The following is a 60,948-nucleotide window of genomic DNA, read 5'->3' on the forward strand; positions in this document are numbered from 1 at the left end:
GGGCTTGAATCCATGAAAGGAAAGTGACCCATAACATCAACCAGCTGCTCCATCCTCCATCAAACTTTGTATTGCACTTTACTGTCTGTAACTGGAATTTTGTGGAACTGCTTATAAGATGGAAGGAGAGATTAATCCAACTACAGGAAGTTGAATGTAATGTCTTCATCCTAATAGTGTAACCCATTATCATTGGCCTTAATATTTTGGCCATGCAGCTTGAAAAAAGGTCACAATACAGAAAGACTTCAGAGTGACTTTGTAGGTTTGGAATCTCTCAAGTGCACAACATCATTGCATTTTGCCATTGAAAATGCCACTTTGTCCCTTCTCCATATATTGCCATTAAATTTTCCTAATCAGCTTATCAGGTAATTAACAAATATATCACTTAATATATCGCTTAGAATTAAATGATTATCCAGTCTCTCAGTGATTAGTTTCCAATGACAACAAAACCAGGGAAGCTTTATTCCACACAAGCATTTAGGTCATTAATACTTGAAAGGATCCTCTACCACTCTGTCCCAAAACTCAGAAACAAACGTAAATATTGTAATTGTAGTTATTAATATCTACAGATTGCTTTATACTATTTTCTGCTGTGACACGCAAGTCACAGGCAACAGAAATCTGCCTCTGATTCAGTCAACTGAAGATGCAGCTTCAATTGCCATGGTCATTCATTGTATTGTCTCATTAGTAGTAGATGATGTCAGTGGGCTGAATTTTACACCACCTCAAAGAGCGGGACGGTGGCGAGAGTGTGGCGTAAAATGGTGCGGGAGGCTCTGCGAGGCCTTCCCGACCCGCTCCCACCTCTGCCACCACTTTACATAGGGCAGCGGGGGTGAAAAATGGCCTGTCCGCCCCAGGCCAACCAAGTGACCATTAAGTGGCCCTTAAGGGCTTTCGCCCACCTCCACACAGATTTTATGCGTGGCTGGTCGGGCGGCCGATGACCGATAGAAGCCACCTGACAAAACCAGGCAGCTCTTGAGCATCCCGGGGGGGCCTTCATGATCGGGCACCCTCTGCCCGATGGAAGGCTGACCCCACTACCCCAACCACCCCCAAGACCCAACACGCACCCCCATTCCCTCCAACTGACCACCCTTGCCTCGCCGGGGCCTGACCGGCGAGGCAACCAAAATTCACCTGCCTTCCCAGCTCCCAGGCATCTTCTCTTCATGCTGGTCTGCAGTCCCAGCAGTAACCACCACTCCCAGTGGCGCTGCTGGACTAAGAGCTACTGGCCCACTGATTGGTCGGCAGCTCTATTAGGCGAGACTTCCTACCTCAAGCAGGTGGAAGTCCTGCCTTACACCAATTGAAGCCCAGGGACCCGCAAAATATGGGTGGGATCCCCAGATGAGGCAGAAGCGGGTTCGCCACCGACTTTTCAGTCGGTAGCCAGCTCCCGTCCACCTACCGTAAAATCCCGGCCAATGTCTTTAGAATCAAATTTATGATTGACTCGTTTTTCCTCTAGCTGAATTTTAGGGTATTAATCAATAAATGGAGGCTGAAGCTGGATACATAGAAATTGTCACGAATTCATACAAATGTCCAACCACGTATAATGTAGGAGAAAATCCTATCAGTTTTGAATATAGACCACCAAATTCCACCACCCCCCCAACCCGAATTACTCACGTGGCTCTGAGTCTATCACTACAGAGGAGTTCTTACATCCAAAAACATTTTCAGCAGCTAATGTCATAAATGGACGGGGAACATAAGGTCCAGGTTTCTTTTCCGCTCTCTCCCATTTAATGACCCTCTTTGAATCTAAACAACTAATAATATTAAGTTACATTAGCTTGCTCGTACTTCTGATTAAAATTATTATTCTTTTCTCCCAAAATCCTGGTTCATTTTGGTCATTTATAAAACTCAGCTGCAAATTGATAGTGTTACCTCGATCGATCATTAATTGTTTCATGTACTGCTACAGCACTAAATGATTAATAAGTCATGGTTGTAATAGGATTTTGCCATGATATTTCTTGCCTAGTTTAGTATTATTTTTCTATACCTCTGGGTGTCTTATTTCAATAGCCTGTGTAGGTTTACAATGACTGTCAAGTCCTCCAGGGCTACGCAGGTGACACGCAGGCTATTTTTAGAAAAATCATGGTAATGGAAAAAAACCTCGCTCTTCCTGAAAGTGTCAGTAGCCACCCAGTATGAACAGTACTGACCATTACCTCATGATTCTCTGGCCCTGACCCGCCCCTTCTCTTTGGTGGCTATCGGCTCCCTTCCAAAGATGCTGATTATTGCTCAGTGTCCTTGTCCAAGGTGCTGATTGTAAATCAGTGCCTTTCACAGCGTGAACATCAGTAGTACTTGCTGATAATACAACCCGCCTTCCGACTTCTCCACCTGTATTAAAAGTTTATCAGTCCCTCTTTAAATGGAGCAAGCATATAAATTACCAATCGATTAAAGATTTGCGATCGACTTCGGTGCTACTTGTAATTACCGTCATTTCTCCAAAGGAATATTAAGCCGGAGGGTGGGGGAGGACGTCCTCAAAGGATTTTATTTTACAGCGCGAGGTAAAACATATAGAAATTCAAATTGATGATATGACTAATCACCTTTTGAGGAATGGAAGTATTATGCCTATCAGTTTGAAAATTGTGGGGATATTTGCAAATCGGTCAGCTGACAAGGACGAAAAGTTTCTTATGTTTTATTATAAAATATCATAGGAAGACCATTTATATTCCCCCTTCCAAAGTTACAACAAAAGAACAAAGAACACTACAGCACAGGAACAGGCCATTCGGCCCTCCAAGCTTGCGCCGATCTTGATGCCTGCCTAAACTAAAACCTTCTGCATTTCCGGGGACCGTATCCCTCTATTCCTTTCCTATTCATGTATTTGTCAAGATGTCTCTTAAACGTCGCTATCGTATCTGCTTCCACCACCTCCCCCGGCAGCAAGTTCCAGGCACTCACCACCCTATGTGTAAAAAACTTGCCTCGCACATCCCCTCTAAACTTTGCCCCTCTCACCTTAAACCTATGTCCCCTAGTAACTGACTCCTCCACCCTGGGAAAAAGCTTCTGACTATCCACTCTGTCCATGCCGCTCATAACTTTGTAAACCTCTATCATGTCGCCCCTCCACCTCCGTCGTTCCAGTGAAAACAATCCGAGCTTTTCCAACCTCTCCTCATAGCTAATGCCCTCCAGACCTGGCAACATCCTGGTAAACCTCCTCTGTACCCTCTCCAAAGCCTCCACGTCCTTCTGGTAGTGTGGCGACCAGAATTGCACGCAATATTCTAAGTGTGGCCGAACTAAGGTTCTGTACAGCTGCAACATAACTTGCCAATTTTTATACTCTATGCCCCGACCGATGAAGGCAAGCATGCCGTATGCCTTCTTGACTACTTTATTCACCTGCGTTGCCACTTTCAGTGACCTGTGGACCTGTACGCCCAGATCTCTCTGCCTGTCAATACTCCTAAGGGTTCTGCCATTTACTGTATACCTCCCACCTGCATTAGACCTTCCAAAGTGCATTACCTCACATTTGTCCAGATTAAACTCCATCTGCCATTTCTCCGCCCTAGTCTCCAACTGATCTAAATCCTGCTGTATCCTCTGACAATCCTCATCATTATCCGCAACTCCACCAAACTTTGTGTCATCCGCAAACTTACTAATCAGACCAGCTACATTTTCCTCCAAATCATTTATATATACTACAAACAGCAAAGGTCCCAGCACTGATCCCTGCGGAACACCACTAGTCACAATCTCTCCATTCAGAAAAACACCCATCCACTGATACCCTCTGTCTTCTATGACCGAGCCAGTTCTGTATCCATCTTGCCAGCTCACCTCTGATCCCATGTGACTTCACCTTTTGTACCAGTCTGCCATGCGGGACCTTGTCAAAGGCTTTACTAAAGTCCATATAGATAACATCCACTGCCCTTCCTTCATCAATCATCTTCGTCACTTCCTCAAAAAACTCAATCAAATTAGTAAGACACGACCTCCCCTTCACAAAACCATGCTGTCTCTCACTAATAAGTTTGTTTGTTTCCAAATGGGAGTAAATCCTGTCCCGAAGAATCCTCTCTAATAGTTTCCCTACCACTGACGTAAGGCTCACCGGCCTATAATTTCCTGGATTAGCCTTGCCACCCTTCTTAAACAAAGGAACAGCATTGGCTATTCTCCAGTCCTCTGGGACCTCACCTGTAGCCAATGAGGATGCAAAGATTTCTGTCAAGGCCCCAGCAATTTCTTCCCTTGCCTCCCTCAGTATTCTAGGGTAGATCCCATCAGGCCCTGGGGACTTATCTACCTTAATGCTTTGCAAGACGTCCAACACCTCCTCCTTTTTGATAATGAGATGACTGAGACTATCTGCACTCCCTTCCCTAGGCTCATCATCCACCAAGTCCTTCTCCTTGGTGAATACTGATGCAAAGTACTCATTTAGCACCTCGCCCATTTCCTCTGGCTCCACACATAGATTCCCATCTCTGTCCTTGAGTGGGCCAACCCTTTCCCTGGTTACCCTCTTGCTCTTTATATATGTATAAAAAGCCTTGGGATTTTCCTTAATCCTGTTTGCCAATGACTTTTCATGACCCCTTTTAGCCCTCCTAATTCCTTGCTTAAGTTCCTTCCTACTGTCTTTATATTCCTCAAGTGCTTCGTCTGTTCCTAGCCTTCCAGCCCTTACAAATGCTTCCTTTTTCTTATTGACTAGGCTCACAATATCCTGTGTTATCCAAGCTTCCCGAAACTTGCCAAACTTGTCTTTCTTCCTCACAGGAACATGCTGATCCTGGATTCTAATCAGCTGACGTTTGAAAGACTCCCACATGTCAGATGTTGATTTACCCTCAAACAGCCACCCCAAATCTAAATTCTTCAGTTCCTGCCTAATATTGTTATCATTAGCCTTCCCCCAATTTAGCACCTTCACCCGAGGACTACTCTTATCCTTATCCACAAGTACCTTAAAACTTATGGAATTATGGTCACTGCGCCCGAAATGATCCCCCACTGAAACTTCGACCACCTGGCCGGGCTCATTCCCCAATACCAGGTTCAGAATGGCTATAAACCAGTGAAGTTTTATTTTAAAATGTCTCTATAATCTGACGGTTCAGCAGTTGACGAGAATGTTTCTAACCTAGAGTAGGTCCCAAATTCCGCGGTCTTTCACGTGGAAAGGGAAAACAGCAGGCAAGGGCATGTTGAACCGTGTTGTACCTGGAAGCGGATATTTTTAAACTCTCTGGACTCGGAACATTGAATAAATAATTCATCGGAGCCAGGGCTGCGGTTACTGGCTGATGTCAGCGCTTTGTGTAAACGGCGGACGGTGCAGAATGTGAGAGGCGCAGGATGTCGGGGATGTTATTTTAATGGTCGTGTGTATGAGCATGTGAAAGACTAAAAATGTATAATTTGAACATGAGCTTTGCGTTTCTTTCTGTTGTAATTGGGATCAGCTTGTTATCCGGTGCTGAGATTAGAAAAATAGCGAAATGCCCATCTCGGTGCAGCTGTACAAAGGACGCTATCATGTGTGTTGGAACTTCATCTGTCCCGAGGATCCCCCCCAATGATATAACCTCCCTGTAAGTAACTAGAACCGACTACAATATATGTTTTGTTTCTCATTTGTTCCTGACTGGGAACGAAGTGACAATCCTTATTACTTCGGCTGACAATCAGCATCGCTTTCAAATAAAACCAAATGCAAGCAGGGAAATGAAGTTTAAATTGAAAGACAAGTGATGGAGATTGTTTATATTATTGTGTAACTGTATCTCACTGCACTGGGCAACATAAGAATAATACTAACGTATTCAAGAAATGAAATTTAAGCGATAGATCCATTCTGAATGTAGAAAGACCGTGAATCAGCTCCATGCAGTAATAAAAACAAGAAATGCTGGAACCACTCAGCAGGTCTGGCAGCATCTGTGGAAAGAGAAGCAGAGTTAACGTTTCGGGTCAGTGACCCTTCATCAGCTCCATGCAGTACGGTGCAGCGAGTGGTGGCAGTGCAGAATATTTTACATTCTGACAATTTGCGATTTAACAGTAGTTTTGTAATGCTGTGACACACTACTTAAGCGACTTTTTTAACTTTCATTTTTACTCTTCCAACAAAATAATTGAGCAGGAGTCTTTCAGCAGCTGCACTGGCTCCCATGGGAGCTGCTGTCACACCACACTCTGGCTCGGCCTTCTTGTTGTTTTATTTCAATCCAATCTTCAGCAGATACTTTTCTATTTCCGCGAACACTTTTTTAAAATAGGTTTGCCTTTGTGTAAGTGAATAGAATATTGCATTCGCTGGAACAGTTTTTAAAAAAACATTCTATGTAGCCATAATTTGTGTTGCAAGGGATCTATGTTCAGTGAAAAAGTGTAAAGAAAAGAACTTCGAGAGTCTGTTGAACAAAACTTGATAAAGTACACCATAGCAAATGAATCCAGCTTTCTCTGAACAAGGAAGCCACATTATAAATTGCATAGAACAGAAGAAATCAAGAGCTCCGTAATGGAGTAAATGTATTGGAAAGAAAAGCCTCACTGCCAAGATTCTCAAATCAAAGTCATATCAAAGCCAATTGTTCATTACAAACAATTGCATCATTTTAATAGTTTTCCTTTTACTCTGTTCCCAGGAGTTTGCTAAATGGAAGTTACCGCGAAATAACAGAAGGAATGTTTTCAAACTTGCCATTTTTGCAACTTCTGTGAGTATTCGACTTATTTTATTGGGATGGGTGAAGTGTAAACATCCATTTTCTCTGGATAGCCCAGTTAGATTCTAATGCAAAAATATAAGATAAATAACAAAAGATTTGTAGAATTATCAAACATGCTGAGTTTAGAGAAGTTCTGAATATGATCTATGCAATTCTCAGTGATAGATATATGCAGAGTTCAAACTTGGGATCTTTCTTTATCTGTGAAATCATTGCTTACACTGCGGTAAATAGATGTGAAATCAATTTCCATCGGCTGTGGACATATTCCCCGTTACCTGTCCTTGTATGTGGCTAATGTAGTTTCGTAAAGGATGGGGAGAACCCAAAGATAAGTGTGATTTAAATGAATAAAAGCTGATCATCCTATTTTCCTCAAATGTCTCAATGGCTGGTGCTAAGTTACACATAAAAGTCCCAACGTATCTGTGTTAAATAAACCAATCTCAACTGAAAGGGCAGTTGCCTTGGCCAGTGCTAAGAGGGCCAAGGCTCTGGATGCTTTCCAGTAATCCCTATAAATGATCCCTATAAATGTTCTGAAGAAGGGTCACTGACCTGAAACGTTAACTCTGCTTCTCTCTCCACAGAAGCTGCCAGACTTGCTGAATATTTCCAGCATTTCTTGTTTTTATTTCAGATTTCCAGCATCTGCAGTATTTTGCTTTTATTATCCCTATAAATATTTGTGTTCAGATATTTCCTGGCAACTGGTTGCTCACCCTCACAAATGAAGAATGAATGCTTGAGTAAAGTTCACTTCTCACAAAATCCAAATCCCTGCATGGGAAGATAAGTAAAGCAAATTGTGAAATAGGTAATCACTGCGGGAAGCTCAAGAATTTTACAATATGGTAAATAAATAAAACATTCATAAAGGAAATAACCAAATAAAAATAAATTCTTAGTATAAAACTTTGAGGAACAAAGTAGCATTTCTGTGTTAAAGATAAAGCTTGGGGCCAGGGCTGTTCATTTTACTGTCAGTTAACACCCTCTCTGTTCTAACGCTTTGTCTTTCACCCCACCATTAACATACGGTTTGTCTTTGCTCCATGACCTTCTGGTCAGTTATTCTCTGTGACCTTGCCCTAGCAACACCTTCTCTTTTGTTATCTCTTGCCCCACCCCCGCTTTGCTTGCTTAAAACCTTTTACATTTCTAATATTTGTCAGTTCTGATGAAGGGTCACTGACCTGAATGTAACCATGTTCCTCGCTTTAGTATATTGTAGAGAAAGACATTGCATTTAAGAGGAAAAATATAAAACCAAAGGTAAATAGTTGAAACAGGAAGGAAAACTAGAAAAAAGAGAGAAAGGGCAGGCAAGGAAAATAACCTTATAACTGCAGAATATCCCAATTGACAGGTTGACAGGTTAAAACCACACACAAGACTTAGGTACTTTAGGAAAGGAAACAACCCCATGATTTTTAAATCTTTAGTAGAAACACAACAAATCTATTTTTTTGTTCATTCTTAAGATATGAGCCTCTCTGGCAAGGCCAGCATTTATTGCCCATCCCTAATTCCTCTTGAGCTGGTAGTGGTGAGCTGCCTTTTTGGCAATATTTACAAAAGGGAAGATATAATTTGTCCACTACTGCATATCTTTGAAAGGTGAACTGTTGAAAAATTGAGAACAGAAATTTTGGAACCTCCTCTAAAATAAAATAAAACAGTTTTAAAGAAAAGGGCAAGAAAGCAGTGGATGGATAAGGGATGAATTTACCCAAAGTATGAATTATTTTCATAGGACAAACAGTGGGAAGCACTGGGAAGGATAAAGACAACCTTGAAGTTGCAAACCATTGCAAAAACAGTTTTGAAGTTCAGAATGTCAATGACATAATTAGCCAAAAAAAGGCTACTTTGCCGATGACAAAGATATTGTGTTAAGTGGAAAGCAAGAACTAAGCTGAGAAGCCCCCAATCAGTAATAAATGGAAATGATCTAGAGTCTGGCATGTACAAGAATAAGACAGAGACCAGTGAGATGAAATATCAAAGGGGATGTTGTAATAGGCAGCTCAATATCACATATCTTAAATGATCCTACACCATAGACAATTTAGGTGCAAAACTAATGGGAACATAGGAACAGAGGTAGGCCAATCAACTCCTTGAGCCTGTTACACCATTCAATCAGATGATGGCTGATCTGTTCCTATGAACATAAGAACAGGAGTAGGCCATTCAGCCCATTGAGCCTGCTCTGCCATTCAATTAGATCATGGCTGATCATCTACCCTAATGCCACTTTCCTGCGCTATCGCCATATCCCTTGATGTCATTTCTCCCCAGAAATTTATTGATTTCTGTCTTGAAGATGCTCAATGATTGAGCTTCCACAGCCATCTGGGGTAGAGAATTCCAAAGATTCACCACCCTCTGAGTGAAAAAATTCCTCCTCATCTCCGTCTTAAATGGCTTACCCCTTATTCTGAGATTATGTCCCCTGGTTCTAGACTCACCAGCCAGGGGAAACATCCTATCTACATCCACCCTGCCACGCCCTGTAAGAATTTTGTAAGTTTCAATGAGATCACCTCTCATTCTTCGAAACTTTAGAGAAAGCAGGCCCAGTTTCCTCAATCTCTCCTCATAAAACAATTCCACCATCCCAGGGATTAGTCTGCTGAACCTCTGTTGCACTCCGTCTATGGCAAGTACATCCTTCCTTAGATAAGGAGACCAAAACTGTACACAATACTCCAGGTGCAGTCTCACCAAGGCGCTATAGAATTGCAGCAAGACTTCTTTGCTCCTGTACTCAAAACCCCTTTTGCAATGAAGCCCAACATACCATTTGTCTTCCTAATTGCTTGCTGCACCTGCATGCTGGCTTTAAGTGACTCATGACAAGGACACCCAGGTCCCTTTGGACATCAACACTTCCCAACATCTCACCATTTAAGAAATATTCTGTCTTTCTGTTTTGTCTACCAAAGTGGATCACTTCACACTTATTCACATTATGTTCCATCTGCCATGGTCTTGCCCATTCACTTAGCCTGTCCAAGTCCTCTTGAAGCCTCCTTGCATCTTCCTCACAACTTAAATTCCCACCTAGTTTTGTATCATCAGCAAATTTGGAAATAATCCAATTGGTCCCCACATCCAAATCATTTATATAAATTGTGAACAGCTGTCATCCTAGCATTGATCCTTGTGGTACCCTACTAGTAACAGTCTGGCATCCTGAGAATGACCCATTTATTCCTACTCTCTGTTTTCTGTCTGTTAACCAATTCTCAATCCATACTAGTATATTGCCCCCAATCCCATGTGCTCTAATTTTGTTTACTAGTCTCCTGTGTGGGACCTTATCAAAAGCCTTCTGAAAATCCAAATACACCACATGCACTGGTTGTCCTTTATCTATGCTACAAGTAACATCCTCAAAAAACTCCATTTATCTGCCTTTACTCCATATCTCTTAATACCTAACAAAAATCTTGAAAACTTAAATTGATTTACCATCCACAGCACTCTAAGGCAGAGTTCCAGATCTCCACAATCTTAGGCTGGATTTTGTAATCCTACCACTGAGAGCGGCGGTGGGCACAGAACATGGTGCCCATGTCCCATGGGACGCGCTGCCATTACTTTACACATTGACAGCAGCCGGCACCGCCCCCCCATCCCCCACCCCAATCGTGTGGAGGGAGTGGCCTCGGCGACGCCGTTCACTGTGTCACCTGTTGAAGGAGCAGGTGCTAGCACCATTTTTAAAAGGTTGCTAGCCTGTATACAGTACACCATAATGCAGAGTTCACCCCTTCCCCACATTGGTAGCACCAGCTTTCCCTGGACAGGAAAGTGTAGGCGAGTGAATGCTGCACATCGTGCTGAAGCTCAGGAACGGAAGGTAAGAACACTGTGGTTGACATTTTAATTCATGCAAATATGTAATTTAAATATGCTAACTCGGGTGCCTTCGCAGAGTGGCGGAGGGGCCACTATGGAGCTTTCCTGCCGCCAGGAAGATCAGGCCCGGCCATCCTGGTGTTGGGTTCTGTGGCAGCCACTGCCGCTCCGATTTTCCGGCACCCCACCGCCATTGAATATTCTCTGATTGGTGGGATGTGACAGTGGTGTTGTCCAAGGATCTGTACTGGGACCTCAGCCATGGAACCTGACGTTGGGTTGGGAACAAATTCCAGCCCCTTGTGTGTGAAAAATTGCTTCTGAAATTCACCCCTAAAAGGCTGAGCTCCAATTTTGAGCTTTTGCCCTCTTGTTCTGGATTCGCCCACCAAAGAAAGTAGTTTCTCTGTATCTGCTCTATCAAATCCCTTTATGATTTTAAAGAATTCAACAAGATCGCCCCTCAACCTTCTAAACACAAGGTAATGCAAACCAAGTTTATGCAACCTGTCCTCATAATTTAACTCTTTAAGCCCTGGTATCCTTCTGGTGAATCTGCACTGCACAACCTTAACCTCCCTCTTCCCCAAACCGCCACCTCGCCACGCCCCCCCACCGCGCTCTACCCAGCCAAGGCCAATATATCTTTCTGAGGTTTGGTGCCAAAAATTGAATGCAGTATGCCAGATAGAATCTGACTAAGCATACATACAGCTGAAGCATACCTCGTCACCCTTTGAGATAAAGGCCAACACTGCATTAGCCTTTTTGATTACTTTTTGTACTTGTGCACTAGCTTTTAGTGATTTGTGTACTTGGAAACTTAAATCCCATTATTCTTCCATAGCTCCTAGTCTCTCACCATTAAGAAATTACTCTGATTTCTCTTTCTCAGATTCAGAGTTGATGACCTCACCCTTCCCCACATTACACTCCATCTGCCATAGTTTTGCTCACTCACTTAGTCTGTCAATATGCCTTTGTAACTTCCTGCTCCTTCTATACAACTTACTGTGCCTCCTAACTTAGTGTCTTTTGCTAATCTTGGATATCCAGCTATTACATTTTTAAAAAATTCATTCACGGGATGTGGGCGTCGCTGGCCAGGCCAGCATTTATTGCCCATCCCTAATTACCCTTGAGAAGATGGTGGTGAGCTGCCTTCTTGAACCGCTGCAGTCCATTTGGGGCAGGTATACCCACAGTGCTGTTAGGAAGGGAGTTCCAGGATTTTGATCCAGCGACAGGAAAGGAACGGCGATATAGTTCCAAGTTAGGATGGTGTGTGACTTGGAGGGGAACTTGCAGGTGGTGGTGTTTTCATGCATTTGCTGCCCTTGTCCTTCTAGTTGGTAGAGGTCACGGGTTTGGAAGATGCTGTCTAAGGAGCCTTGGTGCATCATACAAGTTATTAATATATTTGGTGAAAAGCTGGGTCCCAGTACAGATCCTTGGACAACACCACTATCACATCCCACCAATCAGAGAATATTCCCTTTATCCCTATGCTTTGTCTCCTACTTCCCAGCCACATGGTTACATGCAGCTTTATGTGCTTTCATTTTTGCTACTAATATTATGTGCACAGCCTTATCAAATGCCTACTGGAAGTGCATTTGGACAACATCCATAGACAGTAATACAAAAGCAAAATACTGCAAATGCTGTAAATCTGAAATAGAAGAGAAAATGCTAGAGACTCCCTTATCTATCATTAGCGGCCTCCTCAGAAATTTCAACTATATCAGTCAAACATGACTGGTCCTTCACAAGTCTATACTGACTCTCTTGAACTAAATGTGGGCTGAGAATTGAGCAAACATTTTAAGGCCCTTGGGTGCAGCAGTAAATTCAAAACCAAATTTATGGGGCATGGGAAGTTGGGAACTGAAAATTTGAATTGAATAAATTTGGAATCAAATGTTAGTCTCAGTAATGATGACCATAAAAACTACTGAATTGTTTCCTAACTCAGAGGGTTGTGAATCTTTGGAATTCCCTATCCCAGAGGGCTGTGGAAGCTAAGTCATTGAGCATGTTTAAAGTAGAGATTGACAGATTTCTAAATACCAATGACATATGGGGATAAATGTGGGAAAAGGGCATTGAAGTGGATGATCATCCTGAATCATATTTGAAACATAGAAACATTGAAAAAATAGGAGCAGGAGTAGGCCATTCAGCCCTTCGAGCCTGCACCACCATTTAATACGATCATGGCTGATCATCCAAACTCAGTACCCTGTTCCTGCTTTCTCCCCGTATCCCTTTAGCCCTAAGAACTATATCTAACTCTTTCTTGAATATATTTAATGATTTGGCCTCAACTGCTTTCTGTGGTAGAGAATTCCACAGTGTCACCACTCTCTGGGTGAAGAAATCCATCCTCATCTCAGTCCTAAATGGCTTACCCCTTATACTTAGACTGTGACTCCTGGTCCTGGACTCCCCTGCCATCGGGAACATCCTTCCTGCATCTAGTCTGTCCAGTCCTGTTAGAATTTTATAGGTTTCCATGAGATCCCCTCATTCTTCTAAACTCTAGTGAATACAAGCCTAATCGACCCAATCTCTCTTCATACGTCAGTTCTGCCATCCCAGGAATCAGTCTGATGAACCTTTGCTGCACTCCCTCCATAGTAAGAACATCCTTGCTCAGATAAGGAGACCAAAACTGCACACAGTACTCCAGATATGGTTTCACCAAGGCCCTGTATAACTGCAGTAAGACATCCTTGCTCCTGTACTCAAATCCTCTTGCAATGAAGGCCAACATACCATTCGCCTTCCTAACTACTTGCTGCACCTGAATGCTTGTTTTCAGCAACTGGTGTACAAGGACAGCCAGGTCTCATTGCACCTCCCCCTTTCCCAATCTATTGCCGTTCAGATAATAATCTGCCTTTCTGTTTTTGTCACCAAAGCGGATAACCTCACATTTATCCACATTATACTGCATCTGCCATGTATTTTGCCCACTCACTCAACCTGTCCAAATCACACTGGAGCTTCTCTGCATCCCCCTCACAGCTCACACTCCCACCCAGCTTTGTGTCGTCTGCAAATTTGGATATTTTACATTTAATTCCCTCATCTATATCATTAAGATATATTGTGAATAGCTGGGGTCCTAGCACTGATCCCTGCAATACCCCACTAGTCACTGCTTGCCACTCGGAAAAAGGCCTGTTTATTCCTACTCTCGGTTTCCTGTCTGCCAACCAGTTCTCTATCCATGTCAGTACCTTACCCCCAATTCCATGTGCTTTAATTTTGCATGTTAATCTCTTATGTGGGACCTTATCGAAAGCCTTCTGAAAGTCCAAATACACCACATCCACAGGTTCTCCCTTATCTATTCTACTAGTTACATCCTCAAAAAATTCCAGTACATTTGTCAAACATGATTTCTCTTTTGTAAATCCATGTTGACTTTGTCCGATCCTGTCATTGTTTTCCAAGTGCTCTGCTATTACATCTTTTATGATGGACTCTAGCATTTTCCCACTACTGATGTCAGGCTAACCGGTCTATAATTCCCTGTTTTCTCTCTACCTCCTTTTTTAAATAGTGGGGTTACATTAGCTACCCTCCAATCTGTTGGAACTGTTCCAGAGTCTATAGAATTTTGAAAAATGACCAGCAATTCATCTACTATTTCTAGGGTCATTTCCTTAAGTACTCTGGGATGTAGATTATCAGGCCCTGGGGATTTATCGGCCTTCAATCCCATCAATTTCCCTAACACCATTTCCCTACTAATACTGATTTCATACAGTTCCTCCTTCTCACCAGACTGTATGTTCCCCAACATTTCTGGGATGTAATTTGTGTCCTCCTTTGTGAAGACAGAACCAAGTATGTATTTAATTGTTCTGCCATTTCTTTGTTCCCATTATAAATTCCCCCGTTTCTGACTGTAAGGGACCAACATTTGTCTTCACTAATCTTTTTCTCTTCACATATCTGTATAAGCTTTTACATTATTGAATGGCCTACTCCTGCTCCTATGTTCCCTAATTTTGGTATTCAAAGAATACATATTCTTTACGACTGAAGCCTTGCCTTTTAAAAATTGTGCTAAATTAAAGAATGTTAGTGCTTGGGAATGAAACTCGCCCATCTCAAGTGTCAGCATCCATCACCCCGAGATCAGATGGACTGCAGCAGAGTAAGGCAGCCTGTACTCTTGGCCAGCATATTGCGTCAGCCTCAGAAGAGCACCCTCTACTGCACCAGTGTGAATTTTTTTTCCATTTTCCACACCAATTATCCTGTGAGTTCTTTGAGTGAAATTGCTAAGTTAGGGACAGGTCCATGCCCACTAGGGAATGGAGTAGGCGGCTTGAACTTATTTCATACAAAATCCTTGAAGCCAGAAGCAATTTTCATTCCATCGATGGAATGACAGGTCCCTGAAGGTGGCAGGACAGGTAGCTAGAGTGGTGAAGAAGGCATATGGAATCCTTTCCTTTATTGGCCGAGGTATAGAGTACAAAAGCAGGGATGTGATGCTGGAACTGTATCAAACGCTGGTTAGGCCACAGTTGAAGTATTGCGTGCCGTTCTGGTCACCACATTACAGAAAGACGTGATTGCTTTGGAGCGAGTACAGAGGAGATTTACAAGAACGTAGCCAGCACTTGAAGGTTGCAGCTATGAGGAAAGATTGGATAGGCTAGGGTTGTTTTCCCTGGAACTAAGGAGGCTGAGAGGTGACTTGATTGAGGCGTACAAAATTATGAAGGGCCTAGATAGAGTGGACAGGAAGGGCCTGCTTTCCCTGGCGGGGTGGTCAGTTACCAGGGGACACAGATGGAAGGTGATTAGTAGAAGGATTAGAGGGGACAAGAGGGGAAACTTTTTCACCCAGACGGTGGTGGGTGTCTGGAATTCGCTGCCAGGAACAGTGGTGGAGGCAGAGAACCTCAATTCTTTTAAAATGTACCTGGACATGTACCTGAAGTGCTGTAACCTGCAGGGCTATGGTCCAGGTGCTGGAAGATGGGATTAGTTTGGGCGGCGAGTTTTTTGGCTGGCGCGGACATGATGGGCTGAATGGCCTCCTTCTGTGCTGTAATTTTTCTATGGTTCTACTGTAACTAATACTCATTTGGGGAAAAAAAAAATCAGTGATATTTATTTATTATTTTAAATAGATTCTATTTATTTGCAAGCAGCCAAATCTTGGGCAGCTAAATCACATTATCCTTATATAAATGTACTAAACAGGAAGAACTGTCACATGGGAAAATAACTTTCATCATTGCTTACTGATGGATATTGTAGCAACAATGATTTTACTGAATAATAGAACATGGATTATATAACCATTCAAATCAGAAACATAGACTATAATTTAAAAGAAAACAAATTTTGCTCATAGATGTAATAAACTAAATGTTTATTGCCATCTCAACAAATGGTACATCATTCCTTGGCAGTTTATACAAGTAATTTTGGGAATGAAAACATGCACTGAAACAAGTTTATGACTACAGCTCGTCAATGCAATCAATACTAGTAAAAGCTTAGAGAGGAGTCACCAGTAGAAACTTTGATGTATGCAGGTCAGTGCTCAATCTTTCTCAAAGATAATTAATTGTAAAGCTCTGCATTCTCTAACTAATTGCAATAAACTGTTGGCACAAACAAGTATGTTGATGACCTGCACTGAACATCGGATTGGAGTGTTTGGTACGGTGCATTTTTAATTCAAACTTTTATTCTCTATTGGAAGAAGTAAATCAAATAGGAGCAAAATGAACACATCATTTATAAATAATATACAAACCATTGAAATGAAGAAATAAACAAAAATAATTGCAAAACAAGCAACTGGCATAAAAACTGAATTTGTAAATACTTGTGAATTGTAAATTAACTTCATAGAGAGTAAACGGTCCTCTCATGCTTTAGAATTCTAACCAAAGCCCAGTAAAAGTTAAAATTGTCCCAAGTCTAGCCACATTTCCTACTCATGAAAATTATTTCTAGGTTTGTTTTGTATAGTATAACTCCAAATCAATATGATAAAATGGGAGGGTGCATAAAGAACAATTGGTGAATAATTAATCTTTAGCAAATGAATAACATAATATGTATATAGTTAATTCATTTACCTGCTCCTTCCTGTGAAAGATCTGCAGTACATAGGTACAAATGCCTTAAAATGATATTGTCCAATATTAACATAAGGATATTTGATACATTCATATGAATATCTGAAACATTTAAATACTAATAGTGCATGGCATAATTTCATGGCCCTGAAAGATAATTATCCCACACTGTAGCTGAATTACCTTGAACAATCCCACACAAAAGTTGTCTTTTCCCTTACCTTTTTGACATTAATTAATTACAATATCCAATGCAGTTCAAGGTGCTGTACTTACGAAGGTCACATCTATACATGCTTACACCCAGGGCTAAATTTTACTGGCCGCTCAACGCCATGGGGTGCGGCACAGGGGCCGATAAAATTCTGAGGGGAGAGGCCTGCCTCGACGCGCGTCGTCAAGAAGGGCCCGCCGCATATTACCCCGGTGCGGTCCCCTGCCGCCTCACGGCGGGCCCTTCATCAGCATATGCAAATTAACATTAATAATATTTCAATGAACTTAACTGCAGGCGGCAGCCATCCCACACTGATGTTACGGCCACCATTCGTGCTCTGCGTGCCTTCGGAAAACAATCTTATTGGATGTGGGGATGGTGGGAAGGGGTTAAAGGACAAATGTTTGACGGTTGTGGGGTAAAGTTCGGGGAGGGAAAATGGCATGTGTTGTTATCCTGGGCAATTAAATGACCATTGTGGGGTTTGGGGAAGGGCCTCCATCACAAAAGTTTTTATTTAATAAAAATTTATAATGATACACCTTGAAGAATTAAAATTAATTGTAAGGGCTTAAAGCCCTTTAAAAATGGCACCGGTGCCCGCGTGGAGGCGCTGGACGCCGTTGACATGGATGCAGCAGCTGCCCCCTCTATGTCATCAGGTGTGGCTGCTCCGTTCCCTCTATTTAAATGAGCCCCCACATGTAATATCGCGGGGGCTCAGGGAACCCGCATCCGCACAGAATGCACGCTGCCATCAGAATGCGCAGCGTGAACAGCGGCACCCAAGAGAAAACAAAAATATAAGAAAACTAAATAAAAAAAGACTTCAGCATTTCTATTATATGGCCAGGTGAGGGGGGGGGGGGGGGGGGTGGGGAGTCCCAGGCTCCCCTCTTGCCCTTCCTTTTATTTGACTGCAACAAGGTTTATTCCTTTTTTAAATGGTGGTTGTGCTTACCTCAGTAATGTGATCATGAAAGAACTAATTGCACAGGTTTTCTTGAGTTTAAACAAGAAAGAGGTGAGTTTATTATACTGAACAATCTAAAACCGAACTAGAAAAAAATAATAAATTTATGCGAGATATTCACGCATACATTCACATGAGACTTACACACACACAAACAGCTTACAGAAGGAAAAGTAGATTTTGTGGTTGGATTAATGTCCAGAATAAATGGAAATTAAATGCAGCCTGGATGGTTCAGTGGTCTTCCGGATGAAGTTGTACTCTTGAAGGCCTTGGCTGGTCAAAGTGCACTTTGTGGCTGGCCCGCTTGGCTCAAGGCTTTCTTGGAGTAAGACTTGTAGGTGGCTCTCTCTCCCTGGTCTCTGTCTGTAGAAATCTGTAGGTTTGGAGGGTCCACAGTCGCAGACAGTTTTCAAACTTGTGTTATCTAGAGAGAGAGAAAGAAAGAGGGAAAGGCACACAGCCTTTCTGCTGCTGCACAATCTGATTTCTGCCTGTCTTTGTTCAAGGAAACTTTTTGGCTTTCATAGAGATGGACAGTCAGTCACATGATAACGTTTTGGATACTGTTGAGGGAGATGGCTCACCAGGGGAAGGCAGTAGTAGCCAGGTTCATGGCACCGTGGCTGGCTCTGCTTTTCAGAAGGGCGGGAAAAAGAGTGGAAGGGCTATAGTCATAGGGGATTCGATTGTAAGGGGAGTAGATAGGCGGTTCTGTGGTCAAAAACGAGACTCCTGAATGGTATGTTGCCTCCCAGGTGCACGGGTCAGGGATGTCTCAGATCGGCTGCAGAACATTCTGAAGGGGGACGGTGAACAGCCAGTTGTCGTTGTGCACATAGGCACCAATGATATAGGTAAAAAACGGGATGAGGTCCTACAAGCAGAATTTAGGGAGTTAGGAGCCAAGTTAAAAAGTAGGACCTCAGAGGTAGTAATCTCAGGATTGCTACCAGTGCCACGTGATAGTCAGAGTAGAAATGAAAGAATAGTCAGGATGAATGCGTGGCTTGAGAGATGGTGCAGGAGGGAGGGGTTCAAATTTTTGGAACATTGGGACCGGTTCTGGGGGAGGTGGGACTATTACAAATTGGACGGTCTGCACCTGGGCCGGACTGGAACCAATGTCCTTGGGGGTGCTTTTGCTAACGCTGTTGGGGAGGGTTTAAACTAATGTGGCAGGGGGATGGGAACCAAATGAGGTCAGTGGAGAGTAAGGAGGTAGTAACTAAAGCCTGTAAGGAACTAGATAATGAAGTCAGCGTGACTAAGGGAAAGAGTAGGCAGGGAGCAGATGATGAAAGCAAAGGGACTGGTGGTCTGAGGTGTATTTGTTTTAATGCAAGAAGTGTAGTAGGTAAGGCAGATGAACTTAGGGCTTGGATTAGTACCTGGGAGTATGATGCTATTGCTATTACTGAAACTTGGTTAAGGGAAGGGCATGATTGGCAGCTAAATATCCCAGGATACCGATGCTTCAGGCGGGATAGAGAGGGAGGTAAAAGGGGTGGAGGAGTTGCATTACTGGTCAAAGAGGATATCACAGCTGTGCTGAAGGAAGGCACTATGGAAGACTCGAGCTGTGAGGCAATATGGGCAGAACTCAGAAATAGGAAGGGTGCGGTAACAATGTTGGGGCTGTACTACAGGCCTCCCAACAGCGAGCGTGAGATAGAGGTACAAATATGTAAACAGATTATGGAAAGCTGTAGGAGCAACAGGGTGGTGGTGATAGGAGATTTTAATTTTCCCAACATTGACTGGGATTCACTTAGTGTTAGAGGTCTAGATGGAGCTGAATTTGTAAGGAGCATCCAGGAGGGTTTTCTAGAGCAGTATGTAAATAGTCCAACTCGGGAAGGGGCCATACTGGATCTGGTGTTGGGGAAGGAGCCGGGCCAGGTGGTTGACGTTTCAGTAGGGGACTACTTTGGGAATAGTGATCACAATTCCGTAAGTTTTAGAATACTCATGGACAAAGACGAGAGTGGTCCTAAAGGAAGAGTGCTAAATTGGGGGAAGGCCAACTATACCAAAATTCAGCAGGAGCTGGGGAATGTAGATTGGGAGCAACTGTTTGAAGGTAAATCCACATTTGATATGTGGGAGGCTTTTAAAGAGAGGTTGATTAGCGTGCAGGAGAGACATGTTCCTGTGAAAATGAGGGGTAGAAATGGCAAGATTAGGGAACCATGGATGACAGGTGAAATTGTGAGACTAGCTAAGAGGAAAAAGGAAGCATACATAAGGTCGAGGCGGCTGAAGAAAGACGAAGCTTTGAAAGAATATCGGGATTGTAGGCGCAATCTGAAACGAGGAATTAAGAGGGCTAAAAGGGGTCATGAAATATCTTTAGCAAACAGGGTTAAGGAAAATCCCAAAGCCTTTTATTCATATATAAGGAGAAAGAGGGTAACTAGAGAAAGGATTGGCCCACTCAAGGACAAAGGAGGAAAGTTATGCGTGGAGTCAGAGAAAATGGGTGAGATTCTAAACGAGTACTTTGCATCGGTATTCACCGAGGAGAGGGACATGACGGATGTTGAGGTTAGGAACAGATGTTTGATTACTCTAGGTCAAGTCGGCATAAGGAGGGAGGAAGTGTTGGGTATTCTAAAATGCATTAAGGTGGACAAGTCCCCAGGTCCGGATGGGATCTATCCCAGGTTACTGTGGGAAGCGAGAGAGGAAATAGTTGGGTCCTTAACAGATATCTTTGCAACATCCTTAAACACGGGTGAGGTCCCAGAGGACTGGAGAATTGCTAATGTTGTCCCCTTGTTTAAGAAGGGTAGCATGGATAATCCAGGTAATTATAGACCGGTGAGCCTGACGTCAGTGGTAGGGAAGCTGCTGGAGAAGATACTGAGGGATAGGATCTATTCCCATCTGGAAGAAAATGGGCTTATCAGTGATAGGCAACTTGGTTTGGTGCAGGGAAGGTCATGTCTTACCAACTTAATAGAATTCTTTGAGGACGTGACAAAGTTGATTGATAAGGGAAGGGCTGTAGATGTCGTATACATGGACTTCAGTAAGGCGTTTGATAAGGTTCCCCATGGTAGGCTGATGGAGAAAGTGAAGGCGCATGGGGTCCAAGGTGTACTAGCTAGATGGATAAAGAACTGGCTGGGCAACAGGAGACAGAGAGTAGCAGTGGAAGGGAGTTTCTCAAAATGGAGACGTGTGACCAGTGGTGTTCCACAGGGATCCGTGCTGGGACCACTGTTGTTTGTGATATACATAAATGATTTGGAGGAAAGTATAGGAGGTCTGATTAGCAAGTTTGCAGATGACACTAAGATTGGTGGAGTAGCAGATAGTGAAGGGGACTGTCAGAGAATACAGCAGAATATAGATAGACTGGAGAGTTGGGCAGAGAAATGGCAGATGGAGTTCAATCAGGGCAAATGCGAGGTGATGCATTTTGGAAGATCCAATTCAAGAATGAACTATACAGTAAATGGAAAAGTCCTGGGGAAAATTGATGTGCAGAGAGATTTGGGTGTTCAGGTCCATTGTTCCCTGAAGGTGGCAACGCAGGTCAATAGAGTGGTCAAGAAGGCATACGGCATGCTTTCCTTCATCGGACGGGGTATTGAGTACAAAAGTTGGCAGGTCATGTTACAGTTGTATAGGACTTTGGTTCGGCCACATTTGGAATACTGCGTGCAGTTCTGGTCGCCACATTACCAAAAGGATGTGGATGCTTTGGAGAGGGTGCAGAGGAGGTTCACCAGGATGTTGCCTGGTATGGAGGGCGCTAGCTATGAAGAGAGGTTGAGTAGATTAGGATTATTTTCATTAGAAAGACGGAGGTTGAGGGGGGACCTGATTGAGGTGTACAAAATCATGAGAGGTATAGACAGGGTGGATAGCAAGAAGCTTTTTCCCAGAGTGGGGGTTTCAATTACAAGGGGACATGAGTTCAAAGTGAAAGGGGAAAAGTTTAGGGGGGATATGCGTGGAAAGTTCTTTACGCAGAGGGTGGTGGGTGCATGGAACGCATTGCCAGCGGAGGTGGTAGACGTGGGCGCGATAGCGTGTTTTAAGATGTATCTAGACAGATACATGAATGGGCAGGAAGTAAAGAGATACAGACCCTTAGGTAATAGGCGACAGGTTTAGATAGAGGATTTGGATCGGCGTAGGCTTGGAGGGCCGAAGGGCCTGTTCCTGTGCTGTAATTTTCTTTGTTCTTTGTTCTTTGTATGATGGCCTTTGTGTAATCACTGGATTACTATCACAGTGATATCACTAATGATATTCAGGGTTCGGAATTGACTCCCCATTCCCCAGGATACCAATATGTACACTTGGAGGGGGTTAGCTCTGTCAAAGGCAAGGTGTTAAGATTGCCTTGAATGCCGTGCTAATGAAGCAATCTTAGGTAATTCAATCACTTAGAGCAAGCCATTGTTCTAGGTCCATACTGCCCAGACCTCTGTCTCTGGGTGGGTCTTTGGAATGTAAAGAGGTGTTTCAGATGCAAATTGCGGTGGCCATCTTGGCTGCTAGTTTTTAAAAGTTAACTGCAGGATTTTTTCCATTACAAGTTTTAATGTAAGTTTCCAACCGATAATTAAAAATCCCTCATTTGGCATATTATGTTTTCTTGGCACTTCCATATCATGCAGAATGAAATGTGACAATAGGAACATTTCATTAAAGGTGTGGAAAAGAAAAAGAAAGAAAACACACATTCATTCTCAAGACTCACTCCTCAAATTCACTCATAAATCTTAGAACCTCTGTAGCTGGCTTTGTCTGCAACAGCTATGCTGATTTAATTTTATTTTTTTGGATTTTGTCTGGGATGGTTATGTGTTGGGTTAGACCCTGGACAATATGACAACGATGACATTGTTTTTTTCCTGCAATGCAGCTTTAACCATCCAGGTTCCAGCAACTTGATAATTTTTCTCCCTATAGTGGCAGTGTGTAATAAATTGCTTTTTGTAGCCCCTATGAGGTATCTGAGATTTCCTCTGGGCCCTTGTTCTTGCTGAATTCTGACTTGAAATTGCTGGGTTTAATTAGCTTGGGGTTTAGGACCTGATCATTGGGTTCTCTAGTGGGTAGATACACACTGACCTCACTTTTAGTTTTCTGGTGAGTCACACAAGTGCTGTTTAATTTAGGGCATTTTTTATTCCTGTGTCCCTTTTCTGTGGGGAAGGTCTCTTTGCGAATCTGCCCCATGTCCTTTGGGACATTACCACTCGCAGGTGTCTGCCCAGCTTCCACTGCACTCCCATGCATCTCCCTCACTGCTGGTTTGCCTTTTTGGGAACTTTCCTCGTCCCTGCCAGTTTCAGATGCAAATTGTGGTGGCCATCTTGGCTGCTAGTTTTTAAAAGTTAACTGCAGGATATTTTCCATTAAAAGTTTAATGTAAGTTTCCAACTGATAAATTAAAAATCGCTCGTTTGGCATATCATGTTTTCTTGACAGTATCCAATTATTTTCATCTTCTTCTTTCTTTACTGAAGATGTTAAGAAAGTTAAAATAAAAACAGAAAGTGCTGTAAAAACTCAGCAGGTCTGGCAGCATCTGTGGCGAGAGAAACAGAGTTAACGTTTCAGGTCTGTGATCCCTCATCAGAACTGGCAAAGGTTAGAAATGTAATAGGCTTTGAGCAAGTAGAAAGGGGGAAGGGGAAGAAGAACAAAAGGGAAGGTGTGTGATAGGGCAGAGGGCAGGAGAGATTAAATGACAAAGATGTCACAGATCAATGGCAAAGGGAGTGCTAATAGTTGTATCAAAAGACAAAGCATTAGTCTAGTCTCTCTCCACAGATGCTGCAGACCTGCTGAGTATTTCCAGTACTTTCTGCTTTTATTTCAGATTCCAGCATCTGCAGTATTTTGCTTTTATGTTAAGAAAGCTACTTCTGTTCATGGGTATCATGGTCAAACACTGTTTCTTGGCTCAGTCACTTGGTTGTTAGCTGCTTGAACTAATGGATAGTGCTTTGGGAAGCTGCCTTCATCAGTGGGTGCAATTCCCAGCATAATTGCATATATTGGTGACTTTACTTTACAACTATGACCAGAGAACATATTTTCAAAATAAGGGGGAAGCTACTTAGGACTGAGATGAGGAGAAATTTCTTCACTCAGGGGGTTGTGAATCTTTGGAATTCTTTATCCCAGAGGGCTGCGGAAGCTCAGTCATTGAGTATGTTTGAAGCAGAGATTGACATATTTCTAAATACCTATGACATAAAAGGATATGAGGATAGTGTGGGGAAAAGGCATTGACGTGGATGATCAGCCATGATCTTATTGAATGGTGGAGCAGACTTGTTGCGCTGAATGGCCTATGCCTGCTCCAATGTTCCTAATGCTATTCCTTTCATATGACAGGAGAAGCTTATAATGGGATGTCTAGTTTGGCTATACATTCGATGGCCTCCTGAGATGCCAAGTGGAGAAATGCTTAGTGGGCAGGTTGATGTGATGTGTTCCGTCATTTGAGCCTCACTGAGAAATAACAGAGAACACAATGAAGCCACCAAAAGATTACAATGCTGTTCCATGTGGGACTGTTCACACCCCTTTCATGTTGCCACAGCCACCATGGTTTATGCTTTTCTTCTCTCCATCAACAATATGAATTATTATAAAAATATCATTGGAAGATTCACAGCATATTCCAACCTCTGTGTCAGCCAGCACCATACTCACACAGCTACTGTTTCCTCTTCTTGCTTTTGTTTACAATTTTGGAATATTTCTAGCTTCTTCTCAAATCTTGATTCTGCCTATTTCCAGCTCAAACCATACTGTCCTCAGCTATCATTTCCAACTGAAACTCAAATTTTCACTTCTTTCTTTCCAATTCCTCTTTTATTTTCCACTCCAACTTTCAATTCAATGAAAATGTACCTGATTATGTTCATTCTGCCATCTTGTAGCTCAAATACTTTTGTTTAAATCACCTGACTTCAATTTTCTGTGGCTCAAAATATCTGTCCTTAGAACTTTTAAAATTTTTATCAAACAAAGTCAAATCTATCAAATCATCTTGTCTACTGCTGACTCCAAATGCTCTGGAAGGGTTAGAGGTAGAAGTTCCCAGTGGGCAGTTCTGAGCACTTACACTGGGATCAACAGACTGCTTGGGGGGCCAGTGCCTTGACTGATCTGAGATATCTTGAGCTAACCTTATTTCTACTTGTAACTTCTGTAAATCCATTCTGGAAAATACATCATAATATTTACTAGAATACTGATGTTAACAGACTCAGCTTGAAAGGGGTCACTGCTGCATTAAACTGTATAAAATGACATCCATACTTGTAATTTGAAAGTCTGCAAACATCATTATTTTGGAAGAAATGTACTGCATTTTATTTCTCACTTCATTATTTGTTTTCAGAAAAGAAGTGTTGTGGATAAGACTGCAGAGTTCTTCTTTTGTACTTTGTTAGAAATCTAAGCTTTTAAGAAGTGAATTTCTGTGAAATATCACACTCGTTACTGGTTCTGTGTTTTACACCATTGTTAAACAGTTAACTTTATTTGCTGAATCTTTTTATAGAAGCATTTTTAAAAATTTGCTAAACACAACTGTATTGAAGGGAAGCAACAACTTTTGGCCTTCTTCATCTCTCCCACTCAAGTCTTATGAAATCTGATTCTGTATTTCTGTGAACTTACCTCCCTACTTCTCTTCCAGCTTGATTGTATAATTGCTAACTCCCCTAAAAGAAAGCTGACCTCTTTGGGTCACTTTTTCCTTCTGCCGTTAAAGTTAATGGTCTGAGTAAAGAAACTCTCTCTGTAGCTCCTTTCTGTTCTTCTATGCTAACCAACATCAAGTTCCAGTAAATGTTATGGATCCTCTGCTCTGGACTTCAATTAGACTTTGGTCCTGATGGTATCCCTCCCGCTAAAATGTTTGTCTTTGTATTAACCGCTGTTCCATAAAGTATTAACTCTCTCTGATGTCCAATCTACCTTTCTTCTGCTTGGGCATTTGTTTGTGATTACTCTACTTCGAAGAAAGGTAATCAATCTGACCCTTTAATTACGACCATTCTAACAACACTTTCTAAAGTTATGGAAGCTGTCATTAACTCTGAAATTATCCATCACCTTAAAGTTCTAGCTTACTCATGATTTTCTCTATAGGTTTTGGTATGGTGCTTCCATTGATGATCTTCTTGCCTATTTAGAGATATCCTTTTCTCTAGTGCTGACCTTCTCCTTAAACGCCTCTCTCTCGTTCACTCCACCCTCACCTCTAACACCAAACGTGAGGAATTCATGGATTTCTTCATCATCATGATGGAGACTATCTGTCCAGCTGCCTCTGCTTCTGTTCCTGTTCTCCTCTCCCCAAATCAAAACCTTTCACTGTCGCCTTCACACCCTAGCTCAGACATTGCTTTTCTCCCAAAACTATACAACTTTGGAAGAAAATTCTCACAAATTTGTCAAGATTTATTGCTTATATCAAGTTTAAGTTAAATCTATTCTCAATAATTCTAGTTTGGATGTTGCTTCTTAGTAAAAATGTATAACATAAATTTAAAGCTCTAAGGTCCTCAAAAGAGTTGATTTTCTTTCAGACTCCTGAATTCAAATTCAGTTACGTCAATAAAAGATGATGCTTTTGCTGGGCTTCCACATCTGGAGTATTTGTGAGTTCTTTTCTTTTTGCATTTTAAATTTGCTTCATCATATTAATGATCAAATTACTCAATCATTTGAACTAACTAGGCTGTCTTAACTTCTACAGATTCATCGAAGACAACAAAATAGAGTCTATATCAAAACATGCTTTTCGAGGGCTCAGAGATTTGATCCATCTGTAAGTCTTCATGTTATTGTCACTTGTCAAATTATTTTAACATAATCTAAGTTTTAAATTCTTCTTTCTATAGAAATAAACCAACTATAACAACAAGTAATTTCTCAGAAGGTATTTAAACTAATGAGGTGGCTCCTTAATGTTAATTATTTTGTTTTCAGTTCTTTGGCTAACAGTGGCATCAGATCCTTACCAAGAGATGCCTTCATTGACTTGGATTCCATCATTGAAATGTAAGATTCTCACTGTTTTCAGCAATAAATCAATTAGTCTATTAATACTATTCGTTAGCACTTGTTTTATACATGTTGTCAACATAAGGCCTTTATTCTTCATTTCTTGTTTTTGGTTGCTCACTTTCAGGTAGGAAGTGAGGAGGTCAGAACTGTAGGCAGTGGCACTCCATTAACTGCCAGCTGGAGGCACTCCTTGTTTATTTTTGTTTTATCTTCCTCCATGCCTAGTAACCTGGCCAAGAACCAGAAACATTTACTCAATGTGTTGAACTAGCCGAGTTCCAATACGCCATCTTACAAAAGACTCCAGTGCAATAGTTAGTTAAATATGAACCATGTATTTCATAATGCTAGGCAAACGCACCCAGAGCCAGAACATTCCATTACTCTACCCCACAGAAATATATGTGTGCACTGGGATGAATGGGCTTGAGGTCAATGCTCTACTGATATGGCTGTTTTTCTTGTGACCTCTTGCTGTTATTATAATATACAAAAGGACATTTACAACAAATCAAATATCATACAGGTTGAACTTATATGTGAGCTTATTTAAAATCAAATATGATTGAGCGAGATCAGAAAATTTGTAAAAAATATGGTGCAGGGTTACTTACAACTGGAACATGAAATCAGGGCTTTATGACCTCATGACGTGTGATAAAAAAATCATCTGAACTTTACTAGAAAACATATAATAGAAATAACAAACATGATTTGAATCTTGAAGATTCCAGGAAGATTTTTTGAGCAAAAATTTTTTTGAAAAAGTAGGAAGAAATTTCACTATTATGCTACCCTGAAATAGTGTCCAGTAACAGACTGTAATCTTGGCTATGTCAGTGAAGTTCAGTGATGTGTTAGAGTAATCTGAGCTCCTGCATTTTGATCTCTGCTGCAGACTAAAGGTTAATAGGAAAAATTGAAGTGTGAATAGCAGAAGATTATGATTTCAGGAATAGTCCAAATTTATTAAAGTTCACTCATTTTTGTTTGTACCACCTGTCAATCAAACTGGCAGCTGCACCTTGGCTTCTTCTGGTTCGATTTGTGCCTCACAAGTTCATTCATCTCAGAAAGCAGAATTTGGTCACTCAGCACATGTTTTCACCAAAGCTAATATTTCATATTTCTGAAGCAGTTAATAAGCTGATTAATTACCACTATTTGAGAACAAGAGGGTGGCCCCATAATGCTGCAGCCTTTACTATGCTTTACATATAGAGATTTCAGTCTGATGGTATGAGGTATTGCACACGGTGTACCAGAGTCTTACTGAATGCACTCTGCCAATGAAGTCTAGTTATGTCACTTTTACTGAAAAAGATGGTGTGCACAAGATGGTCTACAGTGGTACCAGTAATGGCAGCAACACAATGAAGCCTGACAACCTTTGAACAAGGGATCCTGCCCTGCATTGGCATGGACACAGTTGAAGGAGAAGCAGGAGCTATGTTTCAATTTCATTCTGCCTCCTGATTTTTGGCATACAGTTTTCACATGGTGAGAAACAGTTTTCCACATCATTACTATCAAAGTCCGCAAAGTGTGTCAATAGACTCAGAAACCTACCCTCTATTTTCTTCCCAGATGATGGTGCCGCAACCAGTGGTGTGCAGAGAAATTCAAAGCAGTACAGTACACCCAACGTCACCACTTTCACTTTCCAAAACACATACCAGCATTTTGAGAATTATGGATGTTGAGGAGCCACAGGAAACACTAGATATTGCCCAGTGTGATGGTGTTGGAAGAGTAGAAGAGACGGGATGGTTATAGGCAACAGTGTAGATTAGGAAGATGTTACTCTGACTATCTTTGCTCATGTTCCTTGCACTGGAATGCTTCTTGCATCCCAAAGAATATGTGGGAAGTGTGGAGCATTCCTCTGAGTCTGCCCAGTTAATGGGAAGGATGAGTTGACAGTTGTCTGGTTCGGAGTCTGCTGTTGGCAAGGAACCATCACCATTCATGACAGTACTGTCAACTACCGTTGTGTGAAGTCCATCAAAAAAGGGCTACTGCTATCCATTGAGGAGGGATACAAGCCCTTTCAAAATACCTGTTACTCTGTCTTTGGCAAATGAGTGTGTCTCCTGAGGAGAACCACATTGAAGCAGCTTCATGAAAAACTGGCAAAAGAGCAGCTCAGTGACCATGATCTCAGTGTGGGCTCTTTGCCAGACCAAACTTTGCACAAATATTTTCCAGGGGAATCTTCAAAAGCAGGTACACCACAGTGACTCAAACACAGAGCCCCCCTGGTTCTGCTGAAGGGACATCAGAAATAGCTCCCCTAAAGTTAGAGAACCTAGAATCTCAGGTCCAACAGTGGTTTTTTGCTGGGCGGCAAGCATAAGTGACAATGTTCTCACCAGTATAAAGAACACAGGAATACTAAAAAGAACACAGGTGCTGTTTAAGCACAATCGGAGAACATTTTATTAGGGAATACATAGATACTTGGGGTGGGGGGGGTCATGTGTAGATTGACAGATGCAGAAAATGCACCCTAGACACTACCATACACAGAAAAGATTCATAAAAGTACATCCTTTCTTCAAAAACTGCATTTCATGGCTTTATTATAAAGGAACTGGAGTCAAACTTGACAATTTCAGAAGGGAAAAATATGGTTCAGCTCTTAAAACACAAAAGAAAGATATTTGGTCTGATTCAAATGAGAAAAAGGAACAGTAATTTTTGGACTTTGATGGAACTCCTCTAAATCAAATGAGTGATGAGATTGTCCTGAACCTCACTGCTAGCAGGCAATGCAGAGTCTCCTTCCGTTGTTTCATCCTGTTTCCTCTTAGCTTCCTGCTATTTCTCATGCACCTCTATTATCAAGCCCTGTAAATGTTAATATTGTGCAACTGTAGCAATTTTTGCAGCTTTCACAGTTGAATATGGCAAGAACACACCTGAGCGATCGAAGCTTCATATATACTGATTAATGGCATTGCAAACATTCCCAACAAGCAGACCAGTTCCGGTGACAGCATCATAGCTTTACAGTGATTGTGCATGAGATTTCACCAGAGGGGTCATCAGTCATGTGTGCAACGTGAGTTCTTTAGCTTTCAGGAAACCTTCCCCTTCAATTTGGTGATAGTAGCTGCCTTAAAATGAATGGGTCATTGGGTCAGAATCTACAGCCAAAATAATGGCATAATTGCTATTATCAATGTGTAAATTGTATATCAACTTATGGCGAATAAGAGATACCCAGTGAATTGAGATGCTGAATGATTTGCACTGCAATGCCTTTAGCCTCATGAAAATGGCAGCTCGGCCTCAACCTCAAGAAATTGCTGCATTTGTACAGTAATTGCCAATTAAACTTGCCACATGAAGTTAGGGCTGGAACATAAAAGTGTAAGTACCTTTTTAATGATAATATTTATGTTTCTGCAATGCCACTTAACCTCTCCAGCCCAGTAAGGGAATAATTGAAACTGGCATTTCATTCCTATAGGTAGTAAGCAGTTGGAGATTTAAATTGTTTTCTAAATTTAAAATGTTTTACATTTTATTTTCTTTGTCATTTTTCTCTCTCAATTCAATCTCCCTTTCCCTCGCTTTATTTCTCGTTCTGCACCCGATTTGGCTCTAATCCACCCTAATTCCTTTTCAATTGTTCCTCTATTTCTTTCTCAATCCTGCTGGCCCCATCATTCTTCTGGTCCCAGATGCCTCGTTGTCTTTGCCATGCCAATATCAGCTCGCACCTCCAACAACTTGCAGCGCAAAGGCTTTTTGAGCTGAAGGATGAGGGAGAAAGTCCAACTATTGGGGCATACCATGAGATGCTCTCCTCCAACATTTTATGGGCCATTTTTATTGAAGCAGATTTTCTTGTATTGGTGAGATTGGTGATGTAGATTTCACTATCTAGATCTCATCATTAAAACTTCCTCCAAACTAAGTGTAAGAGTGGTTAAATTTTGCAAGGCTCAGCGCTGAGATCAGATCAACAGGCCTGCAGTGTGGAGAATTGAACATGGAGGTCAGTGCGCCCAATCTGTGGTGCCCTGATTTAGCAGTGATTAAAATTAATCATCAGAAAAACTGGAGCATTGTGAATCAGGTACACTGACCTCTGGGCAAGGTTCTCCAATCCACACTATTACTGATCTAGGTTTAAAGTCAGACCCTTGTCTCAGAAAAAAATATGCATTAAAATAATAACTTTGGCTGTGTTCTGCATTAAAATCCCTTGATAAGAAATACTTCAAAAGTTCGTCGTTTTGTATTTCAAGTAGCATTTTAATAACTAAAGATCTTTAAAGTCAATCTTTTATTGCCAGTTTAAAATCTCAGTTTTTTCCAGGTGTTTTTCAGTTTTTATTTTTTGGAATCAAATCTTGAAAGAAAATCCGGGGAAACAAACAGAACCTCAGGGAAGCATTGCCAAATCTTAAGCAATTAAATGAGACTGACAAGAGACAATTAAGCTAAGTGAGAACCATGCAATACTTTACACAGTTAGAGACACCAATCCTACCTCAATGGCAGTTCCAAAAGTGAAAAAAAATGAGAGGAAGGATCATTGCATCAGTGGCTAATGATACTAGATGTAATGCTGTACAATATTGATGAGAATGTATTGGATGATTGGATCCCTGCATTAATTGATTTGAATGTGCATCTCCCCTTTTAAGCATTAGGCACTCAGGTTACAGGTTATGTACAATTTGAAGCTGCAGCCAACTCCATTATATAAAGTAACAGCTGCCATTTATTAGATATTCCATCCATCCTCATATGAGTCAGCATTTCATTCAGCTCATAAAGGACTGAGCACAACTGACAGTCCCCAGTTTGATTCAGAAAATGTTACCTGTTCCATAAACTATGCTCCTTGATGTTTAAAAGTCTCTCACAACATTTGCAAAAGAACAGTTCTGCCCTTTTTGAGTGCTTGCGGGAAAATAAATACATGCACATGTATTCCATCAAGGAATATAGACATTAATGCACGATGAACAGTACAGAATTGAATATGGATAGAAAGAAGGGGTATGTTTTTCTTCTGTGCCGTTTCTGCCTGGTCGCCCAGCTAATAATGCCAGCAGGAAATGATGTGCATAAGGAGCAGTTTCCAGCAAAATCACTGCCCTGGAAGGGAGTTGCATTGGCAGAAGAAGCACATGTGAAGCTGAGTCACTTTCATTCTGTGTGGGTTTTTGGAATGATATGGAATGGTAATGTGCAGCTGGAACAGTTCATAAACATGAAGGTCTGACTTTTTTAATTCATTCATTTATGGGATGTGGGTGTTGCTGGCAAGGTCAGCATTTATTGCTCTTGAGAAGGTGGTGAGCTGCCTTTTTAAACCCCTGCAGTTTGTGTAGTGAAGATACACCCACAGTGCTGTTAGGTAGGAAGTTCCAGGTTTTGAGCCAGTGACAGTGAAGGGACCGCAATATATTTCCAAATCAGGATGGTATGTGGCCTGGATGGAAACTTGCAGCTGGTGATGTTCCATGTGCCTGCTGCTCTTGTTCTTCTAGGTGGTAACAATCATGGATTTGAGATGTGCTGTTGAAGAAGCCTTGGTGAGTTGCTGCAGTGCATCTTGTAGATGGTTCACAATGCAGGCACTGTGCATCAGTGGTGGAGGGAATGAATTGTTAAGGTGGTGGATGGGGTGCTGATCAATTGGATGGTGTCGAGCTTCTTGAGTGTTGTTGGAGCTGCACTCATCCAGGTATTCCATCACATTCCTGACTTGTGCCTTATAGATGATGGACAGGCTTTGGTGAGTTACTCACCACAGAATTCCCAGCCTCTGATCTGCTCCTGTAGCCATATTATTTATATGACTGGACCCCAGGATGTTGATGGTGGGGGATTTAGTGATAGTAATGCCATTGAATATCAAGGGGAGGTGGTTAGACTCTCTCTTGTTGAAGATAGTCATTGCCTGGTACTTGTGTGGCACAAATGTTACTTGCCACTTATCAACCCAAGCCTGGAACTTGCAAGCGAACATGGATGCTTCATTATCTGAGGAATTGCAAGTGGAACTAAACACTTTGCGATCATTAGCTAACATACTCACTTCTTACCTTAGAATGGAGGGAATGTCATTGAAGCAGCTGAAGATGTTTGGGCCTAGGACACTCTCTGAGGAACTCCTGCAGCGATGTCCTGGAGTTGAGATGATGGACCTCCAGCAACCACAACTATTTCCCTTTGTAATAGGTAGAGTTTCAGCCAATGGAGTGTTTTCCCTCTGATTCCCATTGACTTCAATTTTGCTAGGATTTTTTTGGTGCCACACTTGGTCAAATGCTACCTTGATGTCAAGGGCAGTCACTCTCACCTCACTTCTGGAACTCGGCTCTTTTGTCCATGTTTGAACCAATGCTGTAATGAAGTCTGGAATCAAATGGTCCTGATAGAACCCAAACTGAGCATTGGTGAACAGGTTATTGGGAGTGCTGTATGATAGCTCTGTTGACGACATCTTCCCTCACTTTGCTGATGGTGCAGATTGACTGGATTGGATTTTTAATGATTTTCGTGGGCAAGTTATATTTGGACTGATTCTATCCCATGATTGTAGTGCCACACAACACAATGGAGGGTGTCCTTAGTGTGAAGAAGGTATGTCATCTCCACAAGGACTCTGCGGTAGTCACTCCTAACAATACCATCATGGACAGATGCATCTGCGACAGGTAGATTGGTGAGGATGAGGTCAAGCAGGTTTTCCCTCATGTTGGTTCTCTCACCACCTGCCACAGGCCCAGTCTGGCAGATATGTCCTTAAGATTGGACAGTAGTGGTGCTTCTGAGCAACTCTTAGTGATGGACATTGAAGTCCACCACACCAAGTACTTTCTGTGCTCTTGCTACCCTCAGTGCTTCTTCCAAGTGGTGTTTAAAATGGAGGAATACTGATTCATCAGTTATGGGAAAGCAGTAGGTGGTAATTAGCAGGATGTTTCATCAGGTTTGACCTGATGCTATGAGACATCATGGGGTCCAGAGTCAATGTTGCAGCCTCGCAGGGCCATTACAACCAGACTATATACCACTGTACTGCTGTCTCTAGTGGGTCAATCCTGCTGGTGGGACAGGACATCCCCAGGGATGGTGATGGAGAAGGCTCGGACATTGTCTGATAGGTGTGGTCCTGTCAGTATGACTATGTTAGGCTATTACTTGACTAGTCTTTACAACCTCCCAGTTGTTAGTGGGGAGGACATTGCAGGACAAACTGAGCTGGGTGTGTTTTTGTTTTTGCTGAATCCAATGCCTAGGCTAATGCGAGATACATTTCAATTTTATTCTTTATTGTAATTTGTTGTAGTAGTTTGATACACCTGAGTGGCTTTGCTAGGCCATTTCAGAGGGCAGTTAGTAATCAACTACATTTCTCTGGGTCTGGAGTCACATACAGGCCAGACCAGGTAATTATTTTCCTTCCCTAAAGGACATTAGTGAACCAGTGGGTTTTTATGACAAACTGTTTGCTTCATGGATATCATTACAACAGCGCCAACAACTAATTGCATTTATACAGCAACTTTAATGTTGTAAAGCATCCCCAGGCACTTTGCAGGAGCAATTATCAAACAAAATTTGGCACTGAGCCACATAAGGAAATAGTAGGGCTACTTGGTCAAAGAGGTAGATTTTAACAAGTGTCTTAAAAGAGGAAGAGAGTCATAGATGTTTAGAGAGGGAATTCCAGTCCTTAGGGCCTAGGCAGCTAAAGGGACAACCACCAATGATTGTGCAATTAATATTTGAGATGTTCAAGGGACCAGAATTGGAAGAGTGCAGATACCTGAGAGATTTGTGGGGATGGAGGGGATTACAGACATAGGGAGGGATGATGCCATGGAGAGAATTGAAAACAAGGATGAGAATTTTAAAATTCTAACCGGGAGCCTATGTAGGTTAGCAAGTGTAAGAGAGATGGGTGAATGGGACTTGGTGCGAGTTAGGGCACTGTTAGGATATGGTCAGCAGAGTTTTGGATAACTTCAAGTTTATGGATGGTAGAATGTCAGAGACCAGCCAGCAGTGCATTGGAATAGTCAAGTCGAGAGGTAACAAAGGCATGGATGAGACTTTCAGCAGCAGATGAGCTGCTGAAATGAAGCAGGGCCAGAGTCAGGCAATGTTACGGAGGTGGAACTGGGCAGTCTTAGTGATAATGCGAAAATGTGATCAGAAGCCTATCCGGGCTAAACATGACACCAAAGTTGTGCAGTCTGGTTTAGTCTCAGACAGTTGCCAGGGAGAGGCATGGTGTTCATGACTAGGCAATGGAGTTTGTGGCAGGGACCAAAGACAATGGCTTCAGTCTTCCTAATATTTAGTTGGAGAAAATTTCTGCTCACCCAATACTGGATGTCAGACAAGCAGTCTAACAATTAAGAGACAGTGGAGAGATTGAGAGAGGTGGTGGTGAGGGAGAGTTGGGTGTCATCAGTGTACATGTGGAAACTGACATATTTTCAGATGATGTCATGGTGGGACACCATGTGGATGAGAAATAGGAGGGAGCCAGGGATAGATCCTTGGGGGACACCAACATTACAGGAGCAGGAAGAGAAGCCATTGCAGGTGATTCTCTGGCTACAACTGGATAGATAAGCATAGAACCAGGTGAGTGCAGTCCCACTCAGCTGGACGACAGTGGAGAGGAGTTTAAGGAACACGCTTAAGGACTTTGGGGAGGAAAGGGAAGGTTGGAGATGGGATGGTAGTTGCAAGGACAGAGGGGTTGAAGGTAATTTTTTTGAGGAGAGAGGTGATAAAAGCAAATTTGAAGGAGAGGACAGTTCCTCAGGAGACAGAAACTTTAACAATATCAGCTAACATGGGAGCCAGGAGGGGAAGTTGGCTGGTCAGCAATTTAGTGGGAATAGAATTGAGGGAGTAGGAGGTGGGTCTCATGGACAAGATGAGCTCAGAGAGAGCCTGAGGGGAGATAGGAGAACAATTAGAGAAAGATGTGAGTTCAGGGATAGGGCAGAGGGAAGCTTTAGAGGAAGTGTGGCCAGGTGGGCTAGTGGAAAGAAGGGAAGTGGCAGAGGCAGCTGAACAGCTGATCTCAAGCTTAGCGATAAAGAAGTCCATGAGCTCCTCACACTTGTTGGAGGAGAAGGGTTTAGAAGATGCCTTGCAGTAGAGAAAAGAAGCTGGGGGTTATCTTTGTGAACATGAGCAATTTTAACAGATGAGAGCAGGGCCTGATCGTGCTTTATGTGGTCCAGCCAGATGTGGCAATGAATGGCTAAACCAGTTGTCCATATTCATTCAGGTCTGCCTTCTTTGGTTTTAAGGGTGCAGAAATGAGGGCCATATCAGGGATAATGGCCAGGGTGAGACAGAAGAATAGTTTTATTGGGGACTAGGGCATCAAAGGTGGAGGGGATAGTACAGCTGAGTAGACCAGTAGCTGCACAAATGTCATGGTGAAAGGAGAGCCAAAGGCTATAGAGTTGGAATTTTGAAAGTGTAGTAGTAAGTGAATTGGGGGAGAGTTTTTTTTCCAGGAGTGGCCGCAGAAGGAAGTCGTGTTGGGAGGCAGAAGGGGGATGCGGGTGTAGAGTAACATAAGGAAGTAATCAGAGATGGCTTTATTTGTGATTGACATGATGGGAATAGCGATGCCATGTGAGATGGCAAGGTCAAGGGGTTAGCTGTGAATATGTGTTGGGGAGTTTACATTGAGGGAGAAATTTAGGGAGGATAAGAAGACAGTGAACTCAGAGGAGAGCAAGCGTGATGAATTGAGATGGAGGTTTAAATCACTGAAGAAAAGTCGCTTGGTGCAATGGCTGAGCGAGGAAAGCAGTGAAGATATCTTGGTGAGAAAATTTTTGTCGTGCTAGGGTAGGCGGTAGAAAATGAGGATTTTAAATGGGAGGTGAGAGGGGTGAAACAGGGTGAGATGCTGAAAGGCGAAGCATGTGCCTAGGAGTAAGGAGACAGACCAAGGTGTGATTTGGTGATAAGCGCCACATTGTCACTGTGATAGTCTGGATGGGGAAAGTGGTGAAAGGTATTGCAAGGTGGGGAGGCTTCAATAAGGAGGAAGGTGTCGACAGCCCTCAGCCAGGTTTCTGTTAAGGCCACAATGTTGATGCAATCATCTACAACAAGTTGATGGATGGCAAGGGTCTTGTTCACAAGTGAACAAACATCCTGGAGAAAGATATGGGGAGGGACAGTGAGAGCTAATCCACTGGCGGAGGCCATAGTCAGCATTGGGAGGAGTGAATTGGACGGGGAGGAGATTGGCAATATTGGAACACCACGACATGCAAGTTCCCCTCCAAGCCATACCCCAGCCTGACTTGGAACTACATTGTTGTTCCTTCACTGTTGCTGGGTCAAAAACCTAGAACTCCCTCCCTAACAACACTTTGGGTCTACCCACAGAAGATCAACTGCGGTGATTCAAGAAGGCAGCTCACCACCACCTTCTCAAGGGCAATTAGGGATGGGCAACAAATGCTGGTCTTGCCAGCAACACCCACATCCCATGAAACAAATAGTTAAAAAAAATTAGCTCCCAGTGGTAGTGTTGGGCTGGAAGGTTGGCGAGTGAGGAGGATACAGCAGTTGGGGTTGTGCTCGTAAGGAGGCAGGGGTGAATGCCATGATGGGCTCTTCAAAGGGTAGCAAAAGAGGCACAGAGAGAAGCTGTAGGCTCAGCTAAGAGGGAATCAAGCCTGAAACGGTGGTATGAAAATAGGAAGGTTAAGGAGTGTTGAAATTTTGGGGTAGGGATTTAGGAGGGCAGAGTACCTCAAAGGGGAGAAATGCAAAGACGTATGATGACAGGAGTGAGGGGTCTAGAAGAGGTAAAGAGAAAAGAAGTTGTAAAAAAGTGTTGGAAAGATGATAGAAATAGAAGGGATGGAATGGCAGCCGAAATGTGCACGCAAATGGATACGAGGAAAGCTCAAGTTACAGACTCCTGATTTCTTTACTGCTTGCTGATTACACGCCTGATACTAGCTTTTTATTCCAGATTGATTTATTTAATTACTTGAGTATTGTGACTATTGCCACACATAATATATGGTTTTTCTCTTTGTTGCAATCTTTGAATGCTCAGTTTTCAGGCTCAATGAATAGGAAATGGGGGAGGACACCCATTGTTTCAGTCTCCAACTCAACAAATCTGCCTGAGATATCCAAGACCTCCCCAAAATAATGTAACTAGGTCTACATCAGGCATACAGCTACTGCCTACAACGCAAAGCGACTTGGAGGAGGAGCTTTTATAGGGGTCTGACCACATCGCCCCCACCAATCAGTCTGTGAGGAGGAGTCTGGGGAAATTCTGAGGAGACTAGTACAGAAGCTGTCAGAGATGGAGACACGGGAGGGTCTGTATCAGCTAAAGGTTAGCCTCCCTTCAGCAATCCATTTGGACCAGGACTTACCCTTGCTCCAAAGCAGTTCCATCAACAGACCCGAGATCAAACCTTTTCTGCAAGTGAGTACAAAAACATTTCAGACTGCAGCACCATTCGAATCTCTCCTCTCCTGTTATCCTTCTCTAGATGCTCCAGAATCCTAGGAGACTTTAGAAGATGAGAAGGAGGAGGAGCAACCAAGGCCATCTTCAACCACTGATTCACTACCACCATCACTTCCCTTTCAATTCTAAACAATAGCCACAGTGAAGTATTTTGTGAGTTTTTGTCAGTTCTAATTCAGGAACAGTATGAGGTGATGCACAGAGTCAGGAGGAGGAAGGGATTGTGATTGTCAGTTGGAGGGTCAGATAACATGAGCCGTTGGCTGAAGAGCTGGTGTATCCTGGCCTCATGTTCCCTGCATCCAAAAGAAAAATACTCACTAAGAATGACACCTATTTGAAAATTCTACATTCAATTTCAACCATGTCCAGCATCTGTCAGTCCAGTTGGCCTTTTCCTCATCCCATTTGCCTCCTTCCCCATTTCCACCTAGGTTCAATTATCGTCCATTCTATAATCTTGCTTGGCAAGATTACTGCAATTTGCTTTGACTTCCTAGGCAATGCCTTGCCAGGTTAACTAGTATATAAAATCCTGTATGTTGCACATATTTCCTAACACACGTCAGATGCTAGAGTTTAAGGCATCCTCTGACTCACCATCAGAAGTTTGAAATATATAATTGGTTTAAAAAGTAATCTTTTCCTTTCGTGGGCTTGCAAAAAACTCCAGCTGGTTGCTTGCCCGCTTGTGCCCGCCAAGGCCTGATTTTCTAGCTGGCACAGCATAGGTGCTAGCTGATTTCCCACCCTCCCAGAACCAGTGAGCTGCAGTTGGACTTCTGCAGGTCACCAGCATCATGCTACTGAGGCCTGGGCTTGTCCTCATGACAGCACAAACTGACTTTGGACACTAATTGAAAATTGCCGCTTGGCTTCCATTCATTGACTACTGTGAAGTAGAAATATTCTGTGATTCCATATATTTAGTTTTATTTGTGTTTTAATATTATAACGCATTACATAAAATCATTTTTGACACACCACATGACAGAAATTGTGATTATTTTGACAACTAACCTGGCAGACATGGATCTAGTGGGACTGAAAGTCCTTGGCTTTTCCAGCACAGACCCATTGTAACCTGGCGGGAATGTGGTGAAAGGGCTGGAACATAGGCTGGAACCTCAGATACACCATTACATTGCAAATCCACATGACTACCTCCTCTCAGAGGCCTGGCAGAGCTGTGGGGACCAGTATGCCCCGTGAGATGAAGTGTACCAGCAATATCCTTTAAAAAATCTCCAACATTGACAGGTCAGGAGCAAAATTATATTTTTCTTCAAAACTATTGTCTCCCTTACAAAGAGTATCATGAGGAGCAAAAAAATCAGAGGGCAGAGTAGTTTGCAGATGACACCAAAATTGGTGGTATAGTGGACAGTGAAGAAGGTTGTTTAAGGTTACAACAGGATATAGATCAACTGGGAACGTGGGCAAGGGATTGGCAAATGGAATTTAACGCCGACAAGTTTGAGGTGATGCATTTTGGGAAGTTAAACCAGGGCAGGACATATACAGTGAACGACAGGGCCCTGGGGAGTGTTGTTGAGCAGAAAGACCTCGGGGTGCAAGTACATAGTTCCCTGAAAGTGGCAACACAGGTAGACAGGGTGGTGAAGAAGGCATATGGCATGCTTGCCTTCATCGGCCGAGGCATTGAGTACAAGAGTTGGGACATCATGTTACAGTTGTACATAACATTGGTTAGGCCGCATTTGGAGTACTGTGTGCAGTTCTGATCGCCGCACTACAGGAAAGATGTGATTAAGCTAGAGAGGGTGCAGAAATGATTCACAAGGATGTTGCCTGGTTTGGAGTGCTTGAGTTATAAAGAGAGATTAGATAGGCTGGATCTGTTTTCCCTGGAGTGTAGGAGGCTGAGAGGGGACATGATAGAGGTATATAAAATTATGAGAGGCATAGATAGGGTAGATAGCCAGAGTCTGTTTCCCATGGTAGGGGTGACTAAAACTAGAGGGCATAGATTTAAGCTGAGAGGGAGGAGGTTTAAAAGGGATCATCGGGGTAAATTTTTCACACAAAGAATAGTGGGTATCTGGAATGAGCTGCCAGAGGAGGTGGTGGAGGCAGGAACAGTAGCAACATTTAAGAGGCATCTGGACAGGTACTTGAATGAGCAAGGCATAAAGGGATATGGAATTAATGCAGGCAGGTTGGATTAGTATAGATAGGCATTATGGTCGCATGGATGCGGTGGGCCAAACGGCCTGTTTCTATGCTGTACGACTCTATGACTCAGGGTGGGGGAGTAATATAGCTTCCCCTTCTCTCCCCTGACCTCAACATGGCATCAGTCCCAGGGCTTTCTGTCCTATGGAGATAGGTGGGTTTCTCAGGTGCAACCCTACTGGTGTGTCAACCCTCCAAGGTCAATCAAATGTGGGGACCTCGCATTGCAAATATTCATTCAGTATTTTCTTTGACCGCTTAGAGATTTACGTGGAAATGAGCTCCAATGTGACTGCAATGCAAAATGGATGACCACTTGGCTGAAGACCATAAATGCTACTGTGACTAACGTTTTCTGTGCTGGCCCACCAGATCATGAGGGAAAGAAATTAGTAGATATGACAACTTCTGACTTTGATTGCATGTCAACAGGTACGTAGGCTCCCATATTATGTGCAAACAAATTGAAAGTAGAAATGTATTATTTTAAGTTATTTTCATCACTGATCTATCAATGGTCTTAGCAAATATTTGTGAAAACTATGTAATAATAACAATAATAATAATAAGCACAAAACTTGGCCCATCAAATTCATAGCTTTACCCATTGTTTTCCACTGCTCCAGTCCCTCCAAATCTCAACCCACCAAACTTAAATATGTAAATAAAGCAATCAACGTAGAGAATAAGAATACTGTTCATTTTCTGGATCTGTTATGTTGAATACACCTTGATTCTGAAGCCTGTCTCTGGTTAAACATAACTTTTGGACCACAAATAAATTGCTCAGTGGGTAAAATGCACCATTAACTTTGAGCTCTGAGTTAGCCGATCTGAACTGGTCTGCAGTTGAAGAGCTATAATTGGCTTCAATGCTCCTCAACGAGTGAGGGGAGAAATAGTAACCAAAGTCCTAGCTCCTCATCACTACCCAGTGATTCCTGCTAGCAAGTACATGTGAATAGATGTTCGGAAAGTACTGGTTACCTTCATGCTTTGCCTTAAAGTCAATTAGCCTGACAACATCACTGTACATGAATAAGTATCACTCAGATGAGGGATTGTATCACTGCATTCTTCAGTCACTTCAGTGACTTCAGGGAAAAACAGGGAATACTGGAAATGCAGGTCAGCTAACATCTGAAAGAAAAGGATACGTTCTATAGGCATATTAACAATAAAAGAATAGTCAGAGAAACAGTGGGGCCAATTAGGGACCAAAATGGAGATTTATTGGCCAAGGCAGAGGATTTTGCCAAAGCTATGATAAATGAGGAGTTGCCGGGATACTGGATGAGATAAAAAGAGATAAAGAGGAGGTACTAGAAAGGCTGACAATACTTATAGTGGATAAGTCATCTGGCCCAGATGGGATGAGGGAAGAAAGGGCAGAAGTTGCAGAGTTGCTGGTCCAAATCTTCCAAGCCTCCTTAGATACAGGGGTGGCTGCAAAAGACTGGAGGATTGCAAAAGTTCAAAAAGGGGGAGAAGGATAAATCTGGTAATTATAGACAAGTCAGTTTAATGTCAGTGGTGGGGAAGCTTTTACAAACGATAATCTGGGAGATTATTAACAGCCAGTTGGACATGCATGGATTAATAAAGCAGAGCATTAGATTTGTTAAGGTCAAATCGTATTTGACTAACTTGATTGAGTTTTTTAATGAGGTAGCAGAGAGCATGAATAAGGGCCTTGCAGTTGATGCTCTGTATGTAGACTTTCAAAAGGTGTTTGATAAAGTATTATTACTATTAGGCTTGTTAGCAAAATTGCAGACCATGGGATAAAAGGGGCAGTAGCAGCATGGATACAAAATTGGCTAAGGGATAGAAAACAGAGAGTTGTGGTGAATGCTTGTTTTCAGACTGGAGGGAGGTATAAAGTGAGATCCCCAAGGTTCAAAATGAGGATCACTGCTGCTTTTGGTAATATACTAATGACATGGATTTGCGGATGCAAGGCACAATTTAAAAATTTGCAGACAACACGAAACTTGGAAGTGTAGTAAACACTGAGGAAGATAGTAATAGACTGCAAAAGGACATAGACAGGTTGGTGGGATGGGGGACACCTGACAGATAAATAAAATGCAGAAAAGTGTGAGGTGATTCAGTCTGGTTGGAAGAATGAGGAGACACAACACATACTAAATGTAAAAAACAAAATATTGCTGAAGTTAGAAATCTGAAATAAAAACAGAAAATGCTGGAAATACTCAGCAGATGTTCTGATGACAGGTCATCGATTTGAAACATTGGGCTGGATTTTACCGTAGGCTCCGGGACTGCAATGTTGGGCCCAAATGGGGGTCACAAGCCTGTGCTTGCTGGCAGGGGGATTGGCACAGCAATATTCCCAGAGGCAGCCTCCTAATTGGCTGCCTCTGAGCTCGCCATCCTATTAAGGACGACAGGGTTGGATGTAGATGTTGCTGACCCAATTAGAGGCCTGACAGCTCTGAAGCTTCGGCAGCCCCAACGAGAGAGGTGGGTGCTGCTGAGAGAACACAAGGGTACCTCCATTGTGATGCGCTCTTGGAGGGGAAATTTTAATTTAATATTCTGGATGTCCGAGGGCCAAGACCCCGTTGAAAGGAGGGGAGGCCTCTCCAGATGGAGCATTGAGGCCATGGGGCCTGCTTGTCCTCCCCGCAACCCTCTCTTTGGGGCATGGAGCCCTGGTTCCAACGGCCCCCTGGGCTGGTATTGAGAGGCTGCATCCATAAAGCTGGCAGTCTCCACATGCGGTGGGGGAGGGTAGGATACTCCACTGCTGGCAAAATGCCAGTGGCCCCAAAAAATTGCCTCTATTAGCGGACATAATTATTTAAATTGGCTGCTCGCCTCCGTGCGGTGGGCAGTCGATCTGGCTCCCAGCTGGCCACTGGGAAACCTCTCTGGCAGCAAGAATGCGTCAGGAAGCTGTCGCGTTGCAGCTTCCACTATTTTACCAGTCCTCCCATCTCCCAGCCTGCCACCCTGCGGCCAGTAAAATTCTGCCCCTTAGTTCGGTCCCAGCTGGCGTATTGTCCTCAATTTTTGGCACTGCACTTCTTAAGATGTGAAGGCTTTGGAGAGGATACAGAAGAGATTTACTAGAATGGTTACAAGAATGAGGATTACTGTTATGTGGATAGACATTAGAAGCTAGGGTTGATCTCCCAATAGCAAAGAAGACTAAGGGAAGAGCAGGAAATTGGGACTAACCGGATAGCTCTTCGAAAGAGTCGGCACAGACTCAATGGACCGAATGGCCTCGTCTGTACTGTTCTAGTCTACAATTTTATGAAGTTAACAAGAGGAAGGTGAGTGAGACATTGGCCTACATTAATCTGAAGATGGTTTCTGAGCCAGAGGGGTGGGGGTGGGTTGTTGGAATTAGGTGGGGAAATCCCATAAGCCAGTTAAGCAGCTCGGAATCTGTGATCGCAATTCAATTGGAGTAATTAATTTTGACTTCTGTGTTTTACATCACCAAGATATGCAGCAGGCATGATCTGCATCTGCATGACATGATCTCAGCTGTGTTTAAAGGGACAATGCGCAGCTGGAAATTGGAGCTGTTTACAATGGAACACGAATAGGCTATTTAGCCCCTCAAGCCTGTTCCTGCCATTCATGCTGATCTGTGACCCATTTCCATATATCCTCCTTTACCCCATATCTTTTAATACCTTTGGTCAAGAAAATTCTATCAATTTTAGATTTAAAATTAACCAATAATCTAGCATCAATTGCTGTTTGCAGAAGAGAGTTCCAAACTTCTACTATCCATTGCAGAGAACTTTCCTAATTTCACTCCTGAAAGCTCTGGCTCTAAATTTTAGACTATGTCCCCTTATTCCAAGACTCCCCAACCAATGGAAATAGTTTCTCTCTATCTCCTCTATCTGTTCCCCTTAATGTCTTGAAAACTGAGATCAAATCACCTCTTAACCTTCTAAATTCCAGGGATACGAGGAGAGATTCATCTGGACCTCTGGATTACTAGTTCAGTGACATTATCACTATGCCACCATCTCCCTAATTCTGTCCAAGCTCTACTTAGCTGGACACAGATGCTGAAGCTCAGGGACTGTCACTGAGTAGGAGAAGGATAGAGATGCATCAGCAGCTTAGCCAGGTAATGACACGCACACGCTTCACAACAGCAGGGAGGATGGAGGAGTTCCACCCGATGGCTAGTGGATTGGTGGTGCAGCGAATTGCAAGAATGTCTGCCATGGAGAGACTGGCTGCCTCCTTGGAGCTTCAAGCATGGCTCTGAAATGAGTCCTTCTCCACCTTCAGTCCTCTCTGCTGTGCAATGTTGTGCAGGACGCTGGCGAGCACAGAAGGATGCCTCCTGAACAATCTAGGCAACTGAAGAGTATCTTCAACATTCCAATGGTTTGCTGTATGACACAGTTGGTGGTCATGTGGCTCTCATTTTGTGCTCTTGCGCTTCCTTGGTAGGGTTTCTCATAGGTGGCCTGAGCCAAGTTTGAAGGGGGTTTCCCTTGTCTCCTAAGAGTTGGCTTTCTGGTGGTGTACGGATTGCCACATGTGTGCAGTTGATGGTATCCTGGACCTGTGGGAATCCAGTCAGTGAGGTGAATGCGAGTACCTGCTCATTCTGGCTATTGTCATCACAGGTAGAGTTTACATAATCGTCGGCCCTGGCAAATGTTACCTATCTTATACATTTATGAGCAGCGGGCTGTAAGATCCTCGAGATGTCTCTGATAGAGCCCTGGAAGGAACCAAAAGCAAAAGGAATTGATGGCAGTGGGACCTTCACAACCACTGGTAATGTGTGTCTGCTAGATCCAGCAGGTAGTAGGACTTCTTCTAGGAAGCTACAGACATCTGCAACCATCTGACATGACAACTTCAGTCTGCAGAAGTACTGCTCTTCTGAAAGGTCAAGGAAGCTGAGCCTCTGTTGGTAAACCTTGTGACATGGACAGTGCTTCCTGCGACCTTAGCCCCTTTCCTGTGCACCTCCCTGCTGTGTACCTGCTGATCTCACCACAGCATGATGCCATTGCCATGGATGGCGATGATTTTCCTCTTCTGATGTGCTGTCAAACACATCCTACGCGCCTTCCATCTTGATCTTGCCAATTTGAAAGCTGCCAAAGTGGAAAAGAGCTGTATCCACTTAAGAACTCTCTGCTAAATGTTTGCCAGTGGGAACTGAGACACCAGCTGGAATAAATAATCTTTTATTCAGATGGGGCCATGACAAGTTTAAGTTCCCACCTGAATTGCGGTTCAATCCCACCTCTGTTTCACTGTTCAGTTTCCCAAGTCCCAGGAAGCCTGCACTGGAGACATTGGGCTGCATTTCAAGAGTCCGCCGTCGAAGTAGGCGCAGACGTAAGAAAATGCGTCCTGTGTGCATGGGTGCCACGTCACAAAGCCGCCGCAATTTCAAACATGGCAGCTCATTTGCTCGGCCATGGCGCCTGCCCCCCACGATGACGTGGTGGGGCGGGTGAGTCGTCGCTGGCAATGGCGTCCGGCGCCAATGTGCAGGCGCCGGCACCATTTTTAAAACACTTAGAGCCCTCAATGGAGATTTTAATATTAAAAGCCAGGTCAGTTCAATGACCAAATAGAAGACTGAAATTACAGTTAAATTCATTTTCCCACCCCTCCAAATGGCATTTTAAAACATTCCTGCCCTTTTCCCCCAATAGAATTTGTTTATTAAGAATTTGACCTTTCCCCCAACCGGAGTTCGGCACCTTTGGCCTTTATCCCTTCCCATCAACCCCCCTGACCAATCCGCATTGTTGTCACCCCCCTCCCCCCCCCCCCTCCCCCTCTCCTGCACAGAGAAATAATCCTCCTCCCCCCTTCCCACAGGTGTCGCGCCACATTTCCCCAAACGGGGATTCGAAGGCTCGGCATTGTCGGCTGCCCAAATGAAGATCAGTGCGGCGATTAAGGAGGCGATGGGATCCTCATTAAATCAGGTATGTAAATTAGTTTACAAAATGAAATGGGGATCCCGTCGCTGAGTGGCGGGGCGGCCACTACGAAGCCTTGCCGCCGCCACTAAGATCAGCACGAGGCCTGTCGCCGTCGGGGTCGGTAATGGGCCTCTGCTGCACTGATCTTCGTTGCCCCCATGCCAACGTTCCCGATGGTGGAGGGGCTTTAAAATCCAGCCCATTGAATTTAAACCTAAGTAAAGTTCAATCTAAAAACACATCGTTAACGTCTGTCACGTGGGTGGCATTCAAAAGCGAGATACTACAGGCACAGTGTAGGCATGTCTCCACTAAGATAAAAGGGTCGTACTGCCACTAAGATAAAAGGGTCGTACTGCCAAATCTAGAGCCCCCTGGTTATCTAGAAGCTTACAAGGTAAGTTAAAGCAGAAAAAAAAAGCTTATGATGATCACAAAAAACGTAATACTTTAAAAAGCCGAGAGGGGTATAGAAAGTGCAGGGGTGAAGTAAAAAAGGAAATTAGAAAAGCCAAGACAGGGCATGAAAAATGTGTTTTATCAGTACATTAAGAACAAGAGGATAACTAAGGAAAGGGTAGGACCTATCAGAGATGTACAAGGTAACTTATGCATGGATGCAGAAGATGTGGGAAGGGTTCTTAATGAGTTTTTTGTCTCTGTCTTCACAAAGGAGAGGGTTGATGCAGACATTGTAGTTAAAGAGGAGGAATGTGAAATATTAGATATGATAAGCATAATGAGAGGAAGTATTAGAGGGTCTGACATCCTTGAAAGTGGATAAATAACCAGGGATGGATGGATTGCATCCCAGATTGTTAAAGGAAGCCAGGGAAGAAATAGTGGATGCTCTGAGGATCATCTTCAAATCTTCACTTGAAAGAGGTGAGGTATCAGATGACTGGAGATCTGAGAACGTTGTACCATTGTTTAAAAAGGGTGCAAGGGATAGGCCAAATAATTATAGGCCGGTCAGTCTGACCTCGGAGGTGGGTAAATTATGTCACAACCTGGCAATTAGCAATTTGCGTATCAATTAAAATACCACAATGATTTTTAGATTATTTATTTTGGTTTTTACCAAATAATCCCAGTTTAGCATTATACATTTATTGAAAATTAAAGGCAGTAGTTATTGTAACCTAACCCATTGACTTCAATGCAAAGTAAAATCAAGCAGAGTGTAACACAGGTGGTCTATCCAATCCTATCAGATTTCCAACAGGTAGTTCAGTTTAAATTACGCCCATAGATTTGAAAGATGAAAAAGCCAATGGCCAAATTTATGGTACAGCAAAGTTGCATGTAAAATTCTAATGGGTGCATCACATGTAATAACATTTTATTCTAATTCTAGAAAAGTAAATCTTGGGGATATATTTTTCATTGTTCACTTTTATGCTCAAAGAATTGTTGGTGAATGTAAAGGTGTCTTCATGTTCACATCAACATTTTTGCTAATATTAACAAATAAAGGAAAAATTAACAATTTACATTGATACAGGATTGTTCACAGTTGTCATGGACAGGTGGTAGGGGTATGGATGGTTCCAACTGTTCACCCCCCAACTGACCACAATCGAAGTTTGCTTAAAATGATGAGTTAGCTCCTGAGTGTTTTACTTGCCAAATAAACAAATAGTGACAGGTTTTCTTGTCGGGTTAAAACAGAAGATTAACTATTTATTGAACAGTATTCATTCCCCAAAATGTTTGCAACACGACTCATGCATGTATTCACTCTCACATGCACTCTCAAGAGACGATAAATAGAAGGTAAAGGGTAAGAGTTCAAGGTGTGGTAGGTGTTCATGGTTTATGATAAACCTGTTGAATTTTCTAATTAGGACAGTTTCTGTTAAAGATGCAGGACCGGATGTTTGTAGTCTTGAATCTGTTGAGGTGTTGTAGATTTCTGGTGGTTAAGATTTCAGACTGGAGGCAGCAGTCATTTTCAGTTCTCTGCTGCACCAAGTTGAAGTGCAGAATTAGAAGCAGGGCTTCTTCTTGTTTCGGCTGGGTCTTTCCTCAGCCTCTCACTGGACTGTCACTCTCTGATGTTGCTGTGACCTCTCTATCCAGGGGGTTACCTTGTAAGGTCACAATTCCTCATATTAGCATTTCTGGTACATGACACATGTTCCTCTCCCTGGTGTGACCAAACAATGGACCAGGATGTGGAATCCATGGCCATCTATTAATGTCTGGATGAGTATCATTCTGTTATGAGGTGTCAACTTCACACCTTCTTTGTCTCAGAAGAAAACAATTCAATTCTGGAATGTCTCTTGATGGTTCTAGGATGGGTGTCTTTTCGAGACAGTGAGGCAATTTTTGAATACACTTGCCATTTTGAAGCACATTGTCCACTTTTTTAAAGGATATGTCAATTTCAAAGATTCCACATCGAATAAAATTCATATCTTAAAAGTAGGAATCTGATACGTCTTTACTGGGTCATGACACAAAGCTTTAAAGAGAGACAGAACAGAAAATGGCTGCATTTTACAGACCCCCCGATGTCGGGGGTTGTGGCGGGTGGGGGGCCGGAAAATACCTTTGGGAGAGGTCGGCCACGGACCTCGACGCTGGGAAGGCCTGGCCCCATATTGCCAGCAGCAGCAAGGCTTCGTGACAGCCCCCCACCCCTGGTGCACCTGACCTTGGTGGCTCCCTGCTTGGTGGCGGGAGCCCAATTTAAATATGTAAATTAATTTTAATTAATTAATTAATTACCGTCACACTCCCACTGTCCATCCCCAAGCGATATTGGTACCAGTGGCCGGCACTCCTGTGCCTTCGGATCCCCATCTGGGGATCTAAGGTGGAACACTGGTGGGGAGGTGGGAGCAGGTAAGATTTTCAGTGCAGGAGTTGGGGGGAACAGGTAGAGGCCTGCTACCCGACCCGAACGCGACAGGACCTGACAACTCCGGCTTTCGGGCTCGGGTCAGGTCGGGCCGAGTCCAAGTCGAGTTGGGTTGAGTCAGGCCGGACACATAGGGTCAGTGCTGTGTCGGTAAGTATTAAAAATAAAAAATTACCTGAGCTGGGAGTCCGGCACGTAACTGAGTCTGCGCAGTGAGCGAGTGACGTCACTATGACATCATCACACAAGCGCAGCAGCTTCTTGCAGGTTCCGAGTCAGGAGGTAAGTAAACGGATGGCCGGGCCGGGTCGGGCTCGGCCAAGGTCGAGTCGGGTCGGGTCGGGCTTGGGGCAAAAGTGGAGGGACTCAGGCTGGGTCGGGCTCGGGTCCACGGTGGTTCGGTCGGGTTCGGGCGGGTTCATTTTCCCGACCTAAAGTAGGCCTTTAGGAACAGGGTCAAACTCATCTCATTGGTGTAAGGGATGGTGGGAAGGGTTACAGTGCACAGTTTATGAACTTTGGCAGGGTGGGGGTAAGGTCAGGTGCACAAGGTAAGTATTTTGGTTGGGGAGAGGGCACGGAATTAATTCTATGATTATTGGTGGGTGGGACAGGGTCAAGATCAATTTATTTAATTTTTTTAAATGAATCTTGCTTTAAAAATTTTAATTGAAATGTAGGGCTCGAATCCCTTTAAAAATGGCATCAGCACCTGCGCAAAGGTGGCTGACGCCATTGCTGGGGACGGACAGCCCATCCCCTCCACATCATCGGGTGGGCAGTCCGCCCCGGCTATTTAAATGAGCCGCTGCACTTAATATTGTTACAGCTGTGCGATGTGCGGCTCGTGTGGGCAGACCACCTTGAATCGGTGGAGGACACATAAATTTCAGCCCAATGATTGGGAGGAGAGGAATAGGTAAAGAGGCAGAACCTAAAGAATTGGTGAAGAGAAAGCCTTTTATTAGGTTTTTAAAAGCAGAAAGGGAGAAGATAACGGGGGAGGGATTTGGACAGAATTACAAAGGGTATGGGCGTGGTGGTGAAAGAGAGGTAGCCATTGGTTGAGTGAAGTGGATGAGGAACAAGGGACAGACCAGGATCTGAGGCATGAAGATTGTAAGCAGGAACATAGAGCTGAAGGACCTCACAGAGTAGGATGGGCTAAGACCGAAGGTCAAGGTAAGGGTCTTGAAGTTGCTTCCTAAGGACACAGTGAGCCAGTGAGGCCTGGAAAGGATTGAAGTGAAGAAAGCATGTGTCTTTGTGTGGACAGTAACATTCTGAATGAGCTAGAGTTTGTGGAATGTGGAAACAAGCAAGCCTTGAGGTGATAATGGCTTGGTTTAGAGTCTAGGCAGCAGTGGGTAGAGGTAGGAGCAGAGCCATGTGTATTGCAATGGATGGAAGAAACTAATTTGTGAATATAGGATCTATGTATGGAACCTGAACCCATGCTTCCAAGGTTATGTCACCTAACTGCTGTATCTCTAAACTAAACTAAACTAAAGGAATATTGATGAAGAGGAAGAGAGCAAGAACGGAGCCTTAGAGTACTATATCCCTTACTTAGTTTTTGTTCTCGTTATTAATCCTACTATCTGACTTCTTGAGTAAGACTAAAATTCTAGTTTTTTTAGAAAAAACTTTGGACAAGAAAATGGGAGCTCTGCAAAACAGTGCCTAACACAATACATACTGCCACACAACTGCATTCTAACTTTTCAACGATCCAGTCAGTTTTCTAATAAATAGTGAAATTAAGGAAATGAAAACAATGGCATAAAAAATGCCCATACTGTAGATCAGATATCTTCAGGCACTGTAAAAATAATCATCACTCCACAAATATTTTCACTGTGCTTCACTGCTGTTAGCATTGATTTGTATACTGTTCACTTTCATGTAGTCCTCAACAATCAATGCCTTGAAGTTATGTTACTAAAAACAAATTTAAAAAACATATTGTTACGAAGAAAAGTTTAACCTTAAATCTAAAGGGAATCTTTTTATTATCTTGATTCGCATGTCTGAGTGCATAAATGAACTTTGTTACTCAGAATACTGGAAGGGCAAAATACAAGTGGGAATCTCACTTTTTGTGTACCAGAAGAGAATGATGGCAATAACATTCCTGAGCCATAACTGAGGAGATGATAGACAAAATGTTAGCAGCCTGAATTCAGAAAACCAGCATGAGATAACTGCAGTTTATAAAACACCCAGAACTTCCAGAAAGCAAAACTTGTATTTTATGATCTTGTCACAAGAATTGTAAGAAAGGTAGCGTTAACATTAAAATGGTGAAGACAATTATTTGGTAACCATAGGCAGCTCTTAGTGATTCAGAGGATAAAAGTTAAATTGTTTATGGTGATATTTATGCATTAATGACCATTAAAAAAAATGCTGTTTTTATTGGCAGAGTTTGTGCTGCACCAGAGTTTACCATACGAGTCTATATCTGTGAATACATTCTCTTTTAAGAATGATGTATATGTAGCAATTGCCCAACCTAATGTGGGAAACTGCAGAGTGCTTGAATGGGACCATATTGAGATGAATTTTAGAAGTTATGACAATATAACTGGTATGTATGAATCTAACTAATGATTACTAAACATATTTGTGCATTTTTCTCAACATTTTTGAAAGATGAATGCCTGTTAATATTGTAACATCCTGCATGCACCACATGCTGTTGTCTCGTACTCAGCCATACAGACTGGGCAGACAGGAAGGGAAGGAGGAAGGAGCATTTATATATTGCCTTGTCACATCTCTCATAAGTATATTAAAACAGTTCACATGCAATGAAATACTTTGTAGTCTTGATACTTGGTCTTAGAGTTGATTGCTGCAGTATGCTGAGTTGTTGATCTTAGCTGTGACACCAATGAGAGCCACCGAACTGGTGCTAGTTGCCACAGCTAGGAAAAGTAAAAAACAGCCCGGGTCTCAGGTCCTGATCTCCATCCATCCCTGTTGGAAAGTCCACATACATGAAAATCAGGCAAGGATTGGGTTTGGCCATGATGCCAAGCATTCTGACATTCACAGTCTGGAGCCACACATGAAGAATGGCCACATGGGTGAGGTTAAAAAGGGGCTTCTGGTGCCCACTGCACTGTAATTCAGAATGGATTGCCATCTTTAGGAGAGGAGGGGGTGAGGAAAAGTAATGTCAATGATGTCTTCAGTTTATTTAAGCATTTAAATACAATGTGCTAGTTCTGTGTGTTAGGTCTGGCCATAGCTCATGTTTCCGTGCAGATTTATACAAATGATAAAGCAGTGATGTGACTTTCTGCACCAGTATAATCAATCTTTTCCCGGCTAGCTACCTACTATAAAAGTCGAGGATGTGCCTCTTATACCAGTACAGCCAATACACTGGATTTATTCTGTCATCTTTGCATTACTTATCTGTGACTCAGCCAGCAAAATTATGGTCATGAAGTAGGAATGGCTTAAGAACTATTTCAATATGTTTAAATTTTTAATAATAAATTGGCAATGCAATAAAAATCTTTTAAATAATTAAACAAATGAAGATTATGAACCAAAAATCTATATCAGTAGCGATCCAAACATAAGGAGGAATTTTAACCCCAAAAACGGGTGGGTTTGGGTCAGGTGGGAAGTTAAAATTAAAAAATATTGAACCCCAAGCCCAACCTGTCTGAAACCCACTCACTTCTGGTTTTAACAGAGGTGGGATGCGGGACTGGGCAACTAACCTTCTCCCAGCAGGCGGGTCCCTCATTTAAGTATTGTAATGAGGCTGCGTGCCTAACTCTGGCTGGTTAGCAGATGAAGGAAGGTGAAAACTGTTGGGTCGAACAGGTAAGTGCCTTTCCAGCAATGCTGGTGGGCCAGGAGGAGCAGGAGTGTATTCCCCCAGCCCTCCAAGCTACCTCGTTAAATTCCCCAGTGATTGAATGCCCCCACCCCCAGCGCCTGCAATCCCATGCAACCTGTGATCTTCTACCCTGATCTCTCGTGCCACCCCATCAATGTCCCTCCCGACCCCCCCAATGTTCCCCTCCCCCCTATCCCCATAGTCCCCTTCTCCGCTTCCCGGCTGTGGCCTGGTGCCGCAAGTCCTGCCTGTCTGATAGCTGGTAAGCCTCTCAATCTGGCTGTCTGCAGCCAGGAAATGAATCCCAGAAGTGATAATCAGGTTCTGCCGTTAAATTCAACAGGGCCTGAGGGAAACTGGTTCTCCCGGGTTTCCTGACTGATAAACTGGCCGCACGCTCCTTTCTTGCCTCTGAGTTAATACCACAGCCATACTTTCAGATAAATGGAAGCTTAAACAAGTCACAACAAACAAACAAGAAATGAATGATTTTATTAATTATTAATGAATAGCTTTCCAAGTCTCTAAATGTGCAAGAAAATAAACTAGTGGCAGATCAATTCTTTTCCTGACCTGATCAGTGAAGTTTCAATGTTTCTAATTGACGCATTTCACAAAGTGAATTAAACTAGTGTCAGGGAAGAATGGTAAAGGACTGTGATTAATAGAACTAGATTGTTTAGTGCTGTAATCAATAGTTCTATGGAACTTGCAGACAGCAGGATGGGATTTGATTCCAGGTTTTATCCCCAACTGCAGAGAGCTAGTCAGACGAGTGCAGTGATGTCCATCATTGATGTTTGTAGTGCACTGAAATGTGAACCTGAAGTGCTTTGAATACAGAGAGTGTGCACAAAGTTCATGAAAGTCTACAATTTTATGTTCATGGAGGCCACTTCCCATGATGCAAACAGGATCCAAGAGCATACATGTCAATCTAGGAAATCAGCCAAAGTAGACCAATAGCTTCAAAAGATTTGACACAGCTTCAAAATAACACATGAACAGACCTAACATGTGAAAAACAAGTACACAGACTTTGTAACATAACCAGTAGAGAGACCCAAGGGTTCAAATCCATAATTCCTTGTAAGTGCAAATGCAGGTCAATAAAGCCAGAAAAAAAAACAATTTTCAGTTTCATAATTGGGGCATACAACACTAAAGCAAAGAAGTCATTATAAATTTGTACTAAACGTTGGTGAGACCACTGTTAGAATACTGCAAAGTTTTGGGCATCTCATTATAGAAAGGACCTGAAAGTTATAAATTCACCAGGCTGATACCATGGATGAGAAACTATAGTTATGAAGACAGACGAGAAACTGGGATTTTCACTGTAGCAGAGAATAGTAAGAGATTTTATAGAGATTTTAGAATAGAGATTTTTCAAATAGTGAAATTTCACTATAGAGTGAACAGGGAAAGAATACTTCTGTTTGGGAGTCCATGACAACAACAACAACTTGCATTTATATAGCACCTTTTAACGTAGTAAAATGTCCCAAGGCACTTCACAGAGCTTTATCAAATAAAACTTGACACGAACCACATAAGGAGATATTAGGACAGATGACCAAAAGCTTGGTCAAAGAGGTAAGTTTTTAGGAGCATCTTAAAGGAGGACAGAGAGAGGTAGAGAGGCAAAGAAGTTTGGGGAGGAAATTCCAGAGCTTAGGGCCTCAACAGATGAAGGCACAGTTGCCAATGGAGGAGTGAAGAAAATCAGGGATGCACAAGAGGCCAGAATTGGAGCAGTGCCAAGAGTTCAGAGGGTTGTGTGGCTGGAGGGGGAACATAGGAACATATGAAATAGGACCAGGAGCAGGCCATTCAGCCCCTTGAGTCTGTTCCGACATTCAACTAGATCATAGCTGATGTTCTACCTCAATGCCATTTTCCCGCACTATCCCCATATCCTTGATATCTTTAGTATAGAGAAATCTATTGATCTCTGTCTTGAATATACTTGATGGCCGGAATTTTATGCTCCCCAAATGAGTGGGCTGGGGTCAGAGGGGGTGGGTGGAAGTGGGGGGGGGGGGGCGTTCCTGACCCCCTCCCACCCCCATTCTAAATTTAAGTGGGGCGGCAGCGGCGAGAAACGGCCCACCCACCCCAGGCCAATCAAGACCCTTAAGTGGCCAATTAACTGCCACTTAAGAGTCTCCGCCCACTTTACCCATGGCTGGCAGGCGGCTGAGGCCTCAAAAAGCCCAACTGATAAAAGAAGGCTGCCTTCTTGCAGGCTGGTGGGGGGCCCTCCTGATCGGGCACCCTGTGCCCCATGGAGGGCCGCCCCCAAAGCCCCAACTGCCCCCAACGCACACTTCCCCCACCCCTCCTAACTGACCCCCCCTTGCTTCGCCGGGACCCAATCGATTGTTCCCAGCGAGGCCCTAAAAAGTTACCTTTTTTCCGCGGCTGTCTTTCATCTTCTTGCGATGGCTGGGTGTAGTCCTAGCGGTGGCCACCGCTCCCGGTGGTGCTGCTGGGACTATGAGCTGCTGGCCTGCTGATTGGCCGACATCTCCATTCAGCGAGACTTCCTGCCTCAAGGAGGTGAAAGTCCCACCCAAGACCAATTAAAGGCCCGGGCAGTGGACAATCCCGGTCTGGCTCCCCAGGCTCTGCGGAGGCAGGCTTGCCACTGACTTTTCGGCCAGTGGACGGGACCTCCCGTCCGATGTAAAATTCCGGCCAATGATTGAGCCTCCACAGCCCTCTGGGGTTGAGAATTCCAAAGATTCACAATCATCTGAGTAAAGAAATTCCTCCTCATCTCATTCCAAAATGGCCTACCACTTATTCTGAGAATGTGTCCCCTGGTTCTAGACCCCCCAGCTAGGGGAAACATCCTTCCTGCATCTACCCTGTCGAGTCCTGTAAGAATTTTGTATGCCTCAATGCAATCACCTTTCATTCTTCTAAACTCTGGAGAATATAGGCCCAGTCTCCTCAATTTCTCCTCATAGGACAATCCCGCCATCCCAGGGATCAGTCTATGAACCTTTGTTGCATTCCCTCCATGGCAATTATATCCTTCCTTAGGTAAGGAAACCAAAACTGTACACAATGCTCTAGGTGCGGTCTCACCAAAGCTCTATACAATTGCAGCAAGACTTCTTTACTCCTGTACTAGTGACAATGGGGCAACCCAGTGTCTCATTGTGGGTTATCTTAGAAAAGGACAAAGATCAGGAAGCCCGTTCAGCTCATATTTCCAGAAAGGCACTCTAGCTCCCCCGCACAACCACCACCCCCACCTACACCATAACAACTAAATGATTCCAGGGTTTTCACCTCGACTGCCCTATCCAAAAGTCCTTTCAGTGTATTCGTCACCCTCTGTGGGAAGAACTTCCTGACATCAATGCTAAAGTTTGGCCCTCATTTGTTTGATCCTGTGTCACCGTATCCTGCAGTCATAGTTTAGTTTGAACTCATTTTTTATGATTGGAATTATCCATGTGATTTACTAGATAAAACAAAGATGTAAAATGGGCATCCAATATGGTAGGCACTGTGCACACATCCATTCTGCTCTGGAAATGCACCACCTGTGCAGGGCCTGCACCTGAAACTGGCATTAGGCTCTTTGCATGTACTATTAGGAGGCCTAATGCCTTTTTAAGACCCCCTTTCCAATGCATGCACATGTTTGGCAGCCAAACTAGATGTTCTTAAAGGGACCATTAAAAATTTTCTAAGGGATCCCTTCAAACAATGAATTTGGTATTTTGTGATTGATTTGTGGATGTGTATCTCTGGGCTTCTCTCTGTCTCTCTTTCTGTTGTCAGAAATGTAAACATTCCAATCACAAAACACAGGTAGTAATCAGAGATATAAAATTTCAACGTTCTTATTTTTTTTCTATGACCTATATTTCCCTTCCTGGCATCCACTCAGATTACCATTATCTCCCGGATCACCAGTAAGGTCAGGAGTGGCCTTTGGTGCCCAATGCAGAAACAAGACCTTCCCTCCTTCCAATCCAACAATCACCTGCCTTCCTTTGTAGGGATCAGTCTCTGCTGATTTGCCGATCCTTTGGACTCTTCTGCCCCTTTAAATGCCAACCACCTCTTCTGGTGCTGCAGCAATGGTCCTTCAGCAGCACAGCTCCAACCTTCCAGCCTAGCAGGATCCATCTTGGTAGCATGACACTTACCTGGAGATCACCATGCATCAGTAATGACAGCTGACCCAGGGAAATGGGTTTGGGTTGGGACAGCTTTGGAGAAGAAGGGGAAAGGCTCATGCTGCTAGAATACCTAAAAGGAGGGAAACCTGCCCTATGTGTGTGTCTTTTTTCTACCTGTGTCTCACTATGTCTGATAGCTGTTACTAATTAGATTGTCAACATAACAGGTGATAATCAGGTAAGATAATTAGAGGCTATTTGTTTCAAAATTCAACTAACTATTTTGAAAAATGAACTAAAATACGATGAGAAAGCACTGTTTCTCTCTGAGCTATAACCATGTTCTCGCCCCTCCCTATCTCTGTAACCTCCTCCAGCCCTACAACCATCCAAGAATCTCCATGTTGCTCCAAATCTGGCCTTTTGCACATTCCTGATTCTCATCACTCCCCCATTGGCGGTTGCACCTTCAGCTGGTCTCTAAGTTACTAAGCTCTGGAATTTGCTTCCTAAACTTCTTTGTCCCAATACCTTTCCTTCCTCCTTTAAATTGCCCCTTAAAACCTACCTCTTTGACTAAGCTTTTGGTCACCTGTCCTAATATCTCTTTATGTGACTCAGTGTCAAATTTGTCTTGTGAAACACCTTGGGATATTTTACTATATTAAAGGCACTATATAAATGCAATTTGTCGTTGTACTGAGTAGTCTCTTCTATGTCTTTCTTTCTCTCTCTGTTGTATGCATACCTGACCATACAGCCTCTTTATTTAAAAATATCCTTTTCATTAGGAGCATTCAATTATAAATGACTTTCACAGTTATTGAAGTGTTTAGATTTGTGAGTGTAAGGCTTTAATCAAATGCATATAATGCAAAATAACAACATTGTGCTATTTTTACAGGTCAGTCGATAATTGGATGTAAAGCAATAACAATTGAAGAGCAAGTTTTTGTTGTAATTGCACAACTAGTTGGTGATTCTGCCATTTACAAATATGATGAGAGCTGGACCAAATTTGTAAAATTTCAAGACATCAAAGTTTCTAAAATTTCAAAGCCAAATGACATTGAGGCATTTCAGATTGATAGCGAGTGGTTCTTTATTATAGTAGACAGTTCAAAAGCTGGGTTATCAACAATATACAAATGGAGTGGCAAAGGATTCTATTCCTATCAGACTCTGCATGAATGGTTCAGAGATACAGATTCAGAGTATGTCACTATTGATGGCAAATCATGTTTAATATTAACAAGTCGATCACAAGATCCAGTCATCTTTGAATGGAACCAAAAAACAAAGCAGTTTGTTCAACAAAGTGTAATGCAACATATGGAGGATGTTATAGCTGTGAAAAGTTTTAGAATTGAAAATGACCTGTTTATTTGCCTGACAAGATTTATTGGAGATTCTAAAATAATGAAATGGAATACAACACAGTTTGTTGAAATGCAAGATCTTCCTTCACGAGGATCAATGATACTGCAGCCATTTTCATTCAAGAACCGACACTATTTGGTTGTAGGAAGTGACTACATGTTCTCTCAGATTTATATTTGGGATAGTCAAAAGAAAGCCTTTAAAAAATTTGAAGAAATCTATGTGCAGGCCCCTCGGTCTTTTACTGCTGTATCTACAGATCGAATGGATTTTTTATTTGCTACAAGTTTTAAAGGTAGCACTCAAATTTTTGAGCATGTAATTGTTGATTTGAGTCTGTAACTTGATGAAAAGGTACTGAATCAAAAATAAAGGGTGAGTTAGATTGCTAATGGACCTTTGAAACTGAAAGCAGAGGTAGCTGGAGCAAATATGAAATATTAAATTACAGATGTACAATTAGAGGAAAAACTGGGCAACAAAAACTTAACAATCAATAGTCTCTTTCTTTCTGTGTCTGATGGTCTTCTCTCTAGGAGAAGTTGAAGCACTAGATTGATCATTACTTTCCCTGTTATTTGGCAAGGATGCAGTTGCATTGACTGTCTTCCTCTAAATTGCCAAACTCAGAACCAAGAAGATATTCATTGATTATAACAGAGTCATTTTAAAAATGGGAGTTCCTTTTACTGTCAGTACACTACTTGAAGTAGCAAAAGTATTTACTAAATGAGCTCTTGTTCATTATTAACATATATTCTATATTTTGGATATGCATATTAGAATTCTAACATGTAATGTTAGTTAAGCAATAAATACATATGTCCATGTTTTATGTAATCTTATAGTGTACAGCAGAATAAAATACTGTTCCTGAATTAACACTGCTATACTGTGGTTCCTAACCTCGTAAGGGAAAATTGATGTAAATGAACAAGTCCTGGAACAAGTGAAAAGGTTTACATACCATGGGTAGCTTATCACAGATGATGGGAGATCTGAGTGTGAGATCCAAAGGAGAATTGAGATAGCCAAGACCAGCTTTGCCAGAATGAAGGACTTGTTAACATCAAAGAAACTGACCCTGAATCCTAGGAAAATAATGCTGAGGTGCTACATTTTGTCATCTATGTTATATGCCTTGGAGACGTGGACAACAAATAAAGAAACTAATGATAAGCTGAATGCATTCGCGATGTGGACATATTGGAGGATGTTCCGCATATCTTACACAGACAGAAAGAGTAATGAGGAAGTGCTGGAAATGGCTGGAGAAAAGAGGAAATTAGTGCATAACATCAAAGAGAGTAAGATACAATACTTCAGTCACATCATTAGACCAGAAGGTAGACAGAGACAATTATTGGAAGGAAAGATTGATGGAAAACGTAGGAGAGGGAAGCAGAGAAGAAAATAGATGACAGATATAAAAGACTGGATGCAGCTGACCTATTCAGAATGTGTAAGGATAGCACAGGGCAGACAGAGGTGGGGATCCATGACAGTGGGAAGAAGATGACATTAACGAACCAACTAATACTGTGGTTACAAATTGGTAGCACAATCATGCACCATTCACTCAACTCATTTAGGTAGGCAGGTTTGGTTGGTTGCATTGGTTATATTTTTTTAATTTGAGTAATTTCCACTACTGAAATATATTTAGCATAACATATGTATGATACATTTTACCTTCTAATTTAGTTTGGCAGAAGAAACTGGACAATAAGGGGGAAATCTACTAAGCAGCAGAATGGCAGTGGTGAGGATTCCAAAGGAGTGTCTACCATTGCTTCCATTGTCAGAATTCTTAGCCTGATATCATTTTAGAAATAAAACAGCTAGTAGCAGCAGTCCATCTGTTGCTACTATGAGGGCATGACAAAGGAGCTTGGTATTTTTGTCAAGCAGTTCCTATGTTACCATAAATGAGATATATGAAACCTTGGCCACAACGAATGAGGCATCAAATTCAGAAAACTAAAGAAATATTTATAAATGCTTGG

The 60,948-nt window shown here is 42.7% G+C and overlaps 1 protein-coding gene across 2 annotated transcripts; it reads left to right on the top strand.

Moving 5' to 3' along the window:
• The first annotated feature begins 5,124 nt into the window (after positions 1–5,124).
• lgi2a (leucine-rich repeat LGI family, member 2a) lies at positions 5,125–59,790 on the top strand. 2 transcript variants are annotated; one of them, XM_068010122.1, is made up of 8 exons: positions 5,128–5,624; positions 6,684–6,755; positions 26,529–26,600; positions 26,699–26,770; positions 26,932–27,003; positions 40,989–41,158; positions 51,981–52,145; positions 58,467–59,790. In XM_068010122.1, the coding sequence occupies exons 1-8, from the start codon at positions 5,443–5,445 to the stop codon at positions 59,282–59,284; spliced, it is 1,623 nt and encodes a 540-aa protein (XP_067866223.1). In that variant the 5' UTR covers positions 5,128–5,442; the 3' UTR covers positions 59,285–59,790. The 2 variants fall into 2 exon arrangements, with proteins under 2 accessions (XP_067866312.1, XP_067866223.1); XM_068010211.1 differs by lacking the exon at positions 51,981–52,145 and having other exon boundaries at positions 5,125–5,624.
• Positions 59,791–60,948: the final 1,158 nt, after the last annotated feature.

This window comes from Heterodontus francisci, chromosome 1, assembly GCF_036365525.1.
Source record: "Heterodontus francisci isolate sHetFra1 chromosome 1, sHetFra1.hap1, whole genome shotgun sequence".
Lineage (NCBI taxonomy): Eukaryota > Metazoa > Chordata > Chondrichthyes > Heterodontiformes > Heterodontidae > Heterodontus > Heterodontus francisci.

What these genes read in the sequence shown, in the direction of transcription:
- lgi2a (XM_068010122.1), top strand. Translation starts at nt 5,443, where the DNA reads ATGTATAATTTGAACATGAGCTTTGCGTTTCTTTCTGTTGTAATTGGG. An exon ending in TTGCCATTTTTGCAACTTCT is followed by an intron (nt 6,756 to 26,528) that starts GTGAGTATTCGA and finishes ATTTTCTTTCAG; the next exon opens with ACTCCTGAATTCAAATTCAG. An exon ending in CTTCCACATCTGGAGTATTT is followed by an intron (nt 26,601 to 26,698) that starts GTGAGTTCTTTT and finishes TAACTTCTACAG; the next exon opens with ATTCATCGAAGACAACAAAA.